Below are 63,195 nucleotides of genomic sequence, written 5' to 3' on the forward strand. Positions count from 1 at the left end.
TCCACCAGTTCGTAATGACGACCATAAACTTTTTTAGTGATGACTTCAACCTTGTACCAATATAACCTTGCTCCAGAAGCCCATTTGTTAGAATTCTAGCGCGTAGACTCAGCAAGCTCTAGCATAACGTATGGAATGTGATATGAACACTCCATACGCAAGTGCTGAAGGGATATTGCCAGAGATGAAAGGAAAGTGTTCATTTTCGTTGTACATGGTACATTACGAAAACATTTTCATTGGTAAGGGAGAATAAAAATATTGAAATTATTAATATGGGTTATTTATACTAATAGTTTAGATATAAAAGTGTGTTTGGTTTGTGCGGTAACATCTTATTGCCCTTAATATGAATATTTTTTATGTAGAAAAAGTCTATATCTGTTGTATATTGATCATTTGGAACACATGTTCCTTGTACCAGGAGAATAAAAATATCAAAATTTCATAGAGCATTGGTAAAATATTCTATTTTGAAATCATTTAGCTTTTTTAGCGATACAATCTTAGAATTATTTGTCTAAAAAAGTAATTATTGTATTGTTGATATAAAAAATGTAATTTTGTTATACATTGTACATTATGTTTATTCTCAAACGACAAACAATCAGTTATTGTTCGCGATCGAGAATTTTTCACTGTCCATTTCCGAGGGCTGTTTAATTTTTTGCAGTATGTTCAAATAATGTAGGAATGCTTGAAATCGATTATTTCTCACATGTATTGATTCCAGCAAACATTTTAAAAAGAACACCGATTTGGGCATAGAAAACAAAATTACAACGGCATTCCTTAAAATTGATTTACCATGGGAGCTATTTGTATCACCCAATCAGAATACAGAACCGTTGAATGAAGAACGTTGCACGATACACGAAGAACGAAGCATGCAGTGCGCACACTAGAAGGCACACGCACGAGAATCCCACTCTGCACGTTACACGGTCCCACGAAATACGCACACGAAACACACGAAAGACGCTTAAATGGGAATGTTACACGTTTCAGCAGGGGTACAAATGCAAATTTCACCGAATTTTTTTTATTATTATTATCATTATTTTCTTTCATTTTAACTAAAAGATTTTTTATGCTTTTTTAACGTGACTACCTTTATTCATATTTCTGAAGTTGTTAGAAAAAAGAATTACAATGAAACTTAGCCACAATTCATAACTTAATAGTGTAACAAATTGTTAACAATACAAAACATTATCATTTGTACTGCATGTGGTCTAAAAGCAACTAGGCAATAAGTAAAACTTAAAATGACAACGCTAGAGTGAAAGTTTATTTGTTACTAAAAAAAACAATAAAAACACAATCAAGTAGAAAACTAGTTAAAAACATTAAAGAAGGCTAAGAACATAGACTTACTTCAAACACCACTCAACTTGTTTCCATATAGAAAATGTGAAAACAAATTATTCATGACTGGGCTGGCCTAAAAGAGATATTAGGATTGTTAGGTACCAAAAGACATACGTCAATTTTTCAACAGATATTTATGGTATAAAATATGTTTCGTGTTTATTTCTTATTGAATTCAATGAATAATATGTAATGCCGATTTCTCTTATTTTATCAGCTAGGAAATGACTGATTACACACTTTTCCTGTCGTTTGATTTCTCATAGTAAAATACGTCCCCCGATTTGAAACACTAATTTCTGGATTTTCAATTGCATTAATGTACATATAGCCAATTGTATTTTTGCAGGAAATTAGTAAATCGTGAGGCACTCCATGGAGACCTTCTGCATAACCAGTTTCGCCATCGTCAAGAATGAAATTGGCTCTGACGTTTGATGCATAACGAATCTGTACACCTATTGGTACGTCTGTGTTGTTTGTTACTCTCACACTGTAAGATGCTCCCATTACTGTTCATCCACTTTTTACTTTCTACAGAACGAGAGCATCAAGCTTTAAAAAATGAAACGTTTTAATACATAAACAGGTAATAATTTCTTCAAGTCTCGGATTGTCTTTTAAGACTATATTCTTAGCATTCGAATCTTCCCACATAACCTCTGATGTAGAGGTTTGTTGAATAAGCAGCGGTTTCCTTTATCACGTCTAACTGTTGAAAAGATTTGATGTTTGCGCTTATTCTTACAAGTCTGCAATGCAACCAGGTAGTTATAAGACGGCACACAAATGCATGATTTGGTTCCTATTAGTCTTAAATTTTAAAAACAGCCATGCTAAATAAGTTAACTATCTACATATTTGATTTAGGCTTGATGTGAAACAACAGTGTTACCACATTTGAATTATTTTGCCTGCACCAAGGTACATGTAGACCCTCCAGATCTTAATGTTTGTTTGTTTGTTTATTGGGGTTTAACGTCCGAGCAGCAATATTTCAGCTATATTCAGGCGATGAACATGAAGTGGATGATAAAATGAACAAGAAATTATGATGAAATGAAAAATGGGATGGGACACAAGGATAATGGGATCGACAAATTTTGATTGCCACTGGAAATAGGGAATGGTGGGTAGGGTCGGGCAATTCAGCCTCCTGTGGCGGAGTTCTATGGTTCCTACTCCGGGAGAATGCCACAGTAGGGTTCTTTAACGTTCGAGGAACGTGGCATCTTTCCCAACACGGTGCACCACTATGGTTTGTGGTCAGGTTTTCCGTATTATAGCCTGACAACCCGAGCATGTAACACACCACGGGTACCCCCATTCAACCACCTGGGGCACATATCCCAGTTGCTCTGTGGGCAAAGCGCCCTAGCCCCCGGCTAGGGTTCTGAGCACTATTTAGTCGCCTTTTACGACAAGCTTAGAGCTGCTGCAGGCCTATTCTTTTAACACCCGGATCTGCACGGGTCCAGATCTTAACGAACTTTGATAAATCTAACAATTATTTTTAAGACCATTACAATATAACATCGGTCAACATTGTTGCATGTCAACCTAAATGGATAATTGATAATATGATTTGGTCGTGTAAATTCAATGATTCACTAATTGATCAATAATAATAATTGAAAAATGGTGTAAAGATAGTTTGTAAATATATAGGCAGTTAAACATTTGCTTTTGCATTTTTGGGGAACAGGTAAAACGTTTGCTTTATTTTACTAGTACAAACCCCTTAAATTTTGATTGATTGATTGATTAATTGATTGTTGGGGTTTAACGTCCGAGCAGCAATATTTCAGCTCTATTCAGGCGATGAACATGAAATGGATGATAAAATGAAAATAAAATGATGAAATAAAAAAAAAGATGGGGCACAAGGATAATAGGGTCGACAAATTTTGATTGCCACAAGATAAAAGGGAGGGATTGGCAGGGTCGGGTCATTTAGCCTCCTGTGGCGGAGCGAAAAGGTTCCTACTCCTATCGAATACCACAGCAAGGTTCTTTAACGTGCGAGGAACGTGGCATCTTTCCCAACACGGTGCACCACTATGGTTTGTGGTCAGGGTTTCATAGGCCTGCATCAGCGCTAAGCTTGTCGTAAAAGGCGACTAAATAGTGCTCAGAAACATAGCCAGGGGCTAGGCGCTCTGCCCACAGAGCAACAGGGATGTGTGCCCCAGGTGGTGGAATGGGGTACTCCTGGCGTGTTACATGCTGGGGTTGTCAGGCTATAATACGGAAAACCTGACCGCTAACCATAGTGGTGCATGGTGTTGGGAAAGATACCACGTTCCTCGCACGTTAAAGAAGAGAACCCTGCTGTGGTATTCGATATTAGTAGGAATCTTTGCGCTCTGTCACAGGAGGCTAAATTGCCCGACCCTATCCATCCCTCCTTTCTTTCTAGTGGCAATCAAAATTTGTCGACCTATACTATCCTTGTGTTCCATCCCTCTTTTCATTTCATCATCATCATCATTTCATGTTCATTATACCATCCATTTCATGTTCATCGCCTGAATATAGCTGAAATACTGCTGCTCGGGCGTTAAATACCAACAATCAATCAATCAATCTTAGTAAGAGTACATGGTAAAGAATAGGTACTTGTTTTTAGTGAAAACCCCTGGAAGCCATGAACTTTTTTAGCTGTAGTAATAGTTCAAAGGCAAAATAACGGAACCGTCCAAAAGGGACTTTTGAAGTTGTTAACCTTTTGCAAAAAAATGAAATATTATCTCCTTCGTCCTGAAAATCAACTAACATAAACCATATAGTTTTAAACATTTGGCTACTATACGCTAAAATTGTTGACCACAAAAAATCTAAAAAAATAGGCAATTTCCAGATTTTAAAATTTTGCAATGAAACGGTTAAGTTTCCTTGCAATACCGCTACATGTTAATGTGTCCACTATTCTAACAATGATTCAAAGGTACAAAATGTACTACAATCATATATATCATGATATGATATTTCATCTTTTATCAGTCATTTTTTATCGATTTTAAACGATAAAATTAAGTTATCCTGACTAAATTATTGATTCCATTCTTACTCATATACTTTTTTACTTAAGGTTTTTATTATGTTTCTGCATAGCTATTAGCTTAAACCTTAAGAATTGCTTGATTTTTTGCGGTTTTTATGGACTTACTAATCAAATCAAGCTAAATCTGTTTTCGACTGCAAACAAATAATTGTAAAAACACGCTTCATACATGTTATCATCAGGTTCCAAACAAAAGCTTCAGCAATGAATACTGAAAATCTTGGAGAGTCATAAAATGCATGAGTATCGAGAATTTATTTCAAAATCAAAAATTAGCAGGCAATTTTTTCGTATCAAATTGCTAAAACAAAAAAAGATATTTCTATAAATGATAGTAAATCATCTCAAAATCAACCATTTTGATTTGGTTTAACTTGATTTCACACCACTGGGTCGATACCGCAGGGTATCATCAGCCAAGTTATACAATTTAAATGAATTTAATAAGAGGAATGAAAGAAAAACTGGCTCGGACGTCGTCCAGTATAAAAAAGGTCCGAACCTGACAACAGACCGCGAACACTGTTATATTGTCAGGCTGTGGTGTCCCCAGATGGGAATCCTAGCACGCTCACATCTGGTATGGATAGTGCCCAAACAATTATCCAATCACATGTTCAGTCTGCAGACCAACTATTCCAGTACAAACATTCTGACAATATTAAGTAAACAACCCATGTTCAATCACTTTAAATGATATATTTAAAATCATTATACATCGTAGTGTTTTTCCAAAAAGATGGTACACCTAGATACAAATATATATATATATATATATATATATCTTGGTAGAGATTCCTCATACTTTGTAAGAAATAATTCCAAATCGTCTTCCAAATATACAGAGGAAGATGTTTACAAAATGCTGGAATTTTTAATCGACAACATATTTGTCCACTGTGGTGGACGTGTTTTTCAACAAACGATCGGCATTCCAATGGGAACAAATTGTGCTCCTTTACTTGCTGACCTTTTCCTTCACTCTTATGAGGCTGACTTTATAGCTGGTCTGATTGGAAAGGTAGATTATCGTTTAGCTAGATCTCATTTTCCGCTAAATAGATGATGTATTATCTTAAAACAATCTTAATTTGGGGGATTGGATACATCGCTTGTTGTTCAAAGAACTTGAGATGAAGGATACTACAGACACTGTGAAGTAGGCCTCATATCTTGACCTACATGTAGAAATCGATGGTAAAGGAATACTTTTGACCAAACTTTACGACAAAAGTAATGATTTTTCATTCAAAATTATCAATTTTCCTTTCATCTTTGGCAACATCCCTTCAGCACCTGCATATGGAGTGTTCATATCACAACTCATACATTATTCCAGAGCTTGCCGAAACTACACAGACTTTTTATATAGCGCTAGAACTCTAACAAATAGGCTTCTGGAACAGGGTTATGTTGCTACAATATTGAAGTCATTACTATAGAAGTTTTATGGTCGTCTTCATGAACTCGTGTATCCATCTGCACCATGAAAACTGATTTATTCAACGAGTCATATTTTTCCTTACCTCGTTTGTCCACCCCGGACTTGACTTTTTATGAGGAACTCGGCGGGTGTTTCTAGAAAAGCAGAGGACGCTTACCCTACCAGTGCGCCCGGTCCATGCTGCCAGTTTTAGTAGAGTCCGAGTTGCTCATTTACTTGTTTTAACTTTGTAGTATTTCGAAAAAAAAGTGGTGTGTTAAGAAGATTTAAAAAGTTGTATGTCTAGCAATCTTTACTTAAGGCTTATAATTCTGTTAAAGGCAATTTCGGTTTTCAAGTCCATAAATCTATTTGTTCCAGAATATTTAAATGTATTTAGATATAATCATTAAGTAAGTGTGATATTGACTAGATAGAGCAATTAAGTTTATTGTACGTTCAAAAATGTAAAACAGAAAGTTATCAACACTCTTTCAATATATCTGGTAGCTATGTTGAAATTAGCTGGGTGGTAATTCAAAATATTGTCTATTTCATTTTTCTGCATTTTTTAAAATAAAATTTTCTTGTAATTTTAATTAGGTTTAATGACAATTTTATAATTAATGTTGAATATAATTCTTTATTTATTTATTTGTTGCTTGCTTGAAAAAAGTGCTTTAAGGCTGTACTGTCCAGTAGTAATTTCGACGTTCTCAGGTCATGGCCTCCACTATTTGTTCAAACAAGCGCTAGCCCTGCACTTATTTGTTGGCTATATGAAGAAATGTGTTTCAAATACATCAATAACGAACCCTGTATAGAACATCCAAAATCCCTTTAAAGCCGACCTATGGTCTCTAACTTCTATGAAGTTTGTTTACATTCCAATTCTTTATAAAATATATTAACTTAACCAAAGCATTTCGACAAACTTAATGTTTTTGATAAGTTAATAAGTCAAGTATATTGCGATCTGGGGGAAGCTAAGAATGAGCTGGATGTTCAGTTTGTTAGTTTGTTGGGGTGTAACGCCCTAGCAGCAATATTTCAGCTATATTCAGACGATGAATATGAAATGGATGATGAAATGAACATGAAATGAAAATAGGGATAGGACACAAGGATAATAGGGGAGACTAATTTAGATTGCCACTAGAAAAAGGAGGAATTAGTTGGGTCGGGTAATTTAGGCTCCTGTGACGGAGCCCTATGGTTCCTACTCCGGGAGAATAGCACAGTAGGGTTCTTTAAAGTGCGAGGAACGTGGCATCTTTTTTTTCTGGGCACTATTTAGTCGCCTTTTACGACAAGCTTAGCGCTGCTGCAGGCCTATTCTTTTGACACCAGGACCTGTACAGGGCAATGTTATTCCAAATCCTGTTCACCGGTTCTCAAATCAGTGGCCTTTCTTAAACTTAAACTATTATCTTGATTTTCTAGATAAAGCAAAACCTACTCGGTCTAGATTATGTTTCAAATTGTTTACGGTCGTCAAAAGACTTGGTTGACTTACATAGGGTATCCGTTTTAACTGTACACAGCTTTCAGTGGATTTGTGCTTTGATCAGCAGCACAGTTCACGTAACAAGGCTTACGAGAATGATTTATGGGGTTCATGCTGCTTGTTTCTTTTTCCCTGTGCATATATTTTCAGTAACTTTGTGTGTTCTGTTTGTTCGTCATGGCATGTTCTTTCTGTATAATTATTATGGATGTTCATCGTTTAAATCATTCCTTGTTTTACCTCTTATCAACGAAATAAATTGTCTTCAAAACTTAACATCACACACATTGTCTTATAACATTTACAAATAGCTTGTCCTACTATATTTTTATGACGTAATTCTATTCTGAAAAGAAAGAGATATTCATCTATAATAATTACGAATATCTGTTTACATTGTTTCGTTAGTAACTTACCGGTACTCTGAACAGATGAACACAACTGACAGAAAAGAAAGTAGAACTGATAAAACCCCTATCTCATATTATCATCGATGGTGTAATATATAAGTTTATTATCGTTATATTCTTCAGTAAATAGGTTTAGGGTCCTCGCCGTCTTAAATTCGTTTCATTTTAAACGCAATAGATTTGTTTAGTTTTTTTTTTACTTGTGTGTAATACCAAATATAACGAAAGTGGACATTTGTCAAAAAGACAACAATCACATTGAGATAAGAATATCTGCCCACGGCCGCCCATGAGACATCAATGACCGACGAAACCCTTATACCACAGGGCAGGTTGAAACTGGCCCCAAAACAACATCAAACACAGCTGTAAGGAAATTTCAATCGCGCTTTAAACGTCCGCATTCTATTCTATTCTACGAAGTAAAACCTTAACGACATAATGAATACACAACATTCTTCAAAAATATCCCAAGAATTGTATATCGAATTTGTAAGAAAAGGAAGATATTTTTATTCTGCGTTATATAAGTTTAAAAGGTATTTTGAAGAAATGAACCACAAAATTGAAAATTAAGAAAGTTTTCACTGCTCACTATATCAATTTCGATATATGGTTAGGCGCATCGATTTCATAATCTACCATGACTTTATGGGTTATAAAATCGCATCTACCCCAAAACACGAGAAAAAATATACTACAGACATTGTGAAGTCAGCCTCATTTCTTGACCAGCACTTCGAAATCGTTGGTAAAGGAAAACTATTGACTAAACTTTACGACAAACGTGATGACTTTTCATTCAGAATTGTCAACTTTCCTTTCATCTGTGGCAACGTCCCTTCAGCACCTGCGTCTGGGGTGTTCATACCCTGGACTTGACTTTTTATAAGCAACTCGACAGTTGTTTCAAGGAAAGCCTAGGGCGCTTACCCTATCGGTGCACCTGGTCCATGCTACCAGTTTTAGTAGAGTCCTAACTCCACATTTACTTTTATTATTTTGGTTATGTTATGCACCTGAAATACATTCTTTTGATTTCCGCTAGAACCGTGGTTCCCTTGATTACTCTTATACAATATTATAAGTCACCAATGTAGTGGTTGACCGTTGGATGACAAATTATATCTAAATGGTGTTTCAAAAATCATGAAAAATATTTAAGATAATCTATGAGAAAATCAATAGACCGAAACAATTACAGTGTAGAAATGATCTACTGATAGATGCATTTTCTGCATATTCTAGCCTTAAAGTTTTGTAAAACATGATTAATCATTGTATCATGGGTTATAAATATATGGTTTCCGTTACACAAGTAAGTGTTAATATATTCACTGAATCATTGAACTTAAAGACAAAAACAATAAAATCATTTCAAAACTGTTTTATGACGATTTTACTCTTACTTATTTGATAAAGTGTAGAAAATTTGAAAGTAGATCGATTATAGTAGATCTTATTTTTTACTTTAACTCGTGTCTATAAGTCAACTAACATATTTGTATTACATTTACATGCCTATACTGCATGATGTTCTCTCTACGTTTGTCTAATCAAACACATGTGACTGACTAAAGTCTATGATTTAACTAATGTGAACTAATTCTGGTTTCCTATTTTAGACAATTATGCAATTATGAACAGTATCAATTTTTGTCTAATCAAACACATGTGACTGACTAAAGTCTATGATTTAACTAATGTGAACTAATTCTGGTTTCCTATTTTAGACAATTATGCAATTATGAACAGTATCAATTTTACTTTTCTGTATCTGACCAGTAAATGATATAATTTTGTCTCCTTTCACTTTTTTAAATAGTTTATCTTTTCATTTTGTAATATAACTTCCAAGTTTTGGATTTCCTACCATATAATTGATAACTCTTCATTTAATAAATATGATTCCATTTTGAGTAAAATGTTTTATAAAGTAATTATAGATATTTTTTTAGGTTTTAAGACATACACTTAGAAATCGATGGTAAAGGAAAACTATTGACCACATTTTACGATAAACGTAATGACTTTTCATTCAAAATTGTCAACTTTCCGTTCATCTGTGGCAACATCCCTTCAGCACCTGCGTATGGAGTGTTCATACGTCATGCCAGAACTTGCCGAGACTACGCAGACTTTTTGTATCACCCTGCCCCGTGCAGGTCCGGGTGTTAAAAGAATTTGCTGCAGCAGCGCTAAGCTTGTCGTAGAAGGCGACTAAATAGTGCTCAGAACCCTAGCCGGGGGCTAGGGTGCTTTGCCCACAGAGCAACTGGGATGTGTGCCCCAGATGGTGGAATGGGGTACCTCTGGCGTGTTACATGCTGGGGTTGTCAGGCTATATTACGGAAAACCTGACCGCAAACCATAGTGGTGCACCTTGTTGGGAAAGATGCCACGTTCCTCGCACGTTAAAGAACCCTACTGTAGTATTCTCCCAATTTCCAGTGGCAATCAAAATTTGTCGACCCTATTGTTCTTGTGTCCCATCCCTTTTTCATTTCATCGTCATTTCATGTTCATTTTATCATCAATTTCATGTTCATCGTCTGAATATAGCTGAAATATTGCTGCTCGGACGTTAAACCCCAACCAACAAACAAACAATGTATCGCTAGAATTCCAACAAATAGGCTTCTGGAGCAGGGTTGTGTTGCTACAATATTGCAGTCATCACTACAAAAGTTATATGGCCGCCATCAAGAACTTGTGGATCGTTACGGTGTATTCATATCTGCCATTCAAAATATTCATATTAAGGGCAATAAGATGCTACCGCACAAACCAAACACACTTTTATATCTAAACTATTAGTATAAATAACCCATATTAATAATTTCAATATTTTTATTCTCCCTTACCAATGAAAATGTTTTCGTAATGTACCATGTACAACGAAAATGAACACTTTCCTTTCATCTCTGGCAATATCCCTTCAGCACTTGCGTATGGAGTGTTCATATCACATTCCATACGTTATGCCAGAGCTTGCTGAGTCTACGCGCTAGAATTCTAACAAATGGGCTTTTGGAGCAAGGTTATATTGGTACAAGGTTGAAGTCATCACTAAAAAAGTTTATGGTCGTCATTACGAACTGGTGGATCGTTACAGTGTATTCATCCAAAACTGATTTGTTCAACGATTCATAGTTTTCCTTTCCTCTTTCGTCTACCCCGGCCTTTTTTTTAGCAACTCGACTGGTGTTTCTAGAAACGCATACCCTACCGGTGCACCTGGTCCATGCTCCCAGGTTTTAGTGGAGTCCAAATTGCTCATTTGCTTTTATTACTTTGTATTTATAATTTTACTTACTCTATGTTCGTTGTTGTGAATGTCTGTTGTCCATGTCTGGTTTCTGTCCTTAGATTACATTCTGTTGATTACCTTGGTTCATTTGATTACTCGTTAGAAAGGCTCTGTTATCGTTTGGCTATCATTTTTTTTCAAATACATTGATCGCAGAATATCAAAAGTTTTCAGGAACGTTTCGAAATGAAACGAATATCGACAAATAATAACTATGCGTCAGCAGGGGGGGTGTGATTTAATTATATAAAAAAATCCAAAAATGGCCTAACGTGAACACTAAATGTGAATACATATAAACAGAAACGATCTACGAGCATAATGTAGCGAACCAAATAAAGAAGATTAAACATATAAACTGCGGAAAGAAGAAAAAGAAACTGAAGCAAAAAAAAAAACAAAAAAAAACTGGTATACCACCGGATGTTCTAAATGTTTAACACCACTATTTTGATATTGTAAAATTATTTCAGAACCATTTGTGAATTGAAACGCGTCTTTTTTAGTGAAGCACGGTAACAGTATTCAAAACAATCTATCGGAAATCAAAGATGCCCACTTAATTTTTTAAAAAAAACTTTACGTCTAAGATTTGCTAAAATGTATCTTGTTAAGATTAATCCAGAGGACTAAAATTGAATGGTAATTCAAGTATGTTAAAAGATAAACAAGAATACTACGCGTAGCCATATGTCCCCGCCGCTGTAGAAAGAATGTTTGACACTTGTATAAATAGCAGATTCAAAACTTATGTGCTTTCATAAGTCCATGTGGCGATTCAAGGTTAATGTTTCTTGATGAATTAAATTAAGTTAGGTTAAGAATTGAAGGACTTCCATAACTCCCATAAAAAATTTCGAATCAAAATATCGGTTACGTATGATCCACTACATATGGTGACAAACAATCCTACACAATTTGGTCAAATTCCCTGCAGTGGTTTCTGAGGAGTTGCGTCCACAATGTGTTCCTATGCGAATAATGTGAAAAATGAACAAAGTCCCATAACTCCCATAAAAATTTCAAATCAAAATAGCGGTTAAGTATGGTGAACTACATATGGTGACAAACAATCCTACAAAATTTGGTTAAATTCCGTTCAGCCGTTTCTTAGGAGTTGCGTCCACAAACTTCGGACGCATGGACGGACACCAGCATTTCCATGTCCCTGTTCCGCGTTGAGACGGGGGACAAAAATACTAGGCAGAAAAAAATAAAAGACATACACAGCAAAGAAAATAAATAACCCAAATAACATGTAAAAAGACTAAGTAAATAATCAACCTGAACTCCACTAAAAACTTGAACATGGACTAGGTGCATCGGTAGAGTAGGCGTTCTATAATTTTCTATAAGCAGTGTCTTTTTGATGTTGACTGAAAAGGAAAGGGAAAATATGGTACGATGCACAAATCGGAGATGGATACATCACAACGATTCACTAGTTCGTGAAGACGACCAAAAAAAAAGTGTAGTGGTGAATTAATCATGGGGCGACACATTCTTGTGCCTTAATGTAAGAATCATGTTCTACACGGACTCTTTGTAACACATTAGGCTCTATCACAACGTATAAGTTGTGATACAAAACCCACTCCGCAGGTGATGAAGGGATTTGGCCACAAATGTAAGGAAAAGCGGCAAAATGAAATGAGAAGTCATCGCGTTTCTCGGGTAGTTTGGTGATGAGTTTATCTTTTCCATCGATCCCTAAGAGTGGGTCAAGATATGTGTCTGTAGTATCTTTTATCTCAAATTCAATATGGTAGGTGCAATGTATGAAATCCTAAAAAAAGTGGAACAAACTTGGCATAACTAATCAAATATTGCCGAAAATAAGATTTCAAACAATTAACTACAGTAGTTGCAAGTTGAATTCTAACCATTGAACTGATGAAATATCTGGTGCTTGAGATAGGTGCGCAAGTGTCGAAACCAGTATCGAATTTGACTTATTAGTTATTAGTTTTTTTTTACTCTGTATTTTTGTGTTTTTTTACTCCGTGTACATAGTTTGTGCTAAAACACAATCTTTGTTGTAATTTTCGTGCTTAATGGTGCTTGCGGGGCAGTCACGGGGACGATGGAAAGACACTCACGACACTATTAGAGTCATACCTAGACGTTCACTTAGAGACTGATGGAAAACTCATGACAAAAAATAAGATTACTACTGTAACTTTGGAAATATCCATTGAGCACCTGTATATGGAGTTTTTATATCACAACTCATACATTATGCCAGAACTTGCCGGTCACGCGGACTTTTTGTACCGTGCTAGACCTCTTACAATTAGGCTTCTTGGAAGGGTTGTGGCTACAACATAAGACATCACAAGAATAGTTATATGGTTGTCACTATGAACTTGCAGATCGTAATGATGTATCCATCTGCAGAATAAGAATCGTATTGTTCATTATGTCATAGTTTGTCTTTATTCTATCGCCTATCCAGGCATGAGGAACTCAGTCGATGTTTCGAAAAAAACAGAGAAGACATTTATCTCACTAGTACACCTGGTTTTTGCTCCTGTTTTTTTTTTTTTTTTTTTTTTTTTTTTTTTGCTTCGTTTTATTCTTTTTTTATTTCTTGTTTGTATTGTTTTTGTTTGTTTGTTTGTTTTGTTTGTTTTTTAACATAAGTTTCCATTTGTTAATTATCTATTTTTAGAAGGCGACCTCCCCTTGTCACCATCCAATGATGTTTACATTTCGCACTTGGTTCAATTAGACCGTAACTGTAACAATAATTAGGGATTTAACGAATAAAATTTTTATGTAAACGAGGAATTACACCCTCAAGGTTTCGATGTCACAAGCTCGTAAAACCATTATACAAAATTATTCTCAAATACAGGTGTACAATACATGGTAATGTTTTCAAATCATTATAGATAGCATTTTGAAGTATAAGCAATATTTGTGATGTTTAAAACTGGTCTAGACCTGGTATGTCAGTTAACTGCTCGTAGTCCTTTGTTTGTGCATTAGTGAAACATATAACCAGAGTTTTTAACAAGAGATTCAGACTCTTTTTTAATTGATTTAAGATATGTTTAATTGTGTAATATTTTTTTCCATAGAAGCCAGTGTTATAAAAGGTGGAGGGTTGTGATCACGCCAAAATACTTAAATCTCGTCGCATATTTTGGATCAAAAATAAGGATTTTCTGGCCTCTGTATGTCTTGTTTTATCACTTTCAGTATACTTTATGTTGCTGGAGTATGTAGAGCCAAATTTACTTGTGTATAATGTACTTGGGCCAGCTGCAGCCTGCCCACTGGAGTAAGGGTTGTAGCGTTCTTCATTGAAAACAAATTCGTGGCCTTGAGCTGACATTTTTCATCTCGAAGGTGTTGTTGTTTCCTTGACATATTCACCATATCCATTTTCTTATATTGATTGTTTAGTACGAGTGCTTTTGTTCCGCTCAAACTAGATTAGTGCTCACATTTTTCTCATTCGAATTCCCTGTTTTGATACCGATGTTAAAATTATCATTTTCTGTTTAAATACAGTCTTACTTTTTTTCCAATTTAATCATATCATATAATGAAGATAACAAATAAATTTTCCCTCTTGAACATATATCTCAAATATTTATAATTAATTGTATAATTGCAATAACATTTAAGCACTCAGCAAAAGACAAGACAAGATGACCAAATCAGAAATAATGAACTGGTGACGTAATCAGAACTCATAGTTTTAATGCCGTAGAAAAACTAACTTTTGTAGTTTGCGTAACTTCAAAAACTGTTTCTGTACTGCTTCCTTGTGCATACCTTTGAGAACGTGTTTTATTTGTCGAATAATCGTTCATTATTAAATGCGTTTTTGTATTTTCAACGTGGATATTAGGTGACTCTATTGCATTGATGTACATGTATCCAATAGTGTTTTTGTATGTCACAAGAAAGTCATGAGGTACTCCATTAAGATCTTTCATATTTGTAGTGCCTGACACTGGAACTATACGGTTTTTCTTAACGTTTGATGCATACCGAAGTTGAACTCCTATAGGCTCGTCAGTATGGTTTGTTACTCTAACACTGTAATTTCCCATTTTCTTTCTTATCAACTTGTCAGGTCCTACACTAATGTAAACAAACAATAAATAGTAAGTAGTAACTTGAATTCAATATCGGTGTACATATAAAATGAGCAAATTGAAATTAGTTTTGGAAATACAAACCTACACTGAAGAAAACATGGTTTCTTGATTGTTTTCTTTGATAAAAAAAATACTAGTCAGATAAGGGGGGTTGCTAGATGGTTATAAATGATATCAGCACAATTTTGTGGAGCTGTTTTGAATTCTTTGAAACCACGTCAAGAAAAAGTTTTTGTTTAAAAACAAAAAGAAAAAAATATACCAAAGCATCAACAATATGACAATGTATATACATTCAAAACCAAGTATATTGCTTAAAAATATCTACCTACGAAATGTGGCAAAAAGAACAACTTACAATAACATTTAAAGATAAGAAAGTAAGACACCAAGCAAAAAAAAAAGATTAAAGCACTAGCAATATGAACAGACACTGGCATTATGTGGTCCAGTAGGATTAGTATGTCCTGCTCTGCTAGTGACACCCGTTAAATTGAAAGTGGATACTTTTTGTAACAGTCTTTCTCTAGTAATTTAGCATCCCGACACAGTCAGTGAAGACTAAAACACAAAAAAGTTTTATCAATTGAAAATGTCATTCAAAATAGACATATTAAACGAAGAAGATTACAATTTATCTTTTACTTGACCGTCGAATTTTGAACGGTTTATCTGTTATCTGAAACAGGTAACTGAAACAGGTAAACCATATTTCGATTAATCGGATATTAACTTATTGAAAACAAAATCATAATCCTGTTTTTTAAGGAAATGAAATATATATATATATATATATGTGTGTGTGTGTGTGTGTGTGTGTGTGTGTGTGTGTGTGTGTGTGTGTGTGTGCTTTTCACGATGTATGGTATGTAATACTGAAAGCGCAATAACATTTTTAAAGTATAAATTTCATTTCTTAATGGTGTATCCATCAGCACCATGATTATTGATTTATTCAACGGGTCATAGTTTTCCTTCCCTCGTTTGTTTACCCCGGACTTGACTCTTTTATGAGCAACTCGGCGGGTGTTTCTAGAAAAGCAGAGGACGCTTACCCTACCGGTGCACCTGGTCCATACTTCCAGTTTTCAGTGGATTCCGAGTTGCTCATTTACTTTTGTTACTTTGTATGTATGATTTTAGTTACTTTATGTTGTTTGTTGTGTATGTCTGTTTTCCATGTCTGGTCTTTGTCCCTGGATTACATTCTTTTGATTACCGCTATAACCTTGGTTCCCTTGATTACTCTTAAAAAACTGATGAAATCAATATACTATAAACCGAAAACAAAACATTCAATATCAAAGAATGAAAAAATAAATAAGAAAAACAACGAAGAAGATGTATTACAGTATGATGATATTTATTGGGAGTATTGTAATGCTTTTGTCATAATAATGTGTCAATTAAAGTCTTTTACTAAAATTCTTATTGCTAAAATTAAATTACCAAATGAGTATTGGTGACGTAGTAAAAATGTACGTCACTATATCAAGTAGTGGTGTTTATAAGAATCATGCAAATGTTGATTTATGTGATAAATCTTTAAAAAAAAAGGTTTCAAATTTTTATTTTTGTTATTAAGTTGCTTTTTAGGTCTATTTGTATTCTATATAAATTACAACTCTTTTGAACAAGGGTTATATGAAAAACCATATGTTAATTTAGTATGACATTTTAAACGAAATGTCAAAAATAAAAATATGTAGGCTTTCCAACCATGAATCACATATTGCATGATTTTTATCTGGAGTGCAACTTAAATACTGCCATAGGATAAACAATCTGTTTCAATTATACAAAAGTGCATTTGAGCAGGATACTAAAGAAAAATACTGTAGATGCAGGTAAAATGACATAAGACTGCAATAACGCTTTGTCCAGCAGCAATTACAGGAAGACACATATGGTTACAAATGCACTGAATTGTAGCTAGACTATTCAACATATTTGCTAAAGCGGTTTTGAATCTCCATAAGCCTCATAACGACAACTAATGAGATAAAAAGTTGTATTTGAGCACTCAGACGAACAGGTGTGACGATCGTCCTTATATAAAGTAAAATTTGTACATTCTTTACAACATAGATCTATGGAAATTATCTTGGTATAACAACATTAGCAATGATATCATAATTGAAATAGTAGTTCGCTTCCATGACAACTAGCGTGCCATTATTAATTGGTCATTTAACCTCTTAAACAAGAAACTGTCATCAGCAGTAAATAGGCCTTAATTTGTATAAAACAAACAAACACAAATTAATTCATAAATCAAATCATTTTGTAATTTGAAAAAAAAACAAAACAAACAAACAAAAACTAAAAACAAAACAAAACAACAAAAAAAACAACGCTGGTACAAACAAAAGTCTTATGAATACTTATAAAACACATGATATCTTTCGTCAAATGAAAAAAAATTATCATGTTTTTTTTTCTTTAAAAATGTTTTGATATTATACATCTTTTATATACGCAAATATGTTAGAATAATTGTGAAATATTTGACTAATGTAATTATTAATTACACGAAAATGCAAATCTCAAAACAAGACGAATTTTTCATATGCCTTACTAACCTTGTCAAATGTAAATCGCCACGCATTGACAGATCGATGTTACGCCATTAGTTATATAGAAGATAACTACCTGTATATCAGAAGATATGCGTATATTCTATAAAATTTCATGTTGTGTTTGATAGTATTTACACACGTAATACTTGATATAAAACAAGACAATATATCAAAGTCTGTTCAAAAACCTAGCTGGTTGTAGACATTGAAAAATCATTCACTTTTACTATTTGCTTCCATGACAAATTTTAGGTGCCTTCAAAACTTTCAAAACATGTACTTCAACCTCTTAAAAAAGAAACTGTCATTAGCAGTAAGAAAGCCTTAAGTTATTGTACAAAACAAAGAAATACAAATAATACATACATCAAATTATTTTGAAATTTTTGGAAACGACTATTACCAAAATAGTCTTATGAAACACTATCGGTGCACCTGGTCCATGATCCCAGGTTTTAGTGGGGTCCGAGTTGGTCATTGACGTCTCTTACTTTGTATGTATTATTATTATTTTTTTGTTGTGATCTTTATTGTGCGTGTCTGTTTTCATTTTCTGATCTCACAGGCACTTGGGGTGTTTTTCCTTGTTTCAGTGCCATTCGGAAGTCCTCCAGCAAATAGTGTTACCGGCCTTTTGTGAAGTTCCGTGATCGTAAATTCAAAACAGACCGTTTTTGTGAGGATGAAAGCGATTTTACAGCCATTAAGGAATATTTTGGAACTGTAAAGGTAATTGATCCTTACATTAATATTCTGGGGACAATTAGTGCCAGCGAAAACACGAGACGGGACGCGGTTGACAGCGAAAACGGCAAGAAAGAAAAGGCGGGTGAAATTTGTTGAATTTGCATACCAGCAAAATGGCGGATTAGTTAGCTACCTTGTTTATATTAGAGATGGAAAATGTCAGAGTTGGTAAAACAAGCTAAAAACAGGTCAGACATGCGTACAATTGCCAAATGTGATGAAGCACTATAAAATACGCGGGTTTCGATGAAAAATACCGAGAAACCACAAATAGTCCCCAAGCGCCTGTGTCTGATCTTTGTACCTGGATTACATTTTTTTTTATTTCCACTAGAACTTTGGTTCCCTAGATAACTCTTACAATGATAATATAAGTAAAATGCATTTGTATAGATATTAGTAGACTCTTTTTATTATTGTATCAGAACTTTTTAGCATTCTTGCTTTTTACAAATACAGGTGAAATGTTAGAATATGATTATCAGATAAACAAGTTAAAAAGTTTAAAATCAATGAACAGTTAAGTAGTACTCCAGATAAGAATCATGCAATATGAGATTCACGGTTGGAAAGCCTACATATTTTCATTTTTGATATTTTGTTTGAAATTTCATATTAGCAGAAATTCATATATGGCTTTTCATGACACCCTTGCTCTTATGAGATAAAATTATATGAAGAATGTACTGTAGAATTCAATATTAAGCGAGATAACTCTGTGAAATATAGAAATACAATTTTTACTGTAGATTATCTCCTAGGAGAAGACAAATCAGAATGAATTACTATACATTTCATCATAACAACTTTATAAAAATAACAAAAAATATGTAGCCTTTTTTGGGGTGTATCATGTATTACAGGTTTGCATGATTTTTACAAATGCTAGCATATCGAAATTTGTAATACAAATGAATGGTATCTAATAATCATATTGAATAACACCTAAAAATAGAACAATTGTGTCAAGTGTTTTCACCTATACATACATGTGTATATCATTGACAAATATAAATGAGATAATTAACACAATAAAAAAGATTTGAACACATGGTCCAAAACCCAACAAATATGGGCACACTATATTGGCTAAATTGATACAGTTCTGAATAATGATTGAGCTTAAAAGAATTTGACCAGAAATTTTTTATATCTTGTGGTACTATTTCTTAGGGATTCATAATTTTACGCTAGCTATTGCCCGGACATGATTGTTTTTGGCCCCTTTTATGGCCAGTTATAGCCCCCAAAACCAATACCAGCCTTTCTAGTGATACAATACTCAATGTCAAGTTATTGTCCAGAATGAAAATGCTTGTTTTGGGGGCCTTTTTAACCCCCATTTTCTAAACGGTTCAAGTTAAAACCCTCCAAATCAATCCAAACCTTTCTTTTGTACTATGACAACTTTTACTCAATTTATCGTCCGGAATCAAGAAAATGTTTGTTTCTGGTTCCTTGTTAGGCAAAAAAAAAACCAATATTTTTTTTTTAATACCACCAAATCACAAATCGGATAGGTAGGTAGGTTGATGGTTTTCAATTTGATAATATTAGATAATTTAATATAATTTTCACGAAAGAGAGTTTCTCATGCTTATTTTGTCGATCGGCTTCGCCGCAAAACGAGATGAACATGAGAAACTCCCGAGAGTTCAATCGCCGTTACAGTCAGACTCCATCACTCAAGCACATAGATTTTCCTTGGATGTGAAGCAATACATGTTCTGTACCTGGGGTTAGTGAAGTTAAAATTGAAGTTGCCACCGTTGATAACTGTTCCTGCGGGGAATAACATTCCTAATCCAGGCATGGAGGGAGAGGCATTTGTGGTATTTGAGGTTGCTATAGGCGAGAATCAACCTTTACGATAAGAGTCATTTGAAGTGACGGATGTTTTGTCAGAGCGTCAACAGCGTTTGCATTTAGGTTCCCAACTTCCAGCACATCAGCGATTTCGTTTTGGTTCGTAAGGCTATTCTGTGGATAGGATAGTAATGACTGAATGTTTTTGTGTCCTGTATGTTGTTGGACAACAGTTAATGGAAGTGCTTCTTCGATAAGTCGAGTTACTACTGTTCTGCGCCCCAAATGATTGGTCAATCTCTTGGCGGTAATATTGGCAGATGTAACTGCGGTTTTCATCAGTGTTCGACGTTGCCCCTCCCACTGCCTGATTTTTTAACCATGATTTATTGTTTTCTTAACGCATGGTTAACATCCAAGTGAAAATGGACTGTCGTCATGCAATTCATTATTTTTATTTTCTTATTTTTTTTTACAATTTAATAGTCAAAAGAACGACAAAAGTAAGTTCCGTTTGTTTACAAAAATAGTACACGACATTAAGAAACATAAATATTGATCATTTCAAGGTCGATTTGAATTGCAACGGCATAAACATTGACCTTCCTATGAACCGCTTTCTGATTGGTCGGTTATTTTAGTAGTCAAATATTCCTACGCTGTTGCTTATAAGTCACCCGAGGACATATAAAATTTTCATTCTTCTCGATTGGCGTTTAGAACCTATTGTAATGGTATTTAGTGAGATCAGGCTCATTAGATACCTGACTGCATATTCTCATGCATATGTCAGCAACACTTGTGGATACTGAATTTGAGTTACCTGTAACTCAAAATGTATTTACAATATAATTTAAACTTGTCAGAGTATTTAAACACTTTTGCACATCCTATAATTGAAAATTTTGACAAATCGTTACCTTCATTTTTATCATGTTTATCACATAGCCATTTTTTTTACTTTATGTTGTCAAGGGTTCATACTTTGTACGTCCTACTAATGCCGAATTCGAAGAACATGGAAAAAGTATTAAATTTGCATGTTAATTTGAGCACTTTTTCAGCAGTTATGCTTTTATTATAAGTATATGTATTTGGTAATTTATAAACTATATTTTACTTCATTAGTGTTAATTCTCTTGTTTAATATATGTATGTGTTGAGTGATATGACGCTGACGCAGATTCAGACTTGTTATTGGCCTTTATTTGGGGGAGTCACTTGATTTATCTATATACGATTTAATTTTGCAATGTAAACTCGTTTGATTTTACTAGTTATTGTCATTGATATGTTAAACAATGCTTTTAGATACTGTGAAGGTACTTTTGTAGTAGTTTAGATGGGTTCGGTAAGCCACAAAATGTGGTTCCCAATGAAATGTAAATTTCCCATTTGTTTGTTTGATAGAGTTTTCAAATCCATGAATTGAAGAATTTTCTAATTGATAATGTTCCCTAAACCATGAACATTGGTAACCACGGATAAAAGTGCCTTCACAGTAGTACATACAATAACATAACAATAGAATATATAACCAGACTCTTAGTGATAAAAACATAAGGTATATCAGCTGTTGTTTATCATATTATTCTTTTTTTTAAGTTTATTTTATTTTTTTTTAAAGTTTTTATTATTATTATTATTATTATTTCTATTTTATTATTAATCAAATCAAAAAAAGATATTTATTACCTAAAGTAAAATGTGAAATTTTTGCTGTTTGTGCAATAAGACCAATAAGGCAAACATTAAACAGTAATTAATAATATTTTATTGTAGAACTTACTATTTCACTTTGAGGTATTCTGAGCTTCATATTTTAATTTCAATAAACAGACAATTAATTTATCATCTTTAAGAGATAATAAAATCACCTGTTAGAATGTATTTTTTTTTAATTTTTATGAACCCTTCTGCCCTAAATTTTACCAAATTGGACAAAAGTAAAATTCAAAATGTTGATTTTTTTTCCTCTGACCCAGTTTTTTCCATGCAGAAAAAAGTATAGATTAAGATTATAACTGCATTAAAGAATCTTTTTGCCATTTGTGTTATAAGTTGTAACACATTGTGTTTTTTAAATTCAAACTTTCAAACAAGATAAAAAAACAAGTGCAGTTGGATTTTTTTTTCGACCTCACACCAAAAGGTTTTATCAAATAGTTTTGTAAAACTTAAAATTAATCAACTATGGCCTTATTTCATTTTACTGATATAAATATAAAACAAAATAATAGTGTTTTTCTGTGGAATTTTTAATTATTCCAGTTTGTGGAATGTGTTAGTTCATTTTGATCTATTGTACTTTATGATAACGTTGATGTCAAATACAACAAATAAATGAAAAGGATATGTTATGTGCTGATACTTTCATAATTTAGGATTGTAATGATTGATTGTGTTGTCATTTTTAATATACTTTGTGGGTTTGTATTAATGACCCTATCTGTCTTTTTGTGTGGTAGTCTGCCCATCTGTTAATGTTCTTATGTTCTTCTGTTGAAACCTTGTAGATACACTTCAATTAGTGAATATTGATAACTTGGCAGATTATGTATCATTTGTAGATAAGTATAAAAGTAACCATAATATGATTTCATTAAAATACCCACAAACAGATATAATCCAAGTGAAATTCAGGTTACAGCATCCTGACAGATTTTATAAGAACTTTATTGGAATGTTCCATTTGTTTAAAGAAAAAAGATGATTAACACGATAAAAAACAGAAAAAAGGAGGGGTATTCTTTTTCTGAGTTATACATATATTATGATGTAAATAGGTGCTTGCTAATTATTTTGGTGAGTTAGATGTTGTGCTTAATTTGCAAACATTTATGAGTCGTTTGATTTTTAGATAAAAAAAAGAAAAAGTTATGTAATGGTATGGCGCTGTAGTCTTTGACATCAGAGTCGTTGTATGTGTCGTGACTGTCCGTCGTTCTTTGTTTTTCTTTTCTCGCAATTTGAATTTAGCTAGTGAAAAATACAATAAGGTGTTATATTGGAAAAGGAAGATTGGTATATTGATTTTGTATCTTTGTGGCTACATTTGCGGTTAAATCAATGACCATATTTAATAGAATTTGTAGTGTATAATTCAGGTTACAACACAATAATAAGCATATTGATTTTTATGATAATGCACCACACAATTTTTATGCCTCCAAAGGCAGACTTGGATTAATTTTAGGGGTTATGACTTGAGCTATATAAGAAACTATACGAAACTAAACTTGGGCTATACTAAGAAATACAAAATGCGTTTCTTTGGTTTCCAAACAAATCATATGCAAATTGTAGGAGTCTATCGTTTTTACAAGCTTATAACATTGAAGGAAGGTTTGATTTAATTTTTATTTTTAAAGGGTAATTGTCCTGAACAATCTTTCAGGCGACAAAGGCCTGCAATGGATAAGAAATAATTTCGATTATCTCTGTATGTATAACTACATATTTTGAAGTCATTCGATCACTTTCATTCTGGTCAGAACCTCTTGTAAAACATTATACTACAATAAAGAATCTAACAAATGAACACCAGTCTACCTTTGCGGTAAGATCAGGCTGCGCATTGTGTCGATAAAGCTAAATTTCACTATTTAAATTTTAAATCTTGCGTATCTTTTATGTGTAATATATGGATAACATACTTTTATTAATATCTGTAAGGATAAGCTAAACGTAGTCTGACCCCTATCGACATAGGTAGATTTCATCCTATTGGTGAAATTCGTGACGGCAAGATCTCTATTATAGTGAGATTCTTATCGTATTGCCAGAGACAATTTGTATTCAGCAACAAAGGAAAACTGAAGGGAAATCCAATTAAAAAATTTTGTTGCTGAAAATTTGACCAAACATAGATATGACCTGTTATACCGTCTTAATAATCTTCGTCTAATAGATGTTTTGTTCGTTTGTTTGTTGGGGTTTAACGTCCTAGCAGCAATATTTCAGCTATATTCAGACAATGAACATGAAATGGATGATAAAATGAACATGAAATGAAAAAAAAGGATGGGTAACAAGGATAATAGGGTCGACAAATTTTGATTGCCATTGGAAAAAGGGGGATGGGTAAGGTCGGGCAATTTAGCCTCTTGTGGCGGAGCCTCTAATAGAGAAAATAGACTTTTTCTGGACTCATGACGGATTCATTCTAGTCAAAGAGACTTGTCGATCAAGACCACGAGTGTAAAGTCGAAACAAGACATTGTTCGTTTTGTTTGATATATGGATGATAACCTGGACTTACCGAACGCCTTGGGATCCCCTATGAAAGATCAAACAACACCTTAATTGTATTTTACTTTTCTATATACGAATGCTTAGATTAATTGTTTACATATTTGACATATGAGTGTAAATTTAATAGACCTTAAAATACACCTTTATAGATTACATTTTAATGCCTGCTGTTGTTTACCACTTCAGTTTACTGTAGCGTCAAATCTTACACGGTACTAAAAGCAACAGACCTTGAAAACTCACCTTTAAAAATTGTTTATAGAAAACGCCTGGCATTTTAATCGGCTTAAATCAATATTTTTTGAATGAGTTCATTCGTACTTAAATGACTTTGATCTGTTGAATGATTTTCAATTTTAGCTTGATATTTTCAAAAATTTCCTCTCATTTTGCGACCATAATATGAGATTACACAAATATTCGTTACATGGATGCAACTTGCATTTGATGTTGTACATATTCTTGTTTGGAATATTTTCATTCTATTTGAATTCTTTAATTAAATTTTGCTCCTTCTTAAATTCTTACATTTCAATAAAGCTTTCAGCATGTTTAAAGGGCAATCATTTTTGTTATTGTATTTATAAAGATTTGACCAATTTCTCGTTTAATAATTGGTAATTGTGACATTGAAACATATCGAATATACATATGAGTGTTTTGTAAGGACCAAAACTCGCACGGCGGAGGTATAATTATATATTTTAAATCATTTTTGACCATTTCTCGTCGTATAGATCTAGAGCAGGACCTTGTAGAGAGTATGTGGTTCGAACTCAAGACCACGCTTGGTTCTTATCTGATCAATATTAATTATAGATCGGAATTACAATCATCTATCTATTTTTGTCAATTATTTGATATGTTAAAAAAATGCTTTAGACGAGACTAGTAATATTATTTGCTTGATAGATTTGCCTAGGAACTTTTCTGATATAATTACTTTTAATGGACTAATCAAAATCATAGATACGCCGACGCACTTTGATGCACGTACAGGTAACACTTCGTTACTTGATCCAATTCTTATTACTGATACTATTCAACCTTATGAAGGTTAAAATTAAAGGACTAGATAAGTTCAACTTCTTTTGTTCCAGTAAATAATAGAGAAAGGCAAACAGTGCAGAAAAAGATCGAAATGGAGAGAGGCACAACTGCTATTAATAGAGTGTCTATTGTCTGTTTTTGATCAAATATGTTGTCTGTTATATTATATTAGTAATATCACAATAAAGTAACATGCATTTCCACTTTTGATAACTTGATCACAAGTGAAGTTTTATGATAATATATTCCTTTGAATCTAATGTGAGCCGTTACTTAAGAGGCTATTCTTGTAAAAATTAGGGAAATTCCATGATATTGGTGGCACAATTTAAATCATTTCCCACTGACGGATCCAATATAGTGTTTATATAATAGAAAATGCACTTCTGTCATAGATTATTAGTGGCTCACAAAATGACTGTAAAGTTCCCGGACAAAGCGAACAAGCTAGTTGGTCTTTAAAAAAGCACTATCTCAAATGCCAGCAAAAGAGTCTGCGATCACTCTTACATTTTTGCCGAAATGAAATTGTGCTGAGTTGACCTGATAATTTTCACTCCTAACTGCCGTCACATCAAATGTCAGAACTTTGTACCGCGCCAACAGATTTATTGAATGTGACATTTCTACCATACTCTGCTGGCATATAAGTAGGATAACGCAGAGAAGAATTTCAATAAAAGAATATTTTTAAGGAATGCAATTACAATTTCGCAATATATAAGTAGCGACTAAGTATTTAGGAAACCCCATATTTTTACAGCTTACAAAGTATTCAAGTTCTCATTCATAAGCATACACTTTCACTTTTGATACATGAAGTATTTCCTGATCATTAATAATCAGTTTGATATATCTGGAAGATATTGTCCGTCTGCAGATAAATGGTAAAATATCGCCATTCTCTCCTGGTCCTGGATAATGAACATAAAGTGAAAGTTCAATTTCAGCACGTCCAATTAAAATATCAAGGTCATGTAATCTATAACTTTAAATCAAAAACAAAGTTGTCATCAGCAGACATCTACAAAATAAAATTCAACAATTAAAACAGTTCATATAAAATTCAGTAAATTCTCTTTAGATGACCTTGAATGAACTAAAGAATTTTATTGTGTAAAATGTAGTTCATCGAAATTGATTAAACTTTCCTGTAAATCAATGCCGACCGAGCATTTAGCAACTAGCGGAGACATTGGACTACTTGTTTAGGGCATACATATGCAATTTCGATTATATTTCAAGATTTCATACTCCCTGTGCTAAAACACAATTCCATAATGTTCTAAGATTATTGTTTAGAATGTTTAAATAGATAAAACACGCATCACATTTGTGGCTGTGACATATTTATTTCAGTCCAATTTCTCAAAAACGACATATTTGTGCAAATGGTATGGGCGCGATCACATATATTTTTAATAACGGTCTATATTATTGTTTACAATATTGAAATGGCAATATTAGTATCCTATTGATGGTTGCTACACTCGTATGTCAGTCCAAAATCTTCAAAATGATATATTTTTGTAAAGTGTATAAGTGAAAACACCTATAAAATACCCATCCGTCTAAACTATAGTACTAGTGTTAAAATTGTCAATATAAGTATTATGTGGATGCCTGTGATACATATAATTCAGACTAAATTCGTAAAAATGAGTTATAGAAATAGAATGAGTGCGAAGACTTAAAATGTATTTTATGGTCTGATATTTTTATTTAAAATGTAAAAAAAAATGTCAAAATTAGCATCATAAGTGTGGCTGCGACATAATCATATCACAATTTCTCAAGAATGAGATATTTCTGCAAATTGTATGTTTGCGAACACTTTTAATTTTCAATAATGGTCCAAAAGTATTGATTAATATATTAAAAAATGGCCATGTTCGTAAAATGCTGGTAGTTGAAACACCAATCATATATTTTTACCATGTGAAAGGGAACCAACATTTTCCATTTTAAAAAATGGTGTTATTATAGTTGCTTTGTGACACAAAATTATTTCTGTTCAAATATTCAAAAATGGCATTTGATTGGAAATCGTATAAGCGCAAACATGTTTTTATCTATAATGACCAAACATTAAATATTGTACAAATAAATTAATTATTAAAAATGTCAATACATAATTCAAACGAATTGCGACAATCATAATCATTATTAAGTATTTCAAATGTCTTTTTTACAACGCTTTCGAATGCTGTCATAAGATATGATAGGTACGCCGCTTACAGAAGGGCAGAACATTTTATTTTTGATTGTGCAATCAAAACTATTCCCCCACGCCCCATTCCCATTTGCCCCATTCATAGTCCCCATTCCCCATGCCCCATATCTCGTGCCCCATTGCCCTATTGCCCATTCCCCATTGCACCATTCCCAATGCCCCATTGCCCTATAACTCATTAAATGGGAAGTGTGTCCAATACAGGTTCTGTATACTAGACAATGTATTTGCTACATCGAGGTCTTTAAAAACTGATGTGGCATTGACATTCATTGACATACTTAAACTGTCATATGTCTCAAAATAAAGATCTAAAGCTTTTACCCACTCTGACAGAGAATCAATGTCATCTATGTTCAACTTTCCTGCGTAGTCGTCCATGTCATTCATAATACTTTAAAGCTATTATTTTAACTGATGGTGCGTGGTTCACGGTACATGTACTTGGGACTTTTAGAATGGACCTAACGAAGAGATTCGTTTTCGTTGATTTTAAAATCTCTTGTAATCACTCCCATTGTCAATATACTTACAAAACAGAGATTTCTTTCATTCAAAAACAGATCTAGAACTCAAAGATCAGCAACACCCGATGACAACCTTAACCGTTTTAAAGCAGGTCAAACTCGATACTGCGATGATGATAATGTGTGACTAATATGTTATACATTACGACATCATTGTATAAACTTCAACCAAACACGTTTTTTTGAATACGTTACGTTGTTCTATTTTGTCTATTATAGACGATTTTTACTTTGGTTTGATTCCTTGTAGACATATCATGTGTCTTATAGTTTTTGCTATATTATGATGTTGGTAATTGTTTAATAGAATATGATATACAGACGGCTTATTCAAAACAACTGAGTGGTTCCATCATCTGCGTTGTGTAAAGTATACTTTAAATAAGGAATTTTTGCTTTCAATTAAGCTACATCATTTGCTGATGTTAGATTGTTTTAACTATAAATACTAAGAATCAATTACTACCTATATTTAAGGCAGCTGCGTTGCTTAGTTTCAAGTGTTTTGGAGCAATGTACTTTAAATTTGTATCTCACCTCGGATTAATCTACCAAATGGTATTTTCTAAAAACATACAATCATACATTGCTGAAAGGCGAAGTGAAATGAACAATGCATACCAAGTCGTTGACATTATAAGAACTTATATAGACTTACCGTTGATCAAATGTACTTTACGTTGCATAGAAAACCCTAGATGTGTGTCTGTTTTCCACAATACCGAAGATAAACAATGTTTATTACACCTCGGCACCTTAAATGACATATTGATAAGAAACGATAGTGGATGGCGGTTTTATACGATCAATGAAGGTAGGTTATAAAAGGGGGATTGTTTATAAGGAAGATCAAGGGAATTTGATTTAAACTGGAACGGTTATCAAAATAATATTATTCAAGGATAATTACTAAACAGGGAAAGTAGATACACAAAGAACATGGAATATCCCAAATAACGCAAACAAGAAAACATATTATGGCCAAACCTCCTTCCAACGCTGATTTATTAGACAAATTTCATAATATTTAACGCTATCTTGCTTATTTGTTTGTGAAGAATAATCCTTACTTTTTCAAATACTCTGCTTAAATTTCCCCTCAGAAATTAACTTGAGTTACAGTTGATAAGGACAGTTTAAATTGTCGTTTTTTTCGGATTTTGATAATTCCATTTCACAAGACAAACTCAAAACTAAAATTTACCGCAAGAGAGACGATTTTTCTTTTCAAATTGTTAATTCCCGCTTTCTTGACGCGAACGCTCCTTTTGTTTTTTTCATACGGTTTATTTATTTCTCAACTTCGATATGCCCGTTTTGTAGAAATGTTTAAGACTTAAATGATAGAAATCTCTATTTTGTCAGTATATTGATCACGGGAATAATAACAGGAGATTTTAAAATCAACAAAAACGAATCTCTCCGTAAGGCCCTTTCTAAAAGTCCCAAGTACATGTACCGAAAACCATGCACATTAAATTATAATTATAGCTTTAAAGTTTTTATGAATGCCATAGACGACTGGTCAAGAAATTTGAAAATAGAAGACCTTGATTCTCTGTCAGAGTGGGTAAAGGCTTTTAGGTCTTTTATTTTGAAACATATGACAGTTTAAGTATGTCAATGAATGTCAAAGCCACATCAGTTTTTAAAGACTTCGATGTAGTAAAACATTATCTAGTATACAGAACCTGTATTGGAAACACTTCCCATCTAATGGGTTATGGGGCAATGGGGCATTGGGAATGGTGCAATGCATAATGGGCAATAGGACAAAGGGGCACAAGATATGAGGAATGGAGCATGGGGAATGGGGACTATGAATGGGGCAAATGGGAATGGGGCGTGGGGGAATAGTTTTGATTGCACAATCAAAAATAAAATGTTCTGCCCTTCTGCAAGCGGCGTACCTGTCATATCTTATGACAGCATTCGAAAGCGTTGTAAAAAAGACATTTGAAATACTTAATAATGATTATGATTGTCGCAATTCGATTGAATTATGTATTGACATTTTTAATAATTAATTTATTTGTACAATATTTAATGTTTGGTCATTATAGATAAAAAAAATGTTTACGCTTATACGATTTCCAATCAAATGCCATTTTTGAATATTTGAACAGAAATAATTTTGTGTCTTTAATTACGTAAATTATGTTATATTTAATCTCTGATCTGCATTTAGAAAAGAGTACTTATTTCGAAAATATTTTAATGACCTGCATCACACGGAAAGGTACATGTAACATGCACGTCTGGTTCTCGTCCGTCTTCATGTTCCAGTTAATCATTCCATGTTTGAAGGTTTCGAAGTTTATTTGACGAATATCCAGTTTATGGTAACACCTACGAACATGAGGAGGGGCCGATTTACCAGGATTAAAATAAAAGTTTCTTCGTGCATAAACAACATATTCTAAAATATTTGTTACACAAAAACGAATAAATAATTTTGTTTGCTCATTACAACACCACACCCGAACTTGTTAGTTCCTATCTCCTAATTGTTCAATTACACCAATCAGCAGTATGTAATCCCTGTTTTATGAAATAATATAATAAACAAAAAAATAATCTTTTTTTGCGAAGTGCCCTTCGAAATTATTTTTTTATGAATGCAGTTGCTTGACATGTTTTTATAATCATGGCTGTGGTCACTTAAAAGACTGTAGGAGTCAAAAACATTTTTTTACTAGCGGAAAATAATGGAAAAAAACAAATTTTGGAAGAAAAATGGAAAGATTCAATCATTTATTGACAATTAAATTGTTAAATTTGAAATATTTTTTTTTGCTGAAAGTTGATTTGGATATCGTTAGAATAAGAACAAAATTAAGAAATTTATAAATTGATTTAAAATGGTATATTAATGTTTTCAACTCATATTGTGCCATTTCATTTAATTGAGTGAAATATTGCCCGTATTGAGTATTTTCTGTGTGTATACATCTCTATAAAAAGCTGAAATGCACAACCCTCAAGAGATTTGGATCAAACTTGATGTTAAGGTACTCGTACCTTGAATCACATTATATTTTAAAAGGTCCGTTGAGACATTTTTCTACCACTTGCTGCTGTATATTTGATAGTGTAGTACTGCCAGTGTATATTTGTTCCTTATATAACAGAAGTTACAATAGAACATTTCTTATAGAGTATTTTATTATGAAAATTCGTTTCGGAACAGAACATTTGTTATAATAGGTTAATTCCGTTAGGAACCTTTGTTATAATACGTTTATTCCGTCAAGAACATTTGTAATAATAGTTTTTTTTTTTCGTTAGAAACACATATTACAATTTAATTTCTTGTGGAGATTATATTCGGTAATATTTCTTCTTTTTTAACTTGTGATAAAGAGGAACTTCTTTTCTAGGACAGAAGAACTATGAATTGCTTTTGGTTCTTGAAACATGTTTAAACAATCCCGAAAATTTTGGGATGAGGGAATATCGGATAAACTTCCCATTTAATGGGGTATTGGGCAATGGAGCATCAGGAATGGGGGATGGGGGATGGTGCAATCGGGAATTGGGAATGGGGGATGGGGCAATGGGGAATGTGGCATTGGGAATGGGGTAAATGAATAGGGAAATGGGAATGGGGCGAGGAAGTAATTTTGATTGGTTTGGTCGATTAAACAAATTGTTCTGCTCTTTTCCGCTAGCAACGTACCTATCATAATTCTATGACAGCAATTAAAATAATTTTTTAAATAAGCTTGTATTAGAGTATTTTTTATTTTTTTCAGGTGTGGCAGTTCATTATTCATTGACATTTTTTAAAATATTAACCGGAAGTACATTTGTACAATATTTAATTTCTGGTCGTTGTAGATGGAAAATGTTTCTAAACGTGAATCATTTCTGAAAATTTTGTGTCCGAGAAACTCGTATGATTTTAATATTGACAAATTAAACACAATAGAGGAATATTATTGAGCAATAATAACAAGACCATTTAAAAAAATAAAATGCTGATTCAATTAGCTTTCAATTGGCAGAAACGAGACTTGTATACCATTATTGAAAATAAAACTGTTCGCACCCTTAAAATCTGAAGAAATATGTCAGTTTTGAGACATTTGATTAAAATAAATCTATCACAGCCACACATACATTTTTGATGCTTATTTTGACAATTTTAACATTTTAAACAATAATATAAGACCATTTAGGATATTTCAAGTGTATGCAATCATTCAATTTGCAAACAATACCTCATTTTCAATAATTTGGTCTGAAATATATGTATCACAGACATCAACATAATAATGATATAGACAATTTTAACATTTTTTACAATAATTTTAGACTAATAGGTATATTAAAAGTATTCGCACACATACAGTTTGCAAAATATGTCATCTTGAAGATTTTTGACTGAAATATGAGTCGTAACCACCAACCGGATACTAATATTCCCATTTTTTGATATTTTTAACAATAATTTGGGACCATTATTGAAATCAAAATTGTTCGCACCTTTACAATCTGAAGAAATATGTCATTTTTGAGATATTTGATTAAAATGAATGTATCACATCCACACATATGATGATTATTTTGATAATTTTAATATTTTAAACAATAATATCAGACCATTAAGGATATTTCAAGTGTATGCAATCATTCAATTTGCAACTTTGTCGGAAAGTGTTAGTTTTTGCTTTTTGGAATTCAATTCTATACATGTGATCTTTACATGTTATTCGTTTCCCAGTACCTACCATGAACGATTCCACTTAAATTACTTATCAAAGTGTATTGGGGTCGATTGATCTTTTACCCCTCCTCTAATTAATACAAATAGCAGACAACTTGACCATTTTTCACTTTGATAAGTACGATATTCAAAAACTACATTGATTTATCTTTCAATTGACATATAATACAGCCGTATACCCTCTAGGCCCACTAAACTCGGAAACTAAATCACCAAAGAAAGCCATCAGTCGATTGGTAAAGTCCCTTGACCACTGGTAATCACAGGTAACAAACACATCAATGGGAATCTACTTTTCGTTGGCAGCCAAATTTCGAAAACCAACGAAAATCACGAAAATTGGTATCCCAAGGAAATTAATACTTTTACAGTTCACTAATTTAAAAAAAAAACCACACAATTGGATAATGCATATACTTTTCCTTTTTTCTAAATTTTTTACATGGACTGTTATTTAAGTAAATCAAAGGGGAAATCTTAATCAAAAAGACTAAAGAATGGGGAAATACATATCATATGATTCTGATGAATATATTATTTAAAAATTGAGCATACTACTACTACTCTTAAGTGGTACTACTACTCTTAAGTGGCAATGAAGCGCAACAAAATTGCTTATAAGTATTTTATTGCAAAAGACCCTAGAAGTAAAGGTTTCAATATTTTAGAAATTTCTTTGACGTTTGGTTCAATATCCATACGAAAAACCTTTGGATGGAGTTATTCCTCACGTGTATTCATTTTATTAATATTGTTTGAGCAATATTTAATCAATATGTGGTCTTTAGTGCCACTTCACTGGCACTCGGGTTTGAAGAAAAATATTGCCGAAAAATTATTTTAGAATTTTACAACATACAAAATTTCAGCATGCCTGGTGCGCCTCTATTAAGTGAAAACTGAAGTGATTGTCATCCCGAGATTGGTAAAAAAAAAATTGAAAGAAAAATAATTTAGTTTAGAAATATATTTGTAAGAATCACATTCTGTGCATACTAAATAGTTATGATAGGACACATCTAACGATCTATTTATGTCGTGCTTAAATGCGTTGTGTGGATATAAGCAAACATGTAGTCATACTATGATAGGTAGAGGCACGTACAGTACTAGTACTAGTAATATAAAAATGCGGTTGGTCTCTAACTGACTAAAGTGTACACTTTTGTCGTATGAGTGCATTATTCGGGTGCTCCCAATATGGTTACATGTACGTGTACTAATGAAATATTTACCTTTCTACTTTCGCAGCGTGCACTGTTACCCTTTTGATATTGCTTCTCCTGTGATTTATGTACTGTTTCATGAAGACATAAGCATAAACTGTAATTAAACATTTCGTTTAACTGATCAAAATGCATATGTACATTTTTTTAATTTCTCAAAAGAGCTTTGAAATGATTAACATCTTCAAACAATACTTATTTATGTCAGCAATCAATATTCAGGTGATGTCCATGTTCAGCAATCAATATTCAGGTGATGTCCATGTAGTTGTATATTCACGCATTTTCCCTCTTTCAATGCATCGCATTGTTCGGTCATTTTCACAATTCTTTCTTGTATACAAGTTTTTCACATAAACCTAACCACAAAAGAAACTTCCCATTTAAAAAAAATGATTCTATATGTAATACTGATATATTACTGCATATAATAACACTTTAAAGGGAAACTCTGCTTCATTAATTTTAACGCAGACCGATCCTCGTAAGACACACTTTGCAGTTATAAATTGAAGATCTTTAATGTTCACGAATTTTACGATTCATACGGGGTTTTAAAGCTCTGAACTTTGATGATTCTCAAAATCAGTTTTAAGAGCGAAGCTAAGCTACCTCTGAGTTGTCGCGAATAGAGGGAACAGGCCACGGGTAGATTGATTGCAGACTCGGCAATCTGCCACAGTTTAGCAAAGGACTACTGGAGCCAGTAGTCCAGTAGCTGTCGTTGTTTTTATATGTTATGATTTATTCATTTTACATTTTTCTGTAGAATAGAACAGTTTCACTTCATTTGTTTGGGGGCCTTTTACAGCATGCTGTATTGTATAGGGGTTTCCCATTATTGAAGATCGTGTGGTGAATTGTAGAATATTAATTATTCGTTACTGCAGAAGATTAATTATTCGTTACTGCAGAAGATTAATTATTGGTTACTGCAGAAGATTAATTTTTCGTTACTTGGCTTTAGATGAAAGACTGTCTCATTGGCAAACTTACCACATCTTATATCTATTATTATGATAAAAGTTGAACAATTTCAAACACTTCTAATAACATAACGCATTCTCATCACATTTATCTGCGATACTTGTGACATTGTCTAAATAGTCATGGAACCGGCGATACAAAAGTTGAAATTACTTAACTTCTATGGTAACTCCGATCAAGTCCTTGAAATTGACTTCACAAAAAGTTTAGAATTTAATCAGACTTGATTTTTAAGTTTTCAAGTAGTTGGACAAGATAGTATACAAAATTAGGCAATCTGAAAAAGTCCCAAACGAGTGAGAAGAATGATTTATACCTTTAACCATCTGTAAAAAATTGAAACAGTTTTGTCTACAAATCGGTGAAGCTTAAACCACTTTTCATGCATAAAACACTACACGACACACACTACTAAACACATTTTCAGCAAATGTGATAGATAATACCACAATTAAAAGTGAAGTTCAAATGCTTTAGAGTTTCTGTGCTTTCTTGTTTCTTTTATAACTAGTTCTTCAACGTAATATTTTTTTATTATTTTATTAATCTGTTATTTAGATTCTGTATGTAGTTTTTCGTTGTTTCAAGTTTTTTTTGTTTGTTTGTTTGTTTGTTTTTGTTTTGGTCATTTACTTGGATCTTGACGTCTTTTTTTCTATTTTTCTATTAACTAGAACAAAAAATATCAACATATCTGTCATTGTCATAACCTTATACTCTTCAAAGACTCCATTTAATATACCCTAAATTGGCTCAGATGGTTAATAAAAACAAAAACAAAAAAAAACAAAAAAAAAAAAAAGGAGGTACAAAATAGCGTCATTTGACGTGATGACTTTCTATTCAGAATTCTCAACTTTCCTTTCGTCTGTGGCAACATCCCTCCAGTACCTGCGTATGGAGTGTTCATATCACAACTCATACGTTATGCCAGAGCTTGTTATGCAGTATTTTTGTATCGAGCAAGAACTCTTGATTACTCTTGAGAAAGGGGTTGTGGAAATCTTGTTTCCATTTTATTTGGTTTTACAGGAGTTTTGGATAAGATAATGCCTCTTTCATTTATCGGTCAAGGAAAAAGTTCATGCATCAGGTAATTGTAAAGAGTCTACCAGATGAAAAATCAAATTATGGCTGCACAATGACACCGTGTAGAAAAGGTTGCCTTAAGTTTTATTAAACACCTTTTAGAAGTTTGAAAGTAGTTGCAAATACAAAGACGGTCTTCCCTTCAGCCAATGACAGGTTTATGTTTCGCATTAAGAAGATGACATTCAGATGGTACACGAAAGCATCATGTGATAAAAATTTGAGAAAGTAGCAACGACTTATATTCAGTGAATTCCGAGGAGTAGCGGGGTAATACAGGGAACAAACGAACGGATAACAGACGTACGGAAAGGGGTCGATGACATCAATGTACTTACCGCATTTCTAGCGGAGGTTATAACAAGGAAATATAAGAAAAGAAATAATTAAGAGATAAGAAATAAAACAATAGATTAAGAGAAAGGTATATGTCCAGAGAGCAAATACAAAGGTAATCATATTGAAAACAAAACAAGAAACACACAAATAAACAAATCATCACAACAAGACAAAACAACAAAACACGAAAAAATTGGTAAATCACAAAATAAGGTACGAAAAAGTAAGACATTACGTTATTGATTTACATTCAATTGTTAAATAAAAATTGTACGACCTATGATTTATGAAATTATGCATTTATTCATGGATTTATTCATACTTATAATTGATATGCGTACACTTTTACTTCAGACACATGCAGTGCTTCAGTGGCTCTAATAATAAGTTTAACATATCTGGATGATATTGTTCGTTTGCACGGGAATACTAAATGTTCGCCGTTTTTTCCTGGTCCTTCATAATGATAACACAGCACCATGCCAATATCAGTGTCGCCAATCAAGATATCGAGATTGTGCAACCTGTGGCCTACAATAGAAATATATCAGAAATGTTGAAGATTACATTTATACATATTAGAATGATTATGTTGAACCAAAATTCAATTGTACAAATATTATATAAATGGTGTTGATTTCTTTTGATGCAATTTCTATTAACAAAAACGTTTGATTTACTTGTATTGAAGAAAAATGTTCCATAGACAAATACAAAGAAATGCCCTTGTAATCTACGATAAGACCCCTTATGTTCATAAACACGCTGCGCATATTTTTTGTTACACACGAACTGATTTATGTTTTTAATTTACAAATATGTTAACTGACAAATGTCTGAAGCAAATTCCTAATGGACCAGCTAGAAATACATGTAGCATATATAACTGAGTCTTACATGTATTATATGGTCAACGCTAAACGGCATCAAGTTTTTACTTTTAAACACTCCTAAAAATAGTTAAATCAACACTGTTTACCGTAAAGGGCATTCTAAACATATTAAGGATTCACTGAGTAATTTATACAAAGTGACTAAACGTTAAAGATTTATTTCATGTACATTACAGAATTACTTATCTTGAAAAACATGAGTATGTGCAAACAATAGCGTGATTACCATCTTTTCAAATTTCTGCATCCGCTTCTGTGCATCGACAAAATTTGAAGAAAAAAATCTTCCCATATCTACTTCGCTGCACAGAAATTAAATAAAAACGACAAGTTTGGTTGTAATTTTGAAATAAATACATTAATATAATTATTTTATGTTTGTACATTTGCAAAGACGTATGATGTAGCATCATTAAAACATGCAATTTGTTTTATACTCTCCGAGCGTGCCCATTTGTTTTACTTTAAAGATATGCTGATGTAACGATCAGGTAAAATAAATGAAATCATTAAAGTCTTATTGTTACATTCCCAATACTTTAATTGTCACGGTCACTGAAAGAAAAAATAGACATTGTATTAAACCTTCGGAAATTCCGTCAAGGGAGTGACTTTTCCAAGAAGTTGTTGGATAATTTATTTTCCTTTCATTAACCAGCACGCAATGTGTCCTATTTTGTTTAATACTTTGAATGAAAAGTTATTTTAGTTATTAGTTCATTGAAATAAGTATGATTGGTTTAATGAGAAAATGTGAAATAATCAATCATAATAGATAATGTTTAAACGAACTTGTATAATTTGTTGGTTATCAAACCATCAATTTATTGAAATTGTCTCTTCTTGATCGATTTTTTGTCAAATTGCTTATAAAAAGCAAACGCAATGTAAAAGCTGGCGTCGGTAAAACAAAGATTTCTTGACTTGATTGTTATGTCCATTTCAGGACCAAAGTTATGATTTGAGCTGTTTGCCTGACTCAGTCTACTTTCATCAGAAAAAAATATGACGGTGTAGTCATTCTTGCTTGATTCCAATAGATACAGGGAAATATCTATGAGGCGTCCATCATAGTTACGTGACAAGTTAATTCATCATAAAGCTGTCGAAAAAAAGATATGATTTTGTTCAGGAATGCCATAATTAACGAGAATGCTCTATATTCCTTGATGGTCAATAGTGTCAAATGCTACTTCAAAGTCTATAAATTTGAGATATAAAGTTGTTTGCCCTTCAATTGTTTTCTCTATGATGATTAATAAGGTAACACTTTGGTCGGTTTATGATCTTTCTTGCCTGAATACTACTTGTTCGTCTGATAATATTTTCTTCTTAATTCTTTGCAAGAGACTGACATAGGACGTTCTTGGAAGGGAAAGCAAAGTTATATCTGTCTTAAGCTTGCACAGATGGAACTATTACTTTACCAGGATTCCTTCACTTCTTCCTCAGGAATATGTTAATCCTTCCACATTTTGTTTTATGAGGCCCCATGCAAGTCCGGGTGTTAAAAGAATAGGCCTGCAGCAGCGCTCAGCTTGTCGTAAAAGGCAACTAAATAGTGCTCAGAAACCAAGCCGGGGCCTAGGCGCACTGCCCACAGAGCAACTGGGATGTGTGCCCCAGGTGGTGGAATGGGGTAACCCTGGCGTGTTACATGCTGGGGTTGTCAGGCTATAATACGGAAAACCTGACCGAAAACCATAGTGGTGCACCGTGTTGGGAAAGATGCCACGTTCCTTGCACGTTAAAGAAGACTGCTGTGGTTTTCGATAGGAGTAGAAACCTTTGCGCTCCACCACAGGAGGCTAAATTGCCCGACCTTACCCATACTTCCCTTTTTCTAGTGGCAATCTAAATTTGTCGACCCTATTATCCTTGTGTCCCATCGCTTTTTTCATTTCATCATCATTCATATTCATTTTATCGTCCATTTCATGTTCATTGTCTGAAAATAGCTGAAATATTGCTGCTCGGACGTTAAACCCCAACAATCAATCAATCATTGTTTTATGCGACGATGAAATTTATCAAAAGAGATGTAATCTAATGTTGTCATTGCTTCTAGAGGTTTGTCGTCTATCCCTCAGCTTTCCCATTTTCTATATGCTTGATTGAAGTTCTTACCCCTGTTTTGGTTATTTGTTTCGATCCTCAGATCGTGTCCATATTCTATATTTGGTAGATCATTTGAAGGGGCTATTCATTTTCTCTTTTCCAATAATATACTTCAATCTATCTGCCTAACTAGTTTTAAACTGGCGTTAAATAGTTTCTAGTATTGCTTGATTGGTCTATTTCCAGATTTTGTGGATTATATCATCATCCTTGTCTTCTGAAACTGTAAATCTTTTGTGTAACGAAAGTTGGATCTCCTCTTTAATGGCTTTGTCTCTAAGTTTTCTTACTTTTAAATTCTTTTGTATAAACATTGCAAAGGATTCAAACATTCAGTTGAAAATTATATAAATTTTGGCACCCATATCACATTTTTTCCTCATTTCTACTTGGACGACCTCTTAAGTAACGGTTCACCTATTCCAAGGAACACAGACAAAGTGAACTTTCACTACACCATAAAGACTTCACTTATGATTGAGATACAAAAACAAAAAGTTAAGAACAACATATACCCAATTATCATCAGGACAAGTTCACGGACAGATGCATGTACATTGTATATGCATAAAGTGTTATTGAAAGACAGCTTTTTTCAATCGATAATTGTTTTATTTGCACTGTAATTTAAACAAAAATATGTTTTATAATGCCCTTACATGTAATGTTTTCATTTCAATACTGCAAGAACAATACTGTACATGCTAATGTCGTATTTATTAGTACTGAAGACTAGATGGTTTCAAATGGAACTAAATAATTGATATGTTCCTAAAAGTTCTACTCAACTAAAACGTTTAAACAAGTTTAAAATAGTAACTGAAAATGATTTTCTTTTTTATCTATAGATAATTCACTAATTAATTTTATGCAGGCGAGAACCTGTTTTTAAATTTACAAAGTGAGTTTTAATGTGCAAGAATCATCGAATGTTACCGACAAAATACTTTTTTGTTACTCATAGTCCATTTTATAAGTTGTTTATTAGTTATTCAGTATCATCAATTTTCCTTTCATCGGTAGTAACATCCATTTCTTTTATCCATCTATGACTTTTCATTCAGAATTGTCAACTGAACTCGTGGATCCTTATGGTGTATCCATCAGCGCCATGAAAACTTATTTATTCAACGGGTCATAGTTTATCTTTCCTCATTTGTCTACCCCGGACTTGACTTTTTATGAGCAACTCGGCGGGTGTTTCTAGAAAAGCAGAGGACGCTTACCCTACCGGTGCACCTGGTCCATGCTCCCAGTTTTTAGTGGAGTCCGAGTTGCTCATTTACTTTTATTAATTTGTATGTATGATTTTAGTTACTTAATGTTCTTTGTTGTATATGTCTGTTTTCCATGTCTGGTCTTTGTCCCTGGATTACATTCTTTTGATTACCGCTATAACCTTGATTCCCTTGACTACTCTTTCTTTTCATCTGTGGCAACATCCCTTCAGCACCTGCGTATGAAGTATTCATATCACAACTCATACGTTATGCCAGAGCTTGCCGAAACTACGCAGACTTTTTGTATCGCTAGAACTCTAACAAATAGGCTTCTGTAACAGGGTTATATTAAAGTCATCGCGAACATGACAATCGCTATTGTGTGTTTATCTCCACCAAAAGAACCGATTTCTTTATCTTGTCAGTGTCATAGTTTTCCTATACTCTTTAGGCTGTCCCGGAATTGATATCCTATGAGCAATTTATCGCATTGAACACTAACCTTACCTTTGCACCTTGTCCACGTTCTCAGTTCTTTGAATGTGTGTGTATGTTTCTTTTTTATTATTGTTATCATTTTGGCTATTTCTCTTTCTTCATTGTGTAGGCCTACGTTTGCTGTTCATAAAACTGTAGCGCCATACGAATATTGAATATTAAACCACTTTCTGACCACGACTGGAACGCAGTTGCAATTAGGTTTTATACATTAAAAAAATACATTATTATTCCAATAAAAGATTATTACACGATAAAATGTCAAAATATATCAAATGGTTCATTATTGAAAAGTACTATTAAAAATATTTTATCGAAATACGTAAAACTAATCAATGGGATTATAGGCTGAAAAGTATATTACGTACCGGTTTACTTAAGAGCCATGTAGACAGAGATAAGTCCGATTTGTCTTTATATATAAAAAATAACTACATGTTTAAAGAGGGAAACGCTGTGGAAAAAACAATGCCATGTATAATAAAACATTAGCTGAAAAAAGAAATTCCACATTTCAAAGAGTATCAAAACTGCGTCCAGGAAAACGGACGACATATACAAAATCAAGTGAAGCGGGATCTTATAAAGGATAAAGTGCTCTGAATTTTATGTAACCTGTAGTGCTTTTTTTCCGTCAGACCCGTTGAGAACAGGCGAAAATTTATGACAGATTGTCTACTATCATATTGATAGCCTCCACTTTTTATCGGCCAATCAGATCACTATGCAAACTTTGAAATGCAACGATGTAAATCTATGAACAACAATTTCAAAGTAGTACTTCTTGTACGTTTTTGTCCGTCAATAATTTAATAAATTGAAACATCTGAAATTGTGCTAGATAGTGGAATTAAATGCAATCTAATTATCGTGCATGTTATAGACAATGCTGCTTTCTATGTTTAATAATCTCGAGATGGATAGGAAGAAAAGCCGGTAGATTTTGCATGTCTGATGCTTTTGCCATACAGTTAAACGCTATATTTAGATAGATTCCATATGAGAAGTCCCGATAAATATAATTCTTTAGTTATAAATCATAATCGTTTTAGTGGCATTTGAAATTAAGGAACTACATCAAGTTATGTTTCATTTGTTCGAGAAAGGAATGAAGAAAGGTGCAGAAAAAGATCGAACAAAGAGAGGCTCAATTGCTTTTTACAGGGCTATTGTCTGTATTTTGTACAAATATGTTGTCTGTTCTATAATATTGGTAAAACTATGTTACATGGACATGCTTTTCCACTTATTTGCAACTTGACCGCAAGTTTTTATGTTGTTTTGAGAGTTCACTTTGTCTATATTTCTTGGAATATTAGTTAAACCGGTACTTGAGAGGCCGTCTATGTCAATTTAGGCAAATCCTATTATATGGGTCGAAAAATACAGATTATTCTCTACGAAATCTTTGAATCGAATGTCGTGTTTATATCATACAAAAGGTATCTCTGTCATAGATTTGGTTAAATCGACAATGAGTGGCTCACAAAATGACCTTTAAGTTCCATGACAAGGCAAACAAGTATTGCACAAAATAAAGAGTTATCTTCATTTTCCAATGAGTTCAATGCTTTACAAGTAAATTATTTTCTTTAGTCGTTGCAGTTAATCAAACAACCAATAATCAACTGTTGGAGAGAATGCATTTGTCAACACAAACCTTATCATCTGTTACCTACTGCCTGAGTTGTGTATGGAAACCCTGTTAACGTCCAATAAAGTGTTTTGAATGCACATGCTTTTAAACAATCATTCATAAGAAAATAAAAGACTGATATGGATGTAGGGACGCTAGTTGGTCTTTCAAAAGTACTCCTTTCAATGCAACAAAGGATTTTTTATCGCTCTTGCACTTGCCGATATTGAAGTAAGCTGAGTTGACCTGTTTTGATTACTTACTTCATTCCTTCGTTTTTAATGGAGTCCGAGTTGCTCATTTAATTTTGTTACTTTGTATGTATGATTTTAGTTACTCTATGTTCTTCGTTGTGCATGTCTGTTTTCCATGTCTGGTCTTTGTCCCTGGATTACATTTTTTTGATTACCGCTATAACCTTGGTTCCCTTAATTACTCTTTCGTGACGTCATGTTAAAAATCAGAACTTCTTACCATGCCATCAGATTTATTTAATGTAACATTTCTGCATTACTGGCATAAAAGTAAAATAAGCAGAAAAGATCTCCAATCGGAAACCAAAGAAAAATTTCACAAAAATGAAGCAAATAAGAATTTAGGAAACCCCATATACTAACAATTTACAAATCCTTAAATAATCATTGATAAGCGTACACTTTCACTTCGGATACATGAAGTATCCCCTGATCATTAATAATCAGTTTGACATATTTTGAAGACATTGTCCGTCTGCAGATAAATGGTAATATGTCGCCATTCTTTCCTGGTTCTTGATAATGAGCACAGAGTGACAATTCCAGATTATAACGTCCAATTAAAATATCAAGGTCACGCAATCTGTTACCTAAAAGTAAACACAAAATTGTCATCAGCTGACGTCTAGCTAACCATTTTAAAACATCTTGTTTTGATCCAACCATTACTTACATTAGATAATATCTTATATTCCAAGTATAGATATATATATCCCTAAATGCTTTCAAAGTTGACCATGAATGAACCTAGAAATTTTCTTGTAAAAACATTTAGGTCAACAAACTTGATTTTGTTTTTAAAACATTTGTATCGAAACTTTCGCTATGACCTCATTCTCAAATATGGAAGATTGAATCCATATTGCGATGACATTTTTTATACACGGTATTGGGAAGTTTTTCATTAAAACTCTAATTGAAATGATAACAGTAATTTCACTCTATTTACTGCTCCATAACTAAACACTATCAACTCGGCAAAGATTCAACCAATTGTCATTGTCCTGATTCTTGAGTACTCAAGGTACTGGTACTAAGGATTACTTTATTTATATTGACCCATATATTATGTTTCGCGTAGTTATACCAGAGAGAGCCTGATTTTCCTCACATAACAATAAAGCGTAGGATATCAAACTTATTGCATTTCTAGTCAATCGTTACTCTCACGATGTATGAAATTTTTTGTCGTGTATATTTCAACAAATACATGCAGCAACTTGAACATAGGACCCTTCTGCTCCCTTGCAATTGGTATATACTTATTATTCAAAACAACAAGAGTCTAGAAATAGGAAAAAATACACAGAAGCAATCATTCAAATCTATGCAAACACCTGAGCATTTTGCAACTAGAGGAGACTTAGACTACTTGTTTAGGGGATGAATATACCATTTCAATCATTTTTCAAGATTTCATTCTTAATAATAAACAGCTAAACATTGTTGTCTTACAATATGTTATTGCATATTTCTTTGAAATAACATATTTTTTGCACATGTAATTAAGGCGTCATTTTCCTTACCTGTCGCTAGGGCAATATCATTTTATCAGATAAATATTTACTCAATCGTGAGCTGTAGTTTTATGAGATAAATATTTACTCAATCGTGAGCTGTAGTTTTATGAGATAAATATTTACTCAATCGTGAGCTGTAGTTTTATGAGATAAATATTTACTCAATCGTGAGCTGTAGTTTACTGACATCATTTCCGCAAAAAAGAAAACAATTAACACCTTCATCTGCGATGTCAAAGTCATTTTTTTTTTCTTTCTTTCTTTAAGAGAATTAAACTGTAAATATTATATTACTGGTATAAAAATATATGATTAACATATTAGTACAGGGTCTTTATATTATTGCCTTTGTTATCGTCACTCGGGCTCAAGTTCTCGCGGCCGATATCAAGATTTCGGGCTGATCAGTTAAAACCTATTTTATTTGCAAATAAACAAATTTGGATCAGACACGAGTTTCCCAACTTACAAGGGTCTTCTACAATAGGGCAATATTACAAAGGCCGTCTATCAATCTAAAAAAAATCAATACCATAACAGCAAGGTTTCCTGTTACAGATGTCAACACGTCTAACGTCATAGTTGGTGCCAAGATCAACATTTAAGTATGGAGAGGTCTCCTGGAGCGTGTGTTGGAATGAGTCGAGATTCCCATCCACTGCTCAATTTGCCGTTTTGTCATCCTTCGTTGAACTCTGATATGCCATCTTCCCTTGGGCAACTTCTATCATTGAGATAGATTCCCCACCTTGCTCGGCTTGAAATGAATTAAATGATCATTTGGCAATGAAACGCACCAATCACATATAAATTGATTACAGAAATAAAGTAGCCTTTTTCCCAATAAAAAAGTTGAATTTACGCACCCGCTTGTTTTATTTTATTTATTTATTTTTTTATTTTATTTTATTTATTCTTATTTTTTTTTATTGTTGTTGTTGTTATTATTGTTTTGGTTAATGAATTAAAATGGTGCATCTGTTTTGGGGCAAATACATTTTCCAAGGGGTATTATCGCAATTATTATACTTCCTAGACATTCGAAAAATGCACATTTTTCCTTGTTTATATATATTTATAAATTTCTCCTTGTTATCTATACTTTCCCTCTTACATTTTTATATGAACGTTTATTTGAATAATTCACAACAATTATTTTTCACGATACCATTATTATTTGGTTTGTAACAATTATAAAAATGAATTGACTTATTATACAGAACATGTCAATTAATAAAGTGACTTTTTATTTATTGCCCCTGTCCTATGTCTATGGATTTTCCGAGAAAAGTGGAAATTTTTTACATACCTCAATTGATTTTGACTTGCCCGATAGAGATTTAAGTTTTTTAATGCTATTAAATAGTCCATGGGCTAAGATGATCCACCGTGCACACCCCAAACTCATAAACTTCACGGTTGTTAGGGACATTGTTACCTCCCATTACCGTATCAATTTGTCGCTAAAGAATATTCTTCGTATTCAGTATCAGCCTATAATTGTACCCCACTTGGTCAAAAAGCCAAGATATTTGTGACTCAATTGGTTGAGGGTCTTGGCATTCCTGGGAAAGTATGTGTGAACAAACTAAACAAATTTAGGTATCATCGAATCGCCCAATATCTCAACTTTACAATGGTATTACAAAGTTGCGATTACATTTAGGGTTCTGCGGTAAAATGAAAAAATGTACCCCTACCCCGCCGGAAAATCGCTTAAATTGACATATTTTTCAATGTCAAAACCTCTAGAGTATTTATGCTTCAGTAAAAATGGCTTATTTTGGTATTTTATAAATATTAAAATCCGAATTTTTCCATTTTTTTTAAATTATCACTTATTCTTGTCAGCTTGAAATCGAAAATAACTCGCCTGAAATGAGAAGATATATCAAAATTTAATCGATAGTACCAAATATGTCTTTTTTTACATCGCTTGCATGCTAAAATTTAACATTTTGGTTCAATTTAGGTTTTCTTTTCATTGGTGGGAGTGTCAATTTTTCACCTGGACTTGGCAAAATTTAAATATTTATTACTTAGGCTAAGACACTACAAAATTGTATTTAAATATATAAAAGCTTATTAGAAGTAAGGTATTTGAAAAAAATGTCAATTATAGGTGAAATGGAAGGAAATATGAAATTCGGAAAATTCCCCTTTTTATAAAAAAAACTCACTATTATGTCATTGAAACTAACAAAAACGCCCCTGAAATGCCATGATATGTTGGATACATCGATAATTAAAACAACAGTACCCAACATGTCTTTTGTACACCGATTATATATTAATATTTAATATTTGGGTTCATATTGATGTTTATCTTAATTATGAATACCTAAAATATGAGTTCTACGATGTCAGTATGCCGTGAATGAGAACTCTGTTTGATAGTGAGACCAGTTTTCTAGGGGTAGGGGTAATATTTTCATTTTATTTATTTATTTATTTATTTATTTATTTTATCTTATTTTATTTTATTTTAGTTTAAATTATTTTTTTTTTTGAAAATCCTTTCTTGAAAATTTCGTGGTACATTTATGTAGACAATTAAATTATCTATCGAATGATACCAAATCGGCGGGGTAGGGGTACATTTTGTTTTAATTTCCCGCAAAACCCTAAATGTTACCGCAACTTCTTGATACAATTGAAAGGTGAGACATTGGGCTACATGATGATACATACATATGTCAGTTTAAAAATATATTTACAAATAAATACAAAAAATACTTCAGTATATTCTTTGGCGAAAAAAGATTCGTAAATAGGAGGTATAAGGGTACATGAAAATCATATTTTGGTTGAAGAGCGGAGGTGTACTGGGGTTATCTCAGCCCATGTACTAAAACTATTTTGATAAACAAGTACAATAAGTTCAATCACACGTGAAAATATTTTCATTGTTTTCAGAGTATATAATTGGGTTAAATAAATAGATACAAATACACTTTATATTTGACAATAAGGAGTACTATAATTAAAGGTGCAAATGCGAAGCAAATCGTTGAATAGAAGTTCACAAAAAAAAAACAACCCGTACAAAAGAAAAAAAACAAAACATAACATACAGAATAATGTGATGCCACGAATGATTAACGCACATGTTATCAGAATTGTTAATGGAACTTGTTTTATGTTGTCTTACTTACACTGAAATCATTTTCAAAGGTTAATATCATTCAACTGAATGCACAATTTGCTACGTTTACCTATGATAATAAACGTTGGATGTTTATTATCGTTTGCTGACAAAAACAAATATTGTTGTGGGCTCAGTATGCTGGTACAAAAATATATTTGTCGATAAACTTTCCATTTGCCCCATTACTCATCCCGTATTGCCCCATGCCGCATTTAACATCTCCCTTGCCCCATTGCCTTATCCTCTATTGCATCGCTTTATTTTCCGTTGTCCAGTACCCATTCCCCATTCAGAAAAGTAAATGTCTTATCCGACACATACAATGCATTAGGATGCGTTAAGTTCTGTGCAACTAATTTTATTAAAGTTTCATAATCTCGCAGCCGAGCTGCATGAGAAATAATCATGCAAAATATTCTTAAAACTAGATATTTGTATGAATCTTATTTTTAAAATGATCATATCTAACTATTTATGGATATTATTGCTTTATTTCAAATCTAAATGGGGGAAACACTCATTTCAGAATGTATACAATTCTAAAAAATAATGCAAAAGTTATGGTCGTGAGCACATTTAATTTCAATAATGGCCTGATATTGTTGTATAATTTGTTAATATTGTCATTTTATGCATCATATGTGTGACTGTAATATATTTATTTCAGTCCAATATCTCAAAATGACATATTTCTCACACACATTTTGATGTGACGACAACGGTTTAATTTCAATAATGGTCCAGTATTATTAAAACACTGTAAAATATTGAAATTATATGTTAGTATCATTTTGGTGATTGTGACACTTATATTTCAGTCACAAATCTTCAAAATGACATAATTTTGCAAAGTGTATGTGTGCGAATGTTTTTTTTACAAATATACCTAACACTCTAAAACTATAGTATCAGCTGTTGAATTTAATGGTTTATTTAAGTAGTGTATTTGAAAACGTCAGGATTATTCACTACAAAAAAATAATCAAGGTAGCGATAAGTATTGAGTCTAATAAAATCAGCGTTGAAAGGATCTTTATTACGTTTAGCCATTATTTGTTTTCTTGTACGCATTATTTGAGAAATTTCATGTTCTTTATGTGTCAATCTTCATTGTCTACTTTTTATAATTCAATAATATTATTTTGATAACCGTTCCGATTCAAATTCCCTTGATCTTAATTTTGAAAAATCCCCCTTTGATAACCTACCTTCATTCATCGTATAAAACCGCCATCCACTATCGTTTCTTATCAATATGTCATTTAAGATGCCGAGGTGTAATAAACATTGTTTATCCTCGGTATTGTGGAAAACAGACACACATCTAGGGTTTTCTATGCAACGTAAAATACATTTGATCAAATATAAGTCTTTATATGATCTGATATTTAATAAACTTACTAATAAAAGTTGGATACAAGTATAATATTTTCTTCGTAATATGAAAAAAAATCATCACACGCAACAATTTATAAGCTTCTATTTAAGTAATGAATCGCATGAACTCCATTTTACCATTGTTTTACCACGGGCATGCCATTTATGTCGCACTGTTTACCCTGATTGATTAACGAAGGGATGAATAACGACATAAATGGCTAACTCATGTGTTTATCCCCTTTTTACCATGGTTGTGGTCTAAAGAGCTTTGAAGCACGTTTTTTTTTTTCAGAACTGCAGATCAGTAAGGACTTGAATTAAATTTCTGTGTTGTTTAACGCTACACATTGATTTCGTCATTTTTCTTTCTTCAAAAGTACTAGTATTGAAATAGCCTATGAATCACACAAATATTTTTTGTCGAAAACATTTGATGATTGTGGACCATTCCAATACTTTTCAAAATTAATGCATGGACGAAGGAATAGATGCATATATTTCATAGGGTTTTTTATTATAAGCAATCGGAGGCAACACCCCTCTATCACATGCGTATGGATTGCTGATATTACTACTCATATGTTCTGCCAGAGCCTGTTGAAACAAAGCGTCTTTTTTTGTACATTGCTACACCTGCACATCATACAAGTAAGCTTCCGGAACAAGGTTTTATTGCTACAAAATTAAAGTAATCTCTGCAACAGTTTTATTGTCGTTATCGAAATTTCGTTGATTGTCATGGTCTGTTCATCTTCACCATGAGAACCTATTTGTTCACTTGTCATTGCCATAGTTTCCCTTTACTCTTCAGGCTATCCTAAAAGTGGTATTCTATGAGCAGTAAGACGGGTTTTCTAGAAAAGCATAGGACGTTTACCTTAATTGTGCATCTGGTCCATGTTCCCGGTTTTTGTGGAATCTTGGTTGCTCAAAATTACTTTTATTTCTTTGAACGTGTTTTTTTCTTATTTTAGTAACTTTTCGTTCTTTGTTGTGTATGTCTATTTTCCATGCTTGATCTGTAGCACCATATGAATATTGTATATTAAACCCCATTTCTGACCATGATTGCAGTGCATGGTGTTCAACAAAGTAATTGAGACTTCTATACATTAAAGAAGATATGACTCCACCAAATGATTATTAAACAATAAATTTTCACATCTATATCAATTTAATCAATGTTAATGAAAACCAATCATAAAAATATTTTATCAAAATTCGTAAAACTAATTAATCAAGCTGAAAAGCAGACTACATACAGGTTCACTTAAGAGCTATGCAACAAGGGGTGAATCCGATTTGTCTTTATACACAAAATGCTGTCAGTTAAATTAAACTTAACTTTCAAAGAAGTGGTAGTATAAAACTACATGTTCAACGAGGAAAAGGCTGTACATAAAACAAAGCTATGTGCAGTAAAGCATTCATTGCGTACGGGAAAACGGACAACATAAACAAAATATGAGGTGAAGTGGATCTTATAAGGAAGATAAGTGTTCTTAATTCCATGACACGTGTGGTACTTTCCCAACATGCCCAGTGAGAGCAGAAGAAAATCTACGGCAGATGATGGTCGTGTGTCATATTGATAGCCTCACTTTTAATCGTCCAATCAGACCAGGATGAGACTTTGAGATACAACGACGCTAATATATGGGCAATCATCAAAACGTTGCGCTTTTTTGTACGTGTATGTACGTGAATAATTTCCTACCTTGAAGCATTTGAAATGTTACTGGATATGGAAAGTTAGATGACATGTGTTAATTTATCATCGTATTGTTGTAAACCACGCTGCTTTCCATACTTATTAATTTAGAGACGGTGTGGAGTACAATTGTTTGTTTGTTTGTTGGGGTTTAACGTCCGAGAACCAATATTTCAGCTATTTTTATACGATGAACATGAAATGGATCATACAATGAACATGAAATGATGATGAAATGAAAAAAAAGGATGGGTCACAAGGACAACAGGGTCGACAAATTTTGATTGCCACTAGAAAAAAGGGGGACGGGTAAAGTCGGGCAATTTAGCCTCCTGTGGCGGAGCGCAAAGGTTCCTACTCCTATCGAATACCACAGCAGTCTTCTTTAACGTGCGAGGAACGTGACATCTTTCCCAACACGGTGCACCACTATGGTTTGCGATCAGGTTTGCCGTATTATAGCCTGACAACCCCATCATGTCACATGCCAGGGTTACCCCATTCCACTTCCAGGGGCACACATCCCAGTTGCTTTGTTGGCAGAGCGCCTAGTCCGTGGCTAGGTTTCTGAGCAATATTTAATCGCCTTTTACGACAAGGTTAGCGCTGCTGCAGACCTGCTCTTTTTACACCCGGACCTGCATGGGGAGGGGAGTACAAGCATAAGATTTTATGATTGTGATTTATGTGTCATTTGTTTATTTAACGCAATTTTTGGATATAGTTCATTGTAGGAGTTTCCAACAAGTATATCCTTTTGTCATCAGTTATAATCATTTTTGTGAATGTTAAAATTAAAGGACTAGATAAGTTTCTTTAACTTCTTTTGTTCCAGCAAATAATGGAAAAAGGCACACAGTGCAGAAATAGATCGGAGTGGAGAAGAGGCACAACTGCTATTAACAGAGTGTCTATTGTCTGTTTTCGTTAGCGGACAAGCTAGTTGGTCTTTAAAAGGCGCTATCTCAAATGCCAGCAAAAGATTTTTCGCTCTTGCTCTTGCCGAAATGAAATTGCGCTGAGTTGACCTGATAATTTTCATTCCTAAGTAGTGCCGTCACATTAAATGTCAGAACTTTGTACCGCGCCATCAGATTTAAAGAATGTGACATTTCTACTATGCTCTGCTGCCATATAAGCAGGATATTGCAGGAAGAATTTCAATAAAAGAATATTTTAAGGAATACAATTAAAATTTGGCAATATATAAGTAGCGAATAAGTATTTGGGAAACCCCATATTTTTACAGCTTACAAAGTATTCAAGTTCTCATTCATAAGCATACACTTTCACTTCTGATACATGAAGTATTTCCTGATCATTAATAATCAGTTTGACATATCTGGAAGATATTGTCCGTCTGCAGATAAATGGTAAAATATCGCCATTCTCTCCTGGTCCTGGATAATGAGCACAAAGTGAAAGTTCAATTTCAGCACGTCCAATTAAAATATCAAGGTCATGTAATCTATTACCTAAAAGCAAAAACGAAATTGTCATCAGCAGACATATACAAAATAAAGTTCATTAATTTAAAACATAAATCTTGCATATAAAATTCCCTAAATTTTCTTTAGATGACTTTGAATGAACTAAAGAATTTTCCTCTGTAAAACGTAGACCATCGAAATTGATTAAACTTTTATGTAAATCAATGCCGACCGAACATTTAGCAACTAGCGGAGACATTGGTCTACTTTAATAGGGGATACATATACAATTTCAATTATATTTCAAGATTTCATACTCCCTGTCCTAAAACACAATTGGACTTATAATTATCAACAGCAAAACGTCATTACTTTGAAATATGTTATCATATATTTCTTTGAAAATAATATTGATTCTATATATGTACTACAGGCGTTGTGTTCTGTAAGTTATCTGCCCCCCCCCCAGGGGAAATATATATCTGCTCGAACGCTACAGTTACTTTCGTCAATCTGCACAGCTTTTCAAACCGTTATCATTTTATCGGCGACTTTACAGTCGTTTAAATGAAGTGTTGTCAGTTGAAATTGCGAATCACGCCCTTTATCCCCTGGTATTCTATAACCTTTCTTTCTTTTATAGAAACACATTGATAAGAATATTTAGTTTCTGATATACAAATATGTGATGAATATATTAATACCAAAGCAGCAAGGTTTCCTGTTGTAGACATGAACACGCCCAACGTCATAGATTGTACCTAGGTCTATAACCAGGTATGGGGACGTCTCCGTGAGCGTGTGTTGGAATGAAACGAGATCTCCATCCACAGCTAAATCTGCAGTATTGGCATTACTTGTTGAACTCTGGTATGCCAACTTCCCTTGGGCAACTTCTGTTAATGAGATGGATTCCACTACTTGCTCTGCATGAAATGATTGAAACAATTGTTGGGTAACAAAAAGAGCCAATGAAATCTATTAATTGATTACAGAAAAAAATGATCCTTTTTACCAGTGTCTTATATTTGTTTTCTTTTTAGATTATAAATTCTAAAGTTGCATCCGTTTTTGTGGCAAATACATTTTCTCAGGTATAAGCTCAATCATTATTGCTATCCAGACATTTGAAAAAAAAGTCACTTCTCGAATTTATATATATATTCCTTCTTTCATGTACGTTTAATGGAATAATTTACAACTGTTATGGTGCAGAAAACCCTTACGAATAGGTAAATTTAAAATTGTGTCCAGACAAAACGGATTCTGTTTAAACTTTCTAGCTTTATTTATTATATTACCATAAAAACTAGGATGAACAATTCCACGTCTGATTAAGTTAAGACAAGTAGAACCGAACCTCAGAATCAAATCTTCTTAATTATGGAAGAATTTAGTAGACTATTAACTAAAGAGTATTCAACGGAACCAAAATTCTAGTGAAAATAAAAAGAGTGTAATCCAGGGACAAAGACAAGAAATGGAAAAGATACACACACAACAAGGAACATAATATAACCAAAATAATACATATAAAGTAACAACTATAATGACCACACATTAGATATTGTACAAAAAAAACTAATTATTAAAAATGTCAATATATAATTGAAACGAACTGCGACAACCGTAGGCATTAAAAATATTTCAAATGTCTTTTATATAACGCTTTTGAATGCTGCCATAAAATATGATAGGTACATCGCTTACAGAAGGGCCCCATTCATAGTCCCTATTCACAATGCCCCATTCCTCATATCTTGTGCCCCATTGCCCTATTGCCCATTATGCATTGCACCATTCCCAATGCCCCATTGCCCCATAACCCATTAGATGGCAAGTGTTTCCAATACAGATTCTGTATACTAGATAATGTTTTTGCTACATCGAAGTCTCTAAAAACTGATGTGGCATTGACATTCATTGACATACTTAAACTGTCATATGTTTCAAAATAAAAGACCTAAAAGCCTTTACCCACTCTGACAGAGAATCAATGTCTTCTATTTTCAACTTTCTTGTGCAGTCGTCTATGGCATTCATAAAAACTTTAAGGCTATAATTCTAATTTAATGTGCATGGTTTACGGTACATGTACTTGGGACTTTTAAAAAATGGTCTTATTATAGTTGCTCTGTGACACAAAATTATTTCTGTTCAAATATTCAATAACGGCATTTAATTGGAAATCGTATAAGCGCGAACATTTTTTATCTATAATGACCACACATTAGATATTGTACAAAAAAAACTAATTATTAAAAATGTCAATATATAATTGAAACGAACTGCGACAACCGTAGTCATTAAAAATATTTCAAATGTCTTTTATATAACGCTTTCGAATGCTGCCATAAAATATGATAGGTACATCGCTTACAGAAGGGCAGAACATTTGTTTTTGATTGACCAATCAAAACTATTCCCCAACGCCCCATTCCCATTTGCCCCATTCATAGTCCCTATTCACAATGCCCCATTCCTCATATCTTGTGCCCCATTGCCCTATTGCCCATTATGCATTGCACCATTCCCAATGCCCCATTGCCCCATAATCCATTAGATGGCAAGTGTTTCCAATACAGATTCTGTATACTAGATAATGTTTTTGCTACATCGAAGTCTCTAAAAACTGATGTGGCATTGACATTCATTGACATACTTAAACTGTCATATGTTTCAAAATAAAAGACCTAAAAGCCTTTACCCACTCTGACAGAGAATCAATGTCTTCTATTTTCAACTTTCTTGTGCAGTCGTCTATGGCATTCATAAAAACTTTAAAGCTATAATTCTAATTTAATGTGCATGGTTTACGGTACATGTACTTGGGACTTTTAGAAGGGCCTTACGGAGAGATTCGTTTTCGTTGATTTTAAAATCTCCTGTAATTATTCCCGTGATCAATATTCTGACAAAACAGAGATTTCTTTCATTTAAGTCTTAAACATTGCTACAAAATGGGCATATCGAAGTTGAGAAATAAATAAACCGTATGAAAGAACAAAACGAACGTTCACGTCAAGAAAGCGAGAATTAACAATTTGAAAAGAAAAATCGTCTCTCTTGCGGTACATTTTAATTTTGAGTTTGTCTTGTGAAATGGAATTATCAAACTCCGAAAAAAAAAACGACAATTTAAACTGTCCTTATCAACTGTAACTCAAGTTAATTTCTGAGGGGAAATTTAAGCAGAGTATTTGAAAAGGTAAGGATTATTCTTCACAAACAAATAAGCAAGATAGCGTTAAATATTATGAAATTTATCTAATAAATCAGCGTTGGAAGGAAGTTTGGCCATAATGTGTTTTCTTGCTTGCGTTATTTGGGATATTCCATGTTCTTTGTGTATCTACTTTCCCTGTTTAGTAATTATCCTTGAATAATATTATTTTGATAACCGTTCCAGTTTAAATCAAATTCCCTTGATCTTCCTTATAAACAATCCCCTTTGATAACCTACCTTCATTCATCGTATAAAACCGCCATCCACTATCGTTTCTTATCAATATGTCATTTAAGGTGCCGAGGTGTAATAAACATTGTTTATCCTCGGTATTGTGGAAAACAGACACACATCTAGGGTTTTCTATGCAACGTAAAATACATTTGATCAAAGATAAGTCTTTATATGATCTGATAATGTCAACGACTTGGTATGCATTGTCCATTTCACTTTGCCTTTCAGCAATGTATGATTGTATGTTTTTAGAAAATACCATTTGGTAGATAAATCCGAGATGAAATGCAAATTTAAAGTTCATTGCTTTAAAATACTTGATACAAAGCAAAGCAGTCGCATTTGATATTGGTAGTTATTGGCTCTAAGTTTTATTGTTAAATCGATCAAACATCAGCCAATGATGTAACTTAATTCAAAACACAAATTTATCATTTAAAGTATACTTTTATACAACACAAATGATGGAACTACTTAGATAACGAGCAGAAATTGTTGTCAGTTTTTGATATGATTTTATACAAAATGCATGAAACTTTCTATTATCTAGGGGACTCTATGCCTTAAAATTATTCTAAATACACAATAATGGCATTGCATAATGTATACAAATTAATTTGCTGTAGTTTTTACTTGTTCATTTTCATCATTTCATATTGTCATTTCATATTGAACCTAACGCACCTTCCACACAAAGTTCAAGACTTTTTTTTAGTTTTTGGCTAGGATTTCATAATGCTATTTTTTTTTCATTTTCACTTATTTATTATTCATATCTTCTGTACTGATTTTACTACTGGCTTTATTAATTGTGACTGGTGGCAATATTTGTCACCCATTTGTGTTGAAATATACTGAAAGAGTAATCAAGGTAACCAAGGTTATAGCGATAATAAAAAAAATGTAATCCAGGGACAAAGACCAGACATGGAAAATAGACATACACAACAGGAACATAACATGACACGCTGGACAAATCAGCTTTCATTGCGCAGATGGATACACCGTAACGATCCACGAGTTCATGATAACGACCATTTAAACAATGAACAGTAACGGAAACGGGAGATTTAGCGCGCTAAAAAATCTGGTTTAACCCGTATTTGATATTGAAAACCTGTACAATAGTACGTGGACTGAGATAACTCCCGTGCACCCCCCCCCCCCCCATTCATCCCATTTAAGAATATTTCAGATTTGTGATAATGATGTTCCCAATATATCTGAACAATTAAGGCGTTAAGATTATCTTTTAGGGGTTACGAAAACTATACTATCATAATAAGGAGAATTTTCAGAATTTCAGAATTTCTTCTACATCACCTGTTATTTTCCTTTTTTCAGAATACCGTAGTTTAGTCAAGCTGTTGAGTGATACAGAATTAATATAGTATCTTAGCTGCGAAATGAGTCCAAGTAATAAATATTTGTAAATAAAAACTTTTCTAAGTCAAGTGAGGTGAAAAATTGCCATCCCTACCCATGACAAAAATACCTCAACATGAACCCAAATGTTAATTATTGATATATAAGCGGTGTACAATAGACAAATGCATCCATTGTACAAAATTTCATTTTGTTAAACATTAATGCCATAAAATCCTATGAGTATAACTGAAATGCACTAACACATACATGTTGTAGCTGAAACTAGTATGTCCATTCACCTTTAAACTTAATATTTTTCTGTGAAGGTTTCATTCAATTCCATCCAGTTGTATAGGAGAAGTAATAGATAAGAGGTTGGTCCCCCTGTGTAATGGATGTAAGGACGTATGAACGGAGAGACGGACACATCTTTCACTACAGGGGATATCATGCATATTAACACATATGTCAAAAACCCATCACTTCAACAATACATTTGTAATAATTTCAGGTTACTGTTTCAACATTCATTCCTTTTTTTCCCTAAAAAAGTGTAATCTTTCAATAAAATGTTAGCTTGTTTTCAAGAATTATTGACAACGATGGACGTCAAGCGATGCGAACAGCTCACATGGCTCCTTGGGCTAGCTGAGCTAAAACTGTGACTCGTATAACAGCTTTTAATGGTAAAAGTATTCGATTTTTTAAATTCTGAAATCTTATGGTACATGTACTTAATGTCAAATTGTATTCTTAAAGCAGTGGTTTTTTTATGATTATTGTTTTCCCAAAGCTTAATAGTTATGAAAACAGGCACAATGTACATATGTTAAATGTCTTTAACATTCGTAACTTGAAATCAGTTTTCAAGTACCGCTTAGACTGCATCAACAGTTTACATAATCTGTTATGGTCTTCTGACAGCCTGTATTTTGAGCAATTCATCAACAACATCTTGCAGTATCGTGAACGCCTTTCCACCTTCTGCTATGAAGTAATCAAGACCTTCAAGGCTTTTTCTTACAGAAGCAGAGCAATCTGCAAGAATCCTTTACACAGTACTGTCCCCTGAAATGATCAAACACAATGCACATTTGGTATGGTTTATTCTTGGGACCAGAGTTTGTAATTTTGATGAATTAAAGATTTTTCAATATAAATCTTACTCAAGGTTAAATTTAATTTATTATCAGAATCGAAATATCCTATAGAATATAGACCAGAAATAAACTCTTGTTAATGATGTAAATGATCTTTATAAATCTTGATGTGTATCTGGATTTCTGTTTACTGGAATATGATTTCCATTTCACTTTCTCTTTATCAAAAAAGACATCCAAGTTGGAACGATTTAGAAAAACATTTAACTGCTGTAAAAGATCACTTTTTTCATAACTCCTCTAACTGCTCATTGACTCCTGAAATCAATTAAATGTTTCATTTAATTTTGAAAATGCCAAATACTTATACATCTTAATATAATGGCTACGTTCAACACAGCAGTTTAGTAATGAGTTACACCAGATTAAGTTCTTTCATATCCTAATGTATTATTATGATCAAATATTTGTAACATAAAGATTAGATATCTAATATATGAATTGCTATGGGGACAACTGATAGACTTTGATGATGGGGAATCCTTAATGTTAATTGAGTCATAGGTAGCCTTTAGCTGTAGTTCAATAAATTATTTATTGAAATGTACTACCTCATATAAACCCTATATTCATACTCTAGTAACGACATGAGACTACAAATGATTTTATGCCAAATTTACTCCCTTTCATCCTACACGGAACTCTTGCTAAACAAAAAGTTAATACATGTATATGACAGAATTCAAAACTGTAGACAACAAAATTGTTGTATGCGAGAGTAAGAAAAATCATTTTCAGCATACGCTCCACCTATGTTATGCTGCACAGCAATCTACATGTACATCTTTAAATCTTTATGTCTAGCTGGAGATATAAATCTTATCAATAGGCATAACTATGGATGCATGTCATGGTAATTACACAATACAGGTACCATTTAATTTTGTTATGCTATTAAACTAGTAGTTAACTAATTATTTAACTTACAAATTTCACAATGATCCAAGAATTATGGGCTCATTTTGAAGCTAAGGTACTATATTAATATACTGTATCACACAAATCTTGATTGAACTACGGTATACTGAAAAAGGGAAATACCGGGTGATATAGAAGAAATTCTGAAATTCTGAAAATTCCCCTTTTTACGATTTTAAAGCAATTATTACCCCCCCCCCCAAAATATATATATATATATATATTTGATACTGGAACAATAACTTGTCAAATTTATGCGACTTTTGACCGAAAAATCGAAAATCCCATTTTTCGCTTCTTTTTTTTTTTTTTTTTTTTGATAAATTCTGACAACGCAAATTGCCAAAATTCATTATAAAAACACCAGAAGTATAAATTGTGATAATACTAAACAGAAAATACCGAATAAGCCATTTACTGAACCATAAATACTTCAGGGTTTTGAGATTGAAAAATATGTAAATTTAAGCGATTTTTCGGCGGAATAGGTGTCGAGTTTTTTGTCACTTTACCGCAAAGGTGTTACAGCAACTTTCTTGGTCTCATTGTAAACCTGAGACATTGGTCTACAGGATAATACATACATATGTCAGTTTACTACGTTCTGTAGAAAGTAGTGGTTCGTAGAATAATAAAACTTTAAAAATAAATTTTGCCTCAACGAGGTATAAAAAGTAGCCAAAAATACAAAAATGCTTCTGTTAATTTTTTGGCTACAACAAGATTTGTAAATAGGAGGTATAAGGGTACCTGGAAATCATATTTGGTTGATTAGTAGAGGCGCACGAGGGGTTATCTCAGTCCACGTACTATGTTCGTAAGAAACGGAAGACAACCGGTATATCTTCATTAATAGCTAATTATCGTTTTAATTTCCGAACCTGTTATATGAAATTTGACTCAATATTTATTTTAATTCATATTCATATAAATGACGATAGAAAATCAGTATATCTTTATGAATAAGTAACTATTGTTCGACATATTTGAAGTTTAATTTCATATAAGCCTTCAATAAAATCCGTGTTAAAAAACATGTTTTAAGAAAGTAGAGATGTTTGCCACCTAGTATAGCATGTATAGTTTTGTAAGCTTTGGGTTTAATGTAATCCGATTAAGTACTACACTTCCCCTTTTGAATATTTTTACGTCGCTAATATTGTCAGCGACTTCTTGCACTCGAAATTTCAGTACTTTACATTCGCAAATGATTTGCATAATTAAATATTACTACACCACATTTTGCTACTGATCAGTGCCGTAAAACCGTCAATTTCAACTTCATACGATATCTAAATGTACCTCTTTGAATTGATCGGTTACCGCTTGAACTTAATGTAATATTATTCAGCCTACGATTCAGACACAGGGGCTCGTTTTGAATTGACTGTATAGGTCATTAACATTATCGGGGTCCTGATAATGTTTATGACCTACATAGTCATTGTCAGTTGTTTAATCTGGTTCCTAATCTGGTTTCCTGCTCAATATCATAAGTGAGCCAAAGGACTGCTAAAATTTAAGAGAAACTTGCGGAACGGAAATAGTTTCCGCACTTCCTGGTACATGTAACTAGTTGTTTTGATTGATCACAGTTACGAAAGAGAATTCATATCAAAGGAACCAATATTATAGCCGAAGTCACTTGATTTAAGTACGGGGCGCCGCATAGGACTCATGTGGTTTTGTACTCAAAATTCAATTTTGAACAGACAAAAGTTAATTTTGTTCCACAAAAATGAATTCAGATTAACAAAATTTATAAAATACTACAAATTTTCAATTTTGTGTCACAAAAGTCAATTATGTGGCACAAAATTCAAATTTGTAAGACAGATTCAATTTTATGTCACAAAAATCAATTTTGTGAGACAAAAGTCTGTTTTGAATCTCAAAATTGAATTTTGTCACAAAAGGTAAATGTTGTAAGCAATTAGTTTTTACAGAATGCTTTGAATATGCAAAATGAATTCTCTCATCATGATTTTGTAAGGTTTCTCATTGGATATAGTAACCGCAGGCTTCCGATTACTTCAAGAATCGCAAGACGGTTAAGACCGTTTTAAGTGAAATTAAAAAAAAATCTTTTAAGTTGTTTGTACAGTAAAACTGTTTTGAAATGACTAAAATTGCTATCATGTAATTTTCCAGGAGATTTGTTGGATAAAACAGGCTTTAAAATAAGCGATTTTTCTACTTTTATTTATTGAGATTTTTCCTGGTTTATCACGTGATCATACCCTGACATCTGTCAAAATTTGTTGAAATTTTACACGATAATTTGTATTAATGTATTTGTTCCAAATTTTGCTGGAAAAAGAAATGAAATGTCAGATTAGCCAAGAAAATCATATTAGAAATGTGTTGAGCGGTGAGATTTGTTAATCTGTCAAAGTTGGCGAAAGATTTTTTTTCCACTATCCCTCACGATTTTTTGCCAGATACAGATAAATTCCTTATATCATTCCGATTTTATTGATGTATGACACAAGAAATTCGGTTGAGTGGAAGAGGTCGGGCGAGATGAAAAACCGAAATAGTACGTGTCTAACTATCGTTTCCGTTTTGTTTACAAACGCTCAAATAATTTATCTTCAGATTCAAGTTTAAGTGACACAGTGGGTTATACGATTACGATGCACATTCGAACCATATCCACTGTTTTGGAGTGAATGATTTAAGTTTGTAATACAGGTGTACATGATGCTGCACATTTGTAATTAATTTGCATATCCAAAGGATTCTGTAAACTAATTTGCATATACAAAATTGACATTTGTGACACAGAATTGAATTTTGTGACACAGAATTGATTTTGATCGCAATAAGATCAAGTCCCATTCGGCGCCCCGTATTAAAAGCATATCGCATTCGTACCATTTCGGATGTTGAAAGCATTGATTGACAGCAAGCCAAAATCAGTGGCATGGAATATTTGACAATTAGCGACTTTGAATACTTCAGTCTTTGATTTCCAATGTTATTTTTTTTTTCAAAAGATATGATTAAGAAACTAGGACGTTACCTTCATTATGATTTTTAACTCTGCGTTGTCACAACCTTAAAGGGACGGACCTAGACGCTTTGAAAAAGAGGGGTACCAAGGCGTTCCTCAGAAAAAAAGGGGAAGCTAGGACTTTTTTACCATTATTTGGTAATTTACCAAATTTTCCAATAAAAAGTTGGGATGTCAACCACCTGCACCCCTGGATCCGCCACTGTGTTACATTGTATATTTGTCGTGTATCTGTCACCATCATAAAGTGTTTTATGTCGTGCATTTGTCGCCATAATAATATGTATCATCGTTTGTATTTTATTTTATTTATCTTTCCCCTTTTCTCGTTTTGGGATATCGCTATTAAAATTAATCCCCTTCATTACTCATTAAAACCATATATCTCACCAAATACATTTTATTAATTTTTTATTCAATCTTTTCTTGATAACTAAGGCCAAGTCTTAATGTAGAAATTGGTTCAGCCATCTGATGGATGCCATCAATGCAGCAACTATTTGTTTTCAGTAGATAGTGAAAGAATTACTTGTTTGATTGGACCTTGAGAAAAATATAAGTTTTGCCCAAGTTGTCTCCGAAAATCGGTCGAGTAATTCCGATTGAACCACGATGAGCTGTGTTTGAGACCTATACAAACAAGAAGATGGTGCGAAGCCAAATCTAAAGTCTTAAGTATATTATACGGCTGCATGTAGA

The 63,195-nt window shown here is 33.0% G+C and overlaps 2 protein-coding genes and 1 pseudogene across 2 annotated transcripts; all 3 read right to left on the minus strand.

The window, feature by feature from the left end:
- Nucleotides 1-13,970: 13,970 nt before the first annotated feature.
- Nucleotides 13,971-17,874, minus strand: LOC148609685 (uncharacterized). The gene is made up of 2 exons (XM_088540791.1): nucleotides 17,783-17,874; nucleotides 13,971-15,183 (listed from the first exon to the last, which is right to left on the minus strand). Exons 1-2 carry the CDS (start codon nucleotides 17,806-17,808, stop codon nucleotides 14,787-14,789), a joined length of 423 nt encoding a protein of 140 aa, XP_088396917.1. The 5' UTR covers nucleotides 17,809-17,874; the 3' UTR covers nucleotides 13,971-14,786.
- Nucleotides 17,875-37,088: 19,214 nt separating this feature from the next.
- LOC148609686 (fucolectin-6-like) lies at nucleotides 37,089-45,636 on the minus strand (annotated as a pseudogene).
- Nucleotides 45,637-52,079: 6,443 nt separating this feature from the next.
- Nucleotides 52,080-56,047, minus strand: LOC148609687 (fucolectin-1-like). Its single transcript, XM_088543143.1, has 3 exons — nucleotides 56,038-56,047; nucleotides 53,279-53,500; nucleotides 52,080-52,619 (listed from the first exon to the last, which is right to left on the minus strand). Exons 1-3 carry the CDS (start codon nucleotides 56,045-56,047, stop codon nucleotides 52,414-52,416), a joined length of 438 nt encoding a protein of 145 aa, XP_088399269.1. The 3' UTR covers nucleotides 52,080-52,413.
- Between the last annotated feature and the right edge of the window lie 7,148 nt (nucleotides 56,048-63,195).

Source organism: Perna viridis, chromosome 8 (genome assembly GCF_037379345.1).
Source record: "Perna viridis isolate PV_CMFRI_1.1 ecotype Kerala chromosome 8, ASM3737934v1, whole genome shotgun sequence".
Classification (NCBI taxonomy): Eukaryota; Metazoa; Mollusca; class Bivalvia; order Mytilida; family Mytilidae; genus Perna; species Perna viridis.

What these genes read in the sequence shown, in the direction of transcription:
- LOC148609685 (XM_088540791.1), bottom strand. Translation starts at nt 17,808, where the DNA reads ATGCGTGGCGATTTACATTTGACAAG. An exon ending in GGCGATTTACATTTGACAAG is followed by an intron (nt 15,184 to 17,782) that starts GTTAGTAAGGCA and finishes TGTTTACATTAG; the next exon opens with TGTAGGACCTGACAAGTTGA.
- LOC148609687 (XM_088543143.1), bottom strand. An exon ending in CAGGAAACCTTGCTGCTTTG is followed by an intron (nt 52,620 to 53,278) that starts GTATTAATATAT and finishes TTTTGCTTTTAG; the next exon opens with GTAATAGATTACATGACCTT.